Below are 64,341 nucleotides of genomic sequence, written 5' to 3' on the forward strand. Positions count from 1 at the left end.
TGAGGGGGGCGGGGGTGAGGGGTGACCCTATGAGGGGGGGTGAGGGGTAACCCTCTGAGGGGGGGTGAGGGGTGAGGGGTGAACCTCTGAGGGGGGTGAGGGGTGACCCTCTGAGGGGGGGCGGGGGTGAGGGGTGACCCTCTGAGGGGGCATGAGGGGTGACCCTCTGAGGGGGGGGTGGGGGAGAGGGGTGACCCTCTGAGGGGGGGTGAGGGGTGACCCTCTGAGGGGGGGTGATGGGTGACCCTCTGAGGGGGGGTGAGGGGTGACCCTCTGAGGGGGGTGAGGGGTGACCCTCTGAGGGGGGTGACCCTCTGAGGGGGGTGAGGGGTGACCCTCTGAGGGGGGGGCGGGGTTGAGGGGTGACCCTCTGAGGGGGGGGTGAGGGGTGACCCTCTGAAGGGGGCGGGGGTGAGGGGTGACCCTCTGAAGGGGGGCGGGGGTGAGGAGTGACCCTCTGAGGGGGGGCGGGGGTGAGGGGTGAACCTCTGAGGGGGGTGAGGGGTGACCCTCTGAGGGGGGGGGTTGAGGGGTGACCCTCTGAGGGGGGATGAGGGGTGACCCTCTGAGGGGGGGTGAGGGGTGACCCTCTGAGGGGGGGGCGGTGAGGGGTGACCCTCTGAGGGGGAGCGGGGGTGAGGGGTGACCCTCTGAGGGGGGGTGAGGGGTGATCCTCTGAGGGGGGGTGAGGGGTGACCCTCTGAGGGGGGGCAGGGGTGAGGGGTGACCCTCTGAGGGGGGTGAGGGGTGACCCTCTGAGGGGGGGGTGAGGAGTGACCCTCTGAGGGGGTGCGGGGGTGAGGGGTGAACCTCTGAGGGGGGGTGACCCTCTGAGGGGTGAACCTCTGAAGGGGGCGGGGTGAGGGGTGACCCTCTGAGGGGGGGCGGGGGTGAGGGGTGACCCTCTGAAGGGGGCGGGGGTGAGGGGTGACCCTCTGAGGGGGGTGTGGGGTGACCCTCTGAGGGGGGGGGCGGGGGTGAGGGGTGACCCTCTGAGGGGGGGTGAGGGGTGACTCTCTGAGGGGGGGCGGGGGTGAGGGGTGACCCTCAGAGAGTGGCCACATTCACTCTGCCTTGGCACGCTAGGCACCGGGCACAGCTGGGCAGACTGTGGGGTGTGCACTGGTGTTAGCGGGGGAACGTCTCTGGTGGACAGAGGTAAGTACTTCTGACCACCCCGGGACGCCTCTCCTCCAGGAACGTTACCGAGCACTTGAGTCAGACCCTCCAGACGGGAGGGTTAAGCATTTATGATCATGTACATGGAGACACCGTCACACTACAAATGGACACCACACCAAGGGGTTAAAGGCAAAACAGGTTCTTTATATATGGCTTCTCACCAGGTCAAGGACTATAGGGTACACTCGAGCTAGAGGTCAGGTTCGCTCCGATGATGGCCGGGACTCAGGAAGAAGGCGTGCGCAGGACTGCGGGGAAATGCTCAAGGTACTCACAGTCTCCCCGGAGGGGAAAGTCTTTAGTCCGGTCGGCTCAGGAGGGGCGGGGGATTCAGCTCTCCTGGCAAGGGTGGTGTAGGCCACGTATCCTGCGTACGGCTCTCAATCCTCGAGCCGCGGGATACGGAGGGCTGCGATGTAGAGGTATCAGGCGTACGACTCACAATCCTCAAGTCACGTGATACAGATGAGTTCCAGAGCAGTGGGTTTTCGTACAACTCGTACCTTCGAACATGATTCGTCCCGGTGCAGTGCATACCCTGGAGCACAGCTGGTCCTCTAGTGCTCCCCGGGACAGGGCGTACTGCTCCGGGTGCGGTGCGCACTCGTAAGCGCGGCGAGTCCTCTGGCAGTTCCAAGTACGTGGCGTACAGCTCCAGGTGCACTGTAAGGCTCGAGCCGCGACTAAGTCAGCAGGGCTCGAGTCGGGGGGAACGAAGTGTCCTCACGGGGGACGAGAGCCGAAATCACGTCAGCAGGGCTCACAAGCGTCAAGTCAAGCGTCCCGTAGGGTCAGGAGTGCCGCGATCCGGTCAGCAGGGCTCAGCGAGTTTTGGCAGGACAGCGACGTTCTTCTTCTCCAGGATGGGCCGCGACCACGTCAGCTGGGCCCTCTTGTTCCAGGATGCAACTAACTCCACTCCCGAGGCGGTTCCAGTTATATCTCTCTTTTTCCTTTCAAGTATGAGCCCTCCCAGACGGCTCCTTGGGGCCTGGGGCTGATTGTCGGCGCGTCCGGCCATCTGGCACTCGTGTCCTTTGAAGTCTTGAGGTGGGGCTTTTCCGCCGCCCAGCAGGGAGCGGGGCCATTCCAGCAGGAGGTTCGATCGAAACTCCTCCACCCCATTCTACTGGGAAAAGGATCGCTACCCACAGCTGGGCAGGGTGCGATGGGGGTTCAGGTTTCTCTGAGGTTAGGGCCCTGTGGGGAAGGGCGCTGGCGGACCTCAGTTTTCTATCGCTGGGCCTTGGCACTAGGCTTCCTGCTACTGGGGGGGAATTGGGGGTACTATGCTGGGGCGGCTCCTATTCTTCTGGGGTCAGAGGGGATGGGGTTAGCACAGAGGACAGGGTTCCACTGGTGGTGGCCTCGCACAGGGTGACGGTTGGGGCCCTGGATGTAAGAAGGCCCAAGCCAAGGAGGCCAGGTCTAACACAGGGCAGAGCTGGGCAGACTGCAGGGTGTGCACCGAGCAGAGCTGGGCAGATTGCGGGGTGTGCATTGGGCAGAGCTGGGCAGACTGCGGGGTGTGCACTGGGCAGAGCTGGGCAGACTGCGGGGTATGCACTGGGCAGAGCTGGGCAGACTGTGGGATGGGCACTGGGCAGGCTGTGGAGTGGGCACTGGGCAGAGCTGAGCAGACGTGAGGTATGCACTGGGCAGAGCTGGGCAGACTGCAGGGTGTGCACTGGGCAGACTGTGGGGTGTGCACCGGGCAGAGCTGGGCAGACTGTAGGGTGTGCACTGGGCAGAGTTGGCAGACTGTGGGATGTGCACTGGGCAGAGCTGGGCAGACTGCAGGGTGTGCACTGGGCAGAATGCAGGATGTGCACTGGGCAGAGCTGGGCAGACTGCAGGGTGTGTACTGGGCAGAGCTGGGCAGACTGTGGGATGGGTACTGGGCAGGCTGTGGAGTGGGCACTGGGCAGAGCTGAGCAGACGTGAGGTATGCACTGGGCAGAGCTGGGCAGTCTGCAGGGTGTGCACTGGGCAGACTGTGGGGTGTGCACCGGGCAGAGCTGGGCAGACTGTAGGGTGTGCACTGGGCAGAGTTGGCAGACTGTGGGATGTGCACTGGGCAGAGCTGGGCAGACTGCAGGGTGTGCACTGGGCAGAATGCAGGATGTGCACTGGGCAGAGCTGGGCAGACTGCAGGGTGTGTACTGGGCAGAGCTGGGCAGACTGTGGGATGGGTACTGGGCATAGCTGGGCAGGCCGTGGAGTGGACACTGGGCACAGCTGGGCAGACTGTGCGGTGTGCACTGGGCAGAGCTGGACAGATGTGGGGTATGCACAGGGCAGAGCTGGGCAGACTGTGGGGTGGGCACCGGGCAGAGCTCAGCAGACGTGGGGTGTGCACCGGGCAGAGCTGGACAGACTGCAGGGTGTGCACTGGGCAGAGCTGAGCAGACGTGGGGTATGCACTGGGCAGAGCTGGGCAGACTGCAGGGTGTGCACCGGGCAGAGCTGGGCAGACTGGAGGATGTGCACCGGGCAGAGTTGGGCAGACTGTGGGGTGTGCACCGGGCAGAGCTGGACAGACTGCAGGGTGTGCACTGGGCAGAGCTGGCAGACTGTGTGGTGGGCACCGGGCAAAGCTCAGCAGACATGGGGTGGGCACTGGGCAGAGCTGGGCAGACTGTGGTGTGGGCACTGGGCAGACTGTGGGGTGTGCACCGGGCAGAGCTGGGCAGACTGTGGGGTGGGCACTGGGCAGACTGTGGGGTGTGCACTGGGCAGAGCTGGGCAGACTGTGGGGTGGGCACTGGGCAAAGCTCAGCAGGCGTGGGGTGGGCACTGGGCAGACTGTGGGGTGTGCACTGGACAGATCTGGACATACCGTGGGGTGGGCACCGGGCAGAGCTGGGCAGACTGTGGAGTGGGCACTGGACAGAGCTGAGCTGACTGTGCGGTGGGCACCGGGCAGAGCTCAGCAGACGTGGGGTGTGCACCGGGCAGAGCTGGACAGACTGCAGACAAATGCAGAGGGCGGGGCTCCCATGAGGAGGGAGAGCCCCGCCAGCGCCGTTGGCAATGTCCTGCGGGCGGGGCGCGAGCCAATGACCGGTGCCTGCCCCCGCCTCGACAACGAGAGGAGCCTGTCCCCCACCGAGAGCTGGTAAGTGTAGACGGCTGGGGCGGGGGGAAGGCCACACATGCACCCCAGGCACCAGAGTGGTGCCCCTTCCCCGAGCGGCCTCAGATGGCAGTGGGCCGCTCCAACGCTGATGCAGTCCTTCCCCGAGCCCGAAGGCTCCAACGATTGGGGACATGATTATTTTCAGAGCATGCGGGCACCAACGTTCCGCACCCATTGTTTGGAGCCAAGAGGGCCCCAGCCAGGCCGCATTGCTTCCCGTTGCCCCTTGTGGGCATGGTTATCGCCCATACTAATTTTCCTGAGGTCCAGGGGGGGGGTCCCCGTGTCCCACCCCTCAAGAGCCAGTGCGCTCCAACCTTTTGGGGGCACATTTGTTTAAGAGCCTAGAGGGCTCCCATGCACCACATGTATTCCTAGAGCCTAGAGGGCTCCCACGTTCTGCGCATTTTCATTCTAGAGCCAGGGGGCCCCAACGTTTTGGCGCAGCGTTGGTTCAGAGAGCTGGTGAGAGCCCCTGTCGCAGTTTTGGAGTCACAGCCGCCCAGCAAGGAAAGGGCAGCTGCACCGTTTAGGTTTTGCTTCGTAGGGGACTTGTTCTTTGGACTCAGGAGTGAGTCGCACTCCTTCGCCCCTACTTTGGCCTTCCCCAGCTGCGCAGCACTTAGTGCCAGCTGCAACGTTTTTAGGCCCAGTTCTTGTTCTCAGCTGCCCAGCAAGTAGTGGGCAGCTGCTACGTTTAGGTTATGGCGCAGTGGCGCAACCTGGACCCTAATATGATTCATGTGCTAAATGTGAGTTATGCGCTAATGCTTTGGGTGTTAGGAAATGTACTGTGGGTAGGAAGTTTTGCGCACCCTGTGTTTGATAGCTCTAGCTATGATGTATGCTTAGGAGGTTGTGTTTACCTGGTATTATTTATGCTAGTGAGTTCATGGTTCCTCGTGTGATGTATGCCGAAGGTGGTTAGGAATTGCGTAGTGTGTACCTACCTTTTACCGGTGGTTACTGGTGGTGGTCTACAATGGGTATTTGGTGCTACAATTATTCTATGTGCTAGAAGTGCTATTTCTACTCAGTGCTGATTCTGACAGTGGTCCCCGTGGCCCTGTCATGTGTACATATCCCTTGTAAACATTGCCCAGTGCCCGTTGGCACAGTGTATATAATGTGCTTACTATTCTAAGGTGGTTTGAGAATATAAAGGCTAGTTTAGACATAACCTTGTGTGGAGTTCCTTTAGTGGGGGGGCCTGGGATGTTGTTGCTGGTGGGTGCGTGCGCAAATGCTTAACTTACAACGCCTCCGGAATCAGCCTTACTGCTCGTGTCACGTTGCCAAGTGGGTGAGCAGGGGTTATCTTTGGAATGTAACTCCCTTGCCCTGACTAGAGTGGTGGTCTCTGCCTGGCTTTGGCGCAAGCCTTAGCCAACCAGAGATCCCATTTCTAACACAGACCCTAATAAATAATAGGGCATGGGAATTGAAACTACCTATCAGTCCCTGGTATAAATAGGGCATGGCAGTTTAGAGCACAGCAGCCCTTTTCTGTACTTGCATGTGTGCACTACTGAAGCCTGAGGTATTGTTAACAGTGGCTCTGTGCGGCAGGACTGCTTTTAAAAAGCAAATTGTGCCCAAACTCGCCTTTTGTGTTTGGGGCACTTAAAAATGGATAACCTACAATGTTTTGGCATATTACTGACCCCACGGTCTCTCCTAGGTATCCCATGGGTGGGGGATCAGGTATTTATAAGGTACACCCTTATAAAAATGAGTTTTCTATGGCTAGGTTAAGTGAACTTGCACATTTCACTCCCCACATTGTGGTAAATTGCTGCCCAGATTTGACTTTGATGCTAGGAGCACTGTGGAGGGAGGACCTGCAAAATGGCTGCAGATTCAGAACCCCTAAAGTCTCTCCTAGTTGTTCCATGGGGTGGGGTTCCTGTAGGTATAAGCAGAGTACTTATAAAATATGTGTTTTTATAAGCCCTGGTGCTGCACAAATGGCCCAAGTCATTTTTCCCATTGCAAATCCCATGCCACATAGGTTAACATGGTAGGAAATTATTAATTATTAATTCCTGATAGGAGAACGATAGAGCTTCCATTCAAAGACTTCCCAGAATGGTAGTCATAAATCCAACAATGTCATAATGTTGAATTTCTCCTAAAATGGTAAGACAAGAAGTTATAAGAACCTCAGCATCCTCCTTGACTCCTCCCTCACCATGATACGCCAGATCAACGCCGTCGGCTCCACCAGCTTCAACTGCCTCCGCATCCTCCGAAAGACCTTCAAATGGATTCCCCCTGAACATAGAATACCCGTCACCCACGCACTCATAACCAGCAGACTGCACTACAGAAATGTCCTCTACGCCGGCATCAGTAGGACCCTGCTGCACAAGCTCCAAACCATCCAGAATGCAGCGGCCAGGCTCGTCCTCGAGACCCCACGACACGAACACATGACGCAACACCTTCGAGACCTACACTGGCTCCCAGTCGAGAAGAGAATAACCTACAAGCTTCTCACCCACAGCTACAAATTCCTCCACAACATTGGACCCAAATACCTCAACGAAAGAGTCAGTTTCCATGCACCCGAAAGAACTCTCTGATCGGCAAACCTCGCCCTAGCAGAGACAACCTGCATCCGCAGAGGCAGACCAGGTGGAAGGGCCTTCTCCTACCTCGCAGCCAAAACCTGGAGCGAACTCCTGGTAAACATCAGACAATCCCATAACCTACACATCTTCAGGAGGGACATCAAGACCTTGCTATTCGACTGATACAGAGCTGCCCACCACCCCCTCCCCCCAGCACCTTGAGACCCTTACGGGTGAGTAGGGCGCTTTATAAACCCCTGATTGATAAGACTTTCTTGTTTGTAGGTCCAGATTCAGCCTTCCAGTGGTCTGTCCTGATTGGTCAGAGTTCAGTGGATTAGCCAGGCTGCCTTGAAGAGTCCCTGGGGCTGAACAGCTCTGCAGGGAGGGCACTGTGCTGCTACACTGGAATGCCAGAGCAGGGGGGAGTCATCGTAAACCATGGACTTCAAAGAGAAGAGGAGGCCTCAGTGTCATTTACAATCTTACTCTTTTGACCCAAATCCAGAGCTAGGCTTAACGAAGGAATGAGCAGATGCAAGGGGGAGAGTCTATGCAAAGTAGCCCTTCTAGAGGTGTGTTTAGCCAGCTCTTCTCTCTCTGCTGGAGAATCAGCCATTATGGATTTGGAAGAATTGGTGCACCCTGCGACAAATAATGCCACACTCTACAGCACAGCTTTCCAAACATTTCATGTTGGTGACACACCCTTTTGTGAAACGTTTTTTAGGGACACGGTAACGCGAGGAAGTGCAGCGAGCGAGCCCGAACCACCTATGGTGGGTTCAGGCGCCACACCCCACACACACACACCCCAGCCCACACACAAACCCACACACACCACCCCACAGACACACCACCCCACACACACACAACCCCACACACCCAACACTTAACCCCACACACACACACCCCACACACCCACAACCCCCCCCACACACACCCCCCACACACAACCCCCCCCACACACACACACCCCCCAGACACACACACCCCCACACACACCCCACACACACAGGTCCCGATTCACAGAACTAACTTAAGACAAAATCCTAAACTTACTACTTTTGGTATTCACAGAAGTTAGGATTTTGTCTTAAGACCGACCTAAGACAGACTTAAGTTAGGATTTTGTCTTAAGTCTGTCTTAAGACAAACTTAAGACAAAATCCTAACTTCAGTGAATACCAAAAGTAGTAAGTTTAGGATTTTGTCTTAAGTTAGTTCTGTGAATCGTCCCCAGAGACTTGAGGGGCACTGTTAAAGGGTACTAGTGAGGGAATCAGTGGCGGAGGTGGCCTTTCCCTCCAACTGTCTCCCTCCCTCTCTGTCTCACTCCATCTCTAGCTCACTCCCTCTCTAGCTCAATCCCTCTCTAGCTCACTCCCTCTCTAGCTCACTCCCTCTCTAGCTCACTCCCTCTCTAGCTCACTCCCTCTCATGCTCACTCCCTCTCTAGCTCACTCCCTCTGACTGTCTCTCTCTCTCTCTCTCTCTCTCCCTCTGTCTCCCTCTGTCTCCCTCTGTCTCCCTCTGTCTCACTCTCTCTGTGTCACTCTTTGTCTCTTTCCCTGTCTGTCTCTCTCTGTCTCTCTCTCTGTGTCATCCTCCCTCTCTGTCTCCCTCCCTCACTCTGTCCACTCCCTCCCTCTCTGTCTCACTCCCTCCTTCTCCCCCGATGCAGTTAAGAGCAAGGGTTTCCTAATTGCAAGGAAGATTTTGTTCCTCTGACGAGGCCCTGAGTGGGATAAAGCTTTTTTGGGTGCTGTATGCAGACATGGCCTTTTATCATGGCATGAAGAGGCGGTAGCCACTGGGAGGACAAGGCCCTTAATGTAAAGACACGATGTGGACTGAAGGTAGTACTGTGAAAACATTGTACTTGTGCTAAAAAAAATAGAGCAAAGACATTTTACTACTTTTTCCATATATGATAGTGATGTGCGACGTTGCAAACAGTGGCAGTGCGACCTTTCACTTATCCAGTGCCAGATGGGAGGCAGTCATCCACAAACAAACTTAATTTCCCACTGCAAAGTGGGGGTGCATGAAATTTGATAATCGTGAAGCAGTAGGAACCAGGGTGAAAAGCAAACCTGTGACCTCAACTCATAAAAGAAAGGTTTGGTGGAGTGAGGGAGTGGTTGTTTCTTGCACAAAAGGAACCATAGCACTGAATGTAGTCTATTCCCAGCCCAGAGCAGGAAATAAACAAACACCACCCAGTGCTGCTTATGCTGGTGCTTGCCCACCCAGGCCTGTAGATACAATGGAAACACTGCACCTCATCTCATGTCATCTCAACATTTTCACGAAAGGTTGATGAGAAACGTAGTCATTTCATTATACTTTGATAAAACTAAACAACAGTTGCAACCCTCCAGAAGGTGGCGCTATTTGATTACGCTACTCCACAACAACTGCATTATCTCATGCAATTGGGACGAGAAGTATGGTGATGTAAAATACAGTAATACATAAACTAAATACATTTAACAGGCTGCACTGGCTCACTAAAATCTAGTCAGTGAAAGGATTGCTGGCGTTACTTACTATGAACAGAGGATCATCAAAGTATGTCCCTAAGAAGCATGAATCTCTATTCACCCATTTTAGTTGATCTGTAAATAAATTACTGTGGTGTGGAGGAAAGGTGAGGCAGGCTCGCACTTAGTAAGTGTAAGTTTGAGTGAAACATTTTACACCCGGACGCTGTTGTAAAACGCGGACATTTTTCCCCCACCCCTCCCCCGCCCCCCATCGTGTGTGGCAGCCCGGGCCCGCTCACAGCCGCATCCGAGCACTTCACAGGTCGTTAAAGACCTTGTGCATGTGAATGAGGCTTTGTTGTTGCTTCGCCCCTTCTAAGAGCCCCTGCAGCTCCACTCTGCCGATTGCCGGCAGAAGTCATTTTATCTCATCCCACGACACACCTACGGCTGGGGCGCGACACAGTAATGTGTCGCGCCACACAGTTTGGAAAGCTGTGCTCTACAGGATGTGGTCATATCCTTGGGGAGTTACCCTGCTCCCATTGGTCAGGAGTGACCTCCTGCTTGACACCAGAGAACACTGAATAAATATCTGAAAGGGGCAGTCTCTCAGATCTGCTGGTTAAAACTCAAGAGAATCAGAAGGGTCTGTTTGAGCTGAAAATGTTGAAGTGCATTTCCAAAGGCTAGGACTCTAAGATAGCACCTTTGTAGGTCTCGCCTTCACAGCGCGCACGCGATGCAAAGGCAAAAAGACCTTTTCCAGTCGCTTTGGCTTTTCAGCCAAGCACGTACACGCATTCCATTGCCTTCAATGGCAAGGCGTGCATGTCAGGAGATTCACTCGCCACCTGGCAGCAACTATCGCTCCCGCGAGTGAATCGTGCCTGCCCTCCAACCTTTCCCCCCGCCGCGCGAGGCGCGCATGTTTGTTTATTAGGGCTAGGAAGCTGCGGGCCGTATCTTTCTCGAAATGTGCACTTATTTGCTTATAAAGATACCACTACAAAATGAGCGTCAGTTTAATCAATCAGAACAAAAAAGAAAAAAAAAAAAAAGAAATTGCGGCTGCCTCATGAACACATCGTGATGCATAAACGCGCACTTCATGATGCACACATGCATGTATGTCATAAAGCATGCTTTGTGACACTTGGATCATGAAGAGTGGTCGCCATCTCATAATGGGGTATCTTTAATTGGAAGCAATTTCCAAAATTGCAGAATGTGCACGCACGCGTGTCTTTTTACATGCGTTCCCATGTGGGAGAATTTACTGTCAGTAGCTCAGTCATTTTACATTTTTGAACCTGCTAGCTTGGCCAATGCTTGTTTTTATTTACAGGCGTTCCATTAATGGTGGACTGGCGCAAGCCTGCACGCTTGCACGCCTCCAAAAGCCAGCTATTGAAGCTTAGTTTAAAACACACGAGTATGAGCCACACCTCCTTGCCTAAGACAACGCACGCCATTAAAGGCAACAGTTAGTACAGTCATTTAATTTTACAAAATGCATATCATTTCTTGGAGATCAATTTATTGTGAGAGATGAATGGACTATCGGAAGTGAACTTTGTACCCCACACTCAAACTTCAGGAGTAAACATTGCGTGACTCCACAAACGCCTAAAAGTTCAATCATAAAGAGGAGGTGCTTGGCAGTTCACCGAGCTTGCAGTGTTCGTTGGCTTCCATCATTACAGCAACAATCTTTGCCAAATAATTGCTCAGATGCCCTTCAGATTTCTAGAGTCTGGAGATCCGACTGATACAACGCTAAGGGCCTTATTTCGATGTCGGGCGGACACTGCTCACAAGCGTTGTGGATACCGGTCCGACCAACCTCTGGTCAGCGTTCCCGACCGTTGAATTTTGATGCAACCTCACACAGAGCAGTCGCAAGCTGCTTTCTCTGTATGGGAGCTTGTGCTGCAGTTGGAATCTGGTCGCAGCACACGCTCCCATACAGAAAAGTAAGTTTGTGTTCATCCCTGCACTGCGTGGCAGGCACCTCACGGAGCCTACTACATGGTTCAGGGATGAACAGGGGAGCATCATAGGTGCCTCCTCTGCCCCCAACCGGAGGCTGCTGGCTGAAGGGACCCTGATAGGAGATGATGGACGGAGCACTGAAACTTTGCAGACACTCACCCCGAGTCACAGATCTGGGTTGAGTTCATTATTGTTCTTTAGCCCACCATGCCACCCCAGTTCAGACACAGCTATATGCAAATCAGTCTGACCCTGTGCCTCATGGGAACAGTCCGGCACGAACTGCCAAGCCATGTCTTCCCTGGACCCGCAACAAGCCGGTTTCAGGCTAACCTGGGACCGGTTTCGGGCTAACAGCCCTCATCAGCCAGGCTAGCTTGAATCCAGTGGCAAAGTGAGGTGAGAGGGTGCCTGGAGCAGATCAGTGCGGTGTTTGGAGCTCAGCGCGGTGTTTGGAGCTCAGCGCGGTGCCTGTAGTGAGATGCCTACACGCACGTGATTGAAAAGGAATTAAACTGACAATGCTAGATTTACAATATAATGATTTAAAGTATCAATAGCCCTGTTCCTCTTCACTGTAAAACAATAGAAATGCCGTCAATGTTTCATGGAAACCTTTGGATGCAGTGGGGTGCACTTGCCCTGGGTGCAACAGTACTTTGAAACAAATATCTGAAAAAGGCTCCTACTGGGAGAACACTAATATTAAAGCTTATGATGAATAAATGTAACCATAAATTAAATTGTATATTTCTTCAGCAAAGCTGTTCGGTTTAATACATTTTTAACTTTTTACTGGAACAATGATTATCAATGTAATTCTCTTTTTATTCATATTTATTATGTACTGTGTTTTTAAATGGAATGCTTTTAAGATATTTCATATCGAATAAAGCTTTGCTGACTGATTAATATTAAAGAAAAAAGTAAGTACACAGATAGAAACTATAGTATCACAAATCCATGCTCGTGATTTCTTCAGTAAAGTTTAATAAAAGTACTTTACTGTTACTTTGCATGTTTATGAATATATTATAAAATTCTTCTTCAAAGCAACACACCGTTTCTACATCATAAGGTATAAAATCGATTCATAATTTACATCAAAGTACAATCGCCATCACCTGAGCTATAACGTGTTTGGACCACAATCGAGTGGTCTGAAGTAGGACATTTGTTGTGTACAGTCCTTAAGGGGAGGTTGGATGATGTTTAAGGCACTAAACAGTTTGATCAAGAGCAGCAATTCCCTTGGTTCAAGATGCTGTCTTTCTTATCATGCTTTGCCGATTACGACTCTGCTGTGGTCCTTGGGGTATTCACATTCAGGTAACCCATTTCTGAAGGCTGAGAAGGTGATAAAGAAAGTGATGTCTGCAGGCCATTGACAGTGTCCTCATACTTTGCATCATGAATGGCTTTCAGATTTCCAATACAATCAGGCAGCCCTGCCGCTGAGCCGCTTACGTTTGGAAAGGACAAAGAAGTTCCAGCTAAAAGTAGGCCTTCTGAAGGGACGACACTCTTCATCTCCTCTAGGTTGAGTGTTTGGATGTTCTTTATCATACGCTCCAAGGCACCAACCTGAGCAGTAAGCCGAAGGACACTTTCCTGCAGTTGCCTGTTTTCGGCCTCCGTAAAGTGTAGGCGGCTCTCCAGGGATGCTATCTCCCATCTGTTGCTTTTCTCCATTTCTTCACAATCATTCATCTGCACTAAGAGGTCTCTTTTCTCATGAAGCAAGATATCATTTTCTGTTGTAGCCTTTCGAATCCACGCCTGCTCCTTTTCGGCTTGGCTTCGTATCAGTGCAAGTTCACTTACAAGCTGTTTAATGTGCAGGTGACATTGCTCAATTTCCTGCACATGCAACTCTTTTGCGCGACTCAGTTTGGCTTTATGTCGAAGCTGCTTTTCATGATATTTTCGGATGTATTCATTAAGGTGCTTTTGACTTCGCTCATACTCCATGTGCAACTTTTCCTTTTCTTGCCGCACCAACGACAGCTGCTCTACAAGCTTCTGGTTGTTACTCTGGCAATCCAGGTGTTCGCTGAACGTGGTCTTGTGGTTGTCATCAATGATGCGAAGTTTGGACTCCTGCTGGTGACCTTTGACCTGAAGCTCAGTGTTTGTTTGCGTCAGAGAGGTTACTCTGTCCCGAAGACTTTTGATTTGCTGCTGTAGCTCTTCCACAATCTGATCAGATAGTTTTCTGCTAAGTTGTTCCTCTTCCAGTTGCCTTTTCAGTTTATTTTGATTTTCTTGGTGCTCCCTAGATTCTTTCTCAAATCGATTTTCCCGTAAAATTCGAGCTTCTGTTAGGCACAGCTGATGTTGGGTCTCTTTCAGCAGCTGCTCAAGTTCCAAGATCCTCTTCTCTGCATCAGAAGCTTTGGATGTGGCCAGTGATAGCTTTTCTTGGAGGGTAGCCTGGGTTTTTGATGTTTGTTGCAGCTTAAGCTGGTCTACCTGGAGCTCTTTTACTTTCTGCCGACTCCGTTCTAAGTCGGCCTCGAGGCTGGCGCACAGTTTGGAAGAATCTGCCAGTTTTTGCTGGACGTGCTTTAGTTCTCCTTTCACCTTGGTGTTTTCTTGCTGGAGAATGTTGCTGTTCTTCTGTAAGCTCAGGTTCTTGTCCCGTTCATGCCGCATCTCTTTTTCTGCCGCAATGAACAAGTTCTGAGCCCGGTGGACATCTTGGCGCATCTGACGCATTTCCTCTTGCTGCTGCTGACGCAGGGAGTCCTCAGGTTGGTATACTGACCCACCACTCTCCCGAGCAACCTCTGAACTTGTAGATTTTATGATCTGGCTTTGTGCATTTGTTAACTGTTGCCGAAGTTGTGCAGTTTCTTCTTTTTTGCTCTGAAGTTCATGCCTCATATTATCAAGATCATGACAGAGCTGGACGTTTTCATTGAAAAACTTTTCTGTTTCTGCCAAGCCTTCATAGAGCTGTCGTTGCAATGAGTCAAATTTGTGCTTACTCTCAGAAACTGCCAGATTTAATTCTACTTTTTCTTTTTCCAGACCTTCAATTCTTTCTTCTAAGGCTGCTCTTTGAACTGTGAGGTCTTTAAATGGGCTCCTGTTAGGTGTTGAAATCCCATTCTTAAACTCATGAGAGATGTTTTGGTCCTTAGTCAAGTGTTTTGAAGCACTGGATTCTTCTGAGAGATGTGCCATCTCTTTCTCGTCCCTCAAAGCCTTCTGTGCTGCTTCGAGGTCCAGCTCCAGCTGCTGTCTCCACTCTCTTTCTGCAGCTAGGGTACTTTCAAGGATTTCAATGCTGTCTTCCTTGCTTCTGAACATCTGCTGGAAATCACTGGTCTTCTTCCGTTCAGCTGCTACTTCTTGATTTTGGGTGCTGGGTTTCTCGGTGCCTGTTCGTAGCTGTGATAACTGTGCCTCCAAATGCAAGATCTTTCTTTCAAGACCATCGACATCACATTCGAAGTTCTCCTTTTCTTCCTTTCTTTGGTTCTGTGTCTCCCCTAGAATGGACTCTAGTTCTTCGTTCCGTTCTACTAAGTCATCGTACTCACGCTGAATTTTCTGTATCTTGTGCAGGAGCTCATTATTCTTACATTCCCACTCAACAATTTGAGCCTGACATTGTCTATGAATCGCTTCATCGCTGGGCCGTGACTGTTCTGGAGTCACACGAGTAACCATAGTTTTTGTAGAACTTTCTGTCCGTGCATGCTGTAGCAGTAGGCTAGCGGACGGTGGCCCTAGTTCGTCAGCCTGTTGGGTTAACACTTCCCGCTTTTCCTTCTGGCACTCATTAATACTCAAGTTTAGCTTTTCAAAAAGCTCCATGTATTCTTTTCTTTCAGAGTCCAACGATCTGACCCGGTTGCGCAGTGCCAGAATTTCTTTGTCTAATCTGTTGTTATGCTCCTTGGCCTTCTGCAACTCTTGCGACTCCAATGTCTCCTGTTCTTGTTTCTTCATGTCCAGCTCATCCGTCAATCGGCGGATTTCAGCATGAGCCATCTGGAGCCTCTGAGCGGCTTCGTCCAGATCTCTCTCTACAAACTCCCGCAGTTTCTTTTCCTTGACAAACTCTTCATTCTGCATGGCGGTTTCTGCGGTTGTGCTGTCTTTGTATGGGCCAAACAGCTTCTTCCACGGGCTCTGGATCAATGTTTCCTTGGTTTCATGGACGGCGTGCCGCTGCTGCAGTTGTTCCTCCAATGTATGATGAATCATCTGCAGCTCATCCTTGAGCTGCGCTTCACGGTTGCTTCCAAAATGGAGGCCGAGCTTTTCTTCAGCCTGTTCTAGTTTCTCCAAAAGTGTGACTCTCTCGACCAATAAATAGGCAATCTGTTCGTTTGGGCTGCTGTGCGCGATTTCCTCAAGCCCTTCCTGGTCCAGCATCTCTTCCACCTCCTTCACCTGCGCATCGTAATGAAGGCGCAGCTGCTGCAGCTCACTTCTGAGCTGTTCAATCTCCTTTTCAAAGTCCGAAGTTGGAAGGTCCCGCTCCTCAGTCAGCATACGGATGTGATCCACGTAACGCTGTACGTCATTCATTTCTTCTGCCTGCTGCTGTCGGAGCAAGTGCAAATCGTGGTTGATGGAAGATAATTTGCCTTCACTGCGCTGGTACAAATGCCAGAGGTGGCACAGACACTCTTCAGCACTCGTTGAAGGATCCAGCCCAGTTTCTTTTAGAGCTCTCAGTACATCCTCCCAAGCATTCTCAGGTTTAGCTTGCTCCATCATAGCCGGGGACAAGAACACGTCAACTCCTTTATGCGCCAAACAGACGGGATGTCCTCCACGTGGCAGGATTAGAGTAGAGATGAGAGCGACACCTCCATCTGGTGACAGGTAGCCTGATCACCAATTCAGCAGCCAGCTCCTCCATGCCAACAGCAAGAACCAGGAAGCGCTTGATTTTAAAAGAAAAGAAAAAGAAGGTCAGGTGTTATCTGGTATAACAGATTAACAAAAGATACACATACGATTCAGGTGCAGAAATGAAACACTGCAATACATTTTAGACCCCCACTATCCAGCCTGTCCAAGGGTATGGAGAAAGATGCCACAGGGATACTCTGGAAATTCCTGACATGATTTGACCAAAAATGGATAAGACTTTACTCCCAGCATAGTTTGGGCTTTAGTATGAGTGTGTCTAAAAGTGCCACAGGCCAATGGAGGTAACGTGCTGTAGAATGCACTAAAAAGAAAGCAGTTATAAAACGGAAACTAGCTGTGGATGAGATAAATTCAGGAATATAGCTAAACTAGAAGTGAAACACCACGGGCATGTGACACAGCTGAGGAAGACAGAAAGACCTGGCGTGGACGAGATAGCGCTAAGAGGCCCTGCATACCAGTAAAAGGGCATGGCAAAAAATCATGTCCGGGGACTGCTAGCAGGCGTAATGGACAAGGACAATGGCTATCAGCTCACTGGCCTGCAGGTACGACAGATGTAGGTATTGGGTGAGAAAGTTCAGACCTAGTAACTGCTGGGGCACGGCAGGGGCCCGTGCTCAATGCAACACCACACTGGTGTACCTTTGGCCGCTGTAAGTCACTATCAGAGACGATGCCTGAAGGTCAAGCACTATGCACACACCCAACAAAGCATGGTTGCAGGCCTTGCATGTGCAACGTCCCTGTAAAAAGCTTGCATATGAGTTTGACCAAAAGGCATCGCCTCTGCACTCTGTATACAATCTAACCTCCTGCAACGTACGCAGCATAAACAGGTGAGCCTGATAGAAAGGTGTGCCCATTGATCACATACGTAGAGTGCACGGGGTATGGCGAAGACCAGACCTTGATTGTACCGTAGCCCTTCAAGTAAAAGACACACAGTCATGCACAATACACAGCCACAGCTCACCCCCTCTTTGCTCTCTGCTCATAACCAGTGCTTGGTTGAGAGATAATTGCATATCTACCCACATGCGGAGTACATTTACGTGTTGGATCACAATCAAAATTCATTCAGCAATGTTTTTCATGGATATAGCTATCTCTCTCTTTGAAATATATATATATATTTTGGAAAGCAATGTGTGGTTGCCAGTGTGCACCAGACTTAATAACTCCTTCTCCGTGTACAAAGGACGAGCTGGCACTCCAATAGCTGCTCCGCGGGCACTTTATTACAAATATATATATATATATATATATATATATATATATATATATATATATATATATATATATTCACTGAAAAAACCATAGGTTATAGACCATATATAGTTAGGAATTAGCATTTACAAAACCTTGAAAATTCACTGAAAAAACCATAGGTTATAGACCATATATAGTTAGGAATTAGCATTTAAAAAAACTTATTTTACTCACACAAAACCATTGAAATTCCATATATAGTTAGTTGCACTAACTATATATCGCGCACCCGCAATCCACTGCTGATGATGTCACATATTACATCATTCATGACATGGTCCGTGACATCACTGATGACAACATCCAGTGACTGTGTGTTTCTGTAAAGTTAAAATATGTCTTACATATTGAAGAATGAGTGGAAGTATAAGTGTCTGGACGAAGGATTTAGTAGGTGCATGACTGAATGTATGAGTGAGTGATTAAATGTGTCTCACCGAGTGCATGGGTTAGTGACTAAACTGTCTTAATTTGTGCATCATTATGTCTGTTGTTCTGTAAACTGCAGCATGTGTTGATCAGTAGCTATATGAGTAACTATATGGGTTATTGATTGATTGCCCAAGTATTTGCATGGGAGACTGAGTGTGTGTGTGGCTGGCTGGGAGGTGTGTGACTCTGTGCAGATCAATGTGTACTTGTATCAATGATTGTATAAGAGACTAAGTATGTGTTAGTATATGGTTGAAAACGTAAGGTGCTCTATGTTTAACTGTATAGATTAGAAAATGGAAGTGTGATTGATTCTTTACAGGACTGACTAGGTGTGTGAGTAACTCCATGGATGAGTGGCAGAGTGTGAGTGTCTGTATAGGTGTATGAGTGTATATGATAGTGTTGTAAAGATGATTGATTGTATGTATGAATGATTGTATGGGTGAATGAGTGAATGTGTGTGTAGACGTAGGAATCAGTGAGTGCGTATGTAGTAACTAGTATTGGTGTGTCAATGGTTTCAAAAATTATACTCTGTATTTAACACTGAGTGTAACAGAGGTTATATTAAAATGTGAGGAGATGCATTGTATTGTCACATGAATGATATCATCAGTGATGTGGTCATTGATGTCAAATGAGATGTCATCAGTGATGTCATCCGTGATGTCATTTGAGATGTCATCAGTGATGTCATCAGTGATGTCACTGACCATGTCATGAATGATGTAATATGTGACATCATCAGCAGTGGATTGCGGGTGCGCGATATATAGTTAGTGCAACTAACTATATATGGAATTTCAATGGTTTTGTGTGAGTAAAATAAGGTTTTTTAAATGCTAATTCCTAACTATATATGGTCTATAACCTATGGTTTTTTCAGTGAATTTTCAAGGTTTTGTAAATGCTAATTCCTAACTATATATGGTCTATAACCTATGGTTTTTTCAGTGAATTTCATTGGTTTTTTAAAAGCTAATATCTGTAGCTGTAAAATGTATTCTTCTTTAAATCCAAAAATATATTTTATATGTTTATTAATAATTTTTTTTTTTAATATTTTTTTTGTTTCGCTCCCGGTTCGCGAACCGGGAAGCTTTCCGTTAGCTCAATTTGATGCCGCGACCCGGTCCGCGAACCGGTAAACGTTCCGTAAGCGCAACTGCCGCGTTAGAAATCAACATCGTGACGCATCGCGGAAGCGCGACGTATCACGTTGTCGCGTAATGCGTCTTATGACGCGCTGCGTTAGCGCACCCGGAAGTGCTCCGGTACGCGAACCGAGGCGCGAAGCGCAGCGACCCGGAAGCGATCCGGGGCGCGTTCCGCAGCGCGTAACATAAGCGTGAGAGGTCATGTGACTTGTTAATAAAACTTTTCATTGGTTCATTTAACTTTTGGTTTCATAATCATGTAAGGCTAGGTCAGGTGACCTAAAAATAACACTTTTCATTGGTTTAGAACTATTGTTTTTCCCAAATGATGAAAACCCCTCCTTCTTTCCTCACTCTGACTTTCATCATTGTGAGAGGAAGACCTTTATTCATAGTAGAGCAATGGCTTCAGAACTTGCTTCAGCTGGTGCACCCCCACCGCCACCTCCACCTCCTCATGGGAAGAGAGGACCACCTCCCCAGGTCATCACCAACACAGAGGAGGAAGAGGAAGAAATAGAGGAAGAGGAGAGAGAAGGACCACAGTTCTTGGAAGAGGTGCCCCGGGTTTCCCATAGGAAAGCCAGTTTCATTTGGCAGTTTTTTTCAATCCCTCCAGGGCAGAAGAAAGTGAATGCGAGGTATGTCACCTGCCTCATTTGCAAAGAGAAATTATCAAGAGGGACTGATAAAAAGTATAGCTATGGGAACTATACCATGCATAGGCACTTGAACAGGTGGCATCCACTCAATTACAGCCGGGCGGAAATTCGTGACATGGAACAAAACCCAACAGCAACTCCTGTGGCCAGGTCAACATCGTTAATATCATTGACAGCAGCAGAGGCACGGGAAACCGTGCCAAACATCCAGGATAATTTTGGGCATATGAAATTTACTTGTCTGCACTGTGGTGCATTGATATCATGTGGTAACATGAGTATTAATTCCATCAACCTGGCTTATAACAATCATAATTGCCCTAACCGCCCCAGACAGTAATTTTTATTTTTGCTCCTGTTGAGCCCTTTTCAATGCCTGTTTTTTGTTGTTTCCCCCCCAAAAAAACCCAAAACAAATATAAAATTGTTAAAAAAATACAAAAAAACAAAAAATGTTCAAAAAAAATATATATATATATATAAAACAACAAAAACATTAAAAAAAAGTTCTTTTCAGAACTACCTCCCCTTTCAAAAGAAATTGCTAGAATGTTTAGCACTCTGGCAAGCTCTATTTCTTTTAGTTCGCTTCCCGGTTCGCGAACCGGGAGCGAACCAAAAACATTTTTTTTTTTAAAAAAAAGAAGAGTAAGTATAAGGAAAGTAAACAGAGAGTGATGTTAAAAGAAAGACAGCTATAGGGAGTAAACCAGAGATACTGTTTAATAGATCTATTTACCGAAGAAAAGACGGAAGAGGGTATAATTGTGGAAAACAAAATAGATAAGGAAGTGAAAGAAAAAAAAGAGAGTAGAACAATAACAAAGAAGAGTTTCTTGGAGAATGTGAGTGAATGTTCAAAATAAGATTAAAACATGGGGAATAACAGAGAGAAAAAATAGAAAACAGAAAACAAAAAATAACAGAAAAAGATTAATTGAAACAGCAAAGAAATGTAAATAACATAGAGCCATATCATCAACATAGGCAATAAAAGTTTTGCAGCTTTTATCGGCAGAAATATGTCACCAAAGCCGCTTTTGCGGCAGAAAACTGCCGCTAAAACCACTTTTGCACCAGTTTTATGCCAATAAAAACAGCAATAATTTTATTGGCTGTGTTCATAATATGCCCCTTAGTGTGCTTCAACTACACAGAGAAAGCATTATGAACAAGTAGTGAAAAAGTGATCAGTCAAAGACACTAAGAGTAATAGAGACGGAGTGAGTGAACAAGAGTGAGGAACTATGAGAAGAGAGGGACTGAGAAAAAGAATGGAAGGAGTTGAGTAAGTAGGTAATAGAGAAAGGAATGAGGAAAGTAGCAAAGGCAGGAAACTGAGGGTTAAAGAAATGAAGCTGTGGAACTAATAGTAGGTGAATGTGATAGAAATGTAACGAAAAGAATACAAAACATTTACCTTATAATTGTCGTTAAATTACTCACTTTTTGTTTTTATACTTTCAATCTGTGAAAGAGAGAACAAACATTTGAAAAATATTAAAACATGTATTTAAAAATTACAAAAGACAAGGGAAAAGATTGAAGGACAAACAGTTTTTCAACAACTTTGACACTGACAAGAGCTGACAAGAGCGTCTGCTTCTCCAGGCCCCCTACACAGTCCTAAAGATATACATTTTAAACTAACAGTATCTTGATGCAGATGAAGTGAGGCCTATCTTAAAACATGGTGCATCTTTTGCACTGCTGTTGTCTCAGAAAAGTGTCGCAAGACACTAACATTTTAAATGATTGCTTCAGGATGCCAATAAGATGTGTCCTATCCAGAGGTTTGTTTGAGGTGAGACCTACTCAGGGTTCCAAATGAAATTTCGAGTTGTTTGAAGAGAACAGAGGACATAATACATGTGAAGGCCTACCAATGAAGTAAGTCATGTCCACTTCACTCTTGAACAAAGGCCAGACCTCTTCTGTGTCCTGCACAATGTCATTCATAAACTTAGGAAACACAAGTGATGTAATTGAAAAATGTGGAGTTTCTTTTCCTCATTTCACAATCACATCACCTGTGTTGCCTTTGCTTAGGTATCTCATAGTGCAGATGTAGTCCAGCATATTAAACAGTACCTAGAAGTGCAGCACTGCATGCAACAACTTTGACACTTATAAAAGCTTTTGCTTCTGCATGCCCCCTACACAATGCTAATTATATACATTTTAAACTGATGGTATCTTGCTGGAGATGAACTGAAACCTATCTTGCAACATGGTGCATCTTTTACACAAAAGTGACCCACAATGGACCAAAAGAGGCGCACGGCCACCATAAATCTGACCCTAACATTTTAAATGATTGTTTCAAGATGCCAATAAGGTGTAACCTATCCACAGATTTGTTTCAGGTAAGTCCTACTCAGGGTTGCAGATGGAATTTAGGTTTGTTGAAGAATACAGAGAAGATAATACATGTGGAGGCCTACCAACGAAGTGAGTAATGTCCACTGCACTCTTGAACAAATGTCAGACCTCCTCTGTCTCCAGGAACAGGCCTAAACCTCATCTACACAATGTGGTGTGTAATGTTAGGAAACACAGGTAATATAATTGAAAAACATGCAAATTCTTTTGCTCATTCCACAATCATATGACCTGTGTTTCCTTTGCTTGGGTATCTCATTGTGGAAATGTAGTCTATCATATGAAAGACTACGTAGAATATGAGCACTGTATGCAAGAACTTTGACACTTACAGAAGCCTCTCCTTCTCCATGCCTCCTACACAGTTCTAAATGTACATCATAAATGGAAACAGTACAGAATTAATTATACATGTTAAATGGTTTATTTTTGCTGTTCTCAGAATGTATCAAATTTCACTAAAAACAGTGACTTGAAGGTATTCATCATATAACAGCGGGGAAAAAAAACACAATCAAAATGATTGTGTTTAAAAAACCCATACAACATAACAAATCAGAATTCAGAACTCCTTAAAGTTAACTTACTTTCCATGACGTCAAAAGATGTCCTATGAACAGCTTACACTCTGTTGTGCTGTTATTACTTTCAGCCCGCCACTTTCTGAAAGAAAACCTCCATCGTTTTGAAAAACATGTTACATACAATAAATGACTTCTTGCTCTCTACCACAAGTTTCCACAAGGCCAAATCTTGTCAGAGCCATTTATAACTCTTGGATTTCTTGTAAGCCAATCCTGTCATTTGGCATTTCCGCAACTTTCAGAATTAAAATGTTGAAGATCATTTTCACAATCCTGGACTAGTAATATCTTCCCCTTCTTCCTCAGTCATGTTCTACATTTCCTATGACACTGATACTGCTTACTATGAAGCAGACTTACACTACCTCTATGACTACTACAATTATTTAATTCTCTACATCACTTTTAATCACAAAGCAATGTAAAACAGTAGACAGCATTGCAGACTTACATTCCCTCTACTCTATGTTTTGATTGGCTGCTTCAATTAGCTTATAAAAAGAAATAGTTTTTCTGAACTCATTCAAAGTGCACTTATTTCTCCATGACGTCCAGTCTTATCGTTAGAAGTTATGTCTCTGAACTACACTTATCCTCAAGGCCAAATCGTGTAGGAGCCATTAGAACTTCTTGAAATTCCTGAGAGCACATCCCGAGATTCTTTCCCTAAAATTTGGGTTTTAAAAACACCAGGTAAGAGTTTTTAAGGTCATACGGCAATTTTTTTGTGAAAATTAAAACAGAATCATTGCAGAATGACCAGCCATTTCTAGACTTTAAATAAGCTGTGTAATGTCCTGATGTTGTTGAAGGACCGTCATGATATATAATTGCTGCAGTTACAAAAGTCCTTCCTGATATTGACAACTGCGAAGCCACAAAATTTTTAATTAAAGTTGTCAATTTTGTTCCATCAGGCCTACATCGTTGGAACATTAAAATGACATACTGGCCATATGTTCGTATAAATAATGTGGACATCATTTCAGATTTACATTGGCTACACTCCATGTTGTGATCAGCTGCTTTTACTAGCTTATTAAAGGAGACTGATTTACTGCCTGGCAAAGTTAAATATATAAATCTTTCTGAGTCTACACTAGTAGTACTTGATACCCTACAGTTCTCGCAGTCATGCTGCCATTGATAAGAAAGCCCAAACAGCTGATCTACATCTACACCTTCAGCATGCAATACATCAAGCATATACATTAAAAACTCCTGACAATCTTGCTGAATATTTTGAGAGAATTGTGTTTGGCCTGAACATCTGTCTAACAGATTTCGAATTTCAGACACACTTTCTATGTTTGTTCTATCAGTGCTACATTTTTCTAAGACAGAATTTAACAAACTGCAAAATCTTTGATCAGAATTGACCACAATCTCTTCTTTTACATTTTCTAGAGAAAACAAAACATTAACCACTACATTAGCATAGCAGTTGACACCAGAACTGTTTTCAAATTGAAAACCAACAACATCTTCAACAGAATCCTTTTTGTTTCTGCTTATAATTTCAGGTTCATCGACTTTTCGTCTTTTTGCTACAACCTCACCAGTATTGGTCACATTTCTTCGTTTCCGGCCTACCACACGTTTCTCAAACAAAGGATATTGAGGCAAATGTGGCGCATACTCTCTTCTTAACCTATTGTATTCCTTAACACAATCTAGATCCGCACAAATGCTTGTGACATCACACTCAATCAAGTACAATCCCGATAAAGTTCTAACTCGTGACAATGCCACATATGCCATACCCTCCTTGAACACAGAACTGCCAATATTCACCAATGCACTGTCTACACTTAAACCTTGCGATTTATGGATTGTCACCGCATATGCCAAGCAAACAGGAAACTGCTTACGGCGAACATATAAGTCTTTTACAAGCAAAAATCTAGCAGAACAACGACCAATTAGCTGTACTTCCTCAATGCCATCAAATTTAATTTTTAAAAATTCAATTCCATCTCTATTTCTGTATTTTACAAAATCAACAACATTACCCATTGATCCATTTACCAGACCTCTTTCAACATGTAAATTCCTTCTTAAAATTATACGGCAGTTCAAGCACACATTCAGAGTCTTTTCAAAACCTGCAGTTTTAGATATACTCTTCTCTAATGAATCCAATTTTGTTTTCAGATTCTCAGACAAAATAATTGTTGATCCCATATGCTCTACTCTGTCAATAGCTTCCAGTTTCACAATCTCTTGCTTTTCTAAATGCAACATTTTGTTGTTGAATTTGGCACATTCTGCAAGAGTTGGCATCAAACATATTCCAGATTTCTTCTCAGTAATTTTCTGAAAAATATTCTCAGGCACAACATCTTGTTCTGGATATAAATTTGACAGTAATCGTGCATGTAAAGCTTCTTTCCCATGCTCGGTCACTTTTCCAATTCTAACATCTTGTAGAATAGTCTTGTAAACTTCATCCTTCGCCTGACGCATATTTTCATGCAGTTCAGCATAATTGAAGTTTAACCATATATTGACGTTGCCAATGCTGCCTAGGCACTTCCTGGTATCTTCATGCGTGAGCATTTTGAACACAGGTTGCCCTTTCACTGGTGTCAGCTGCAGAAGATCTCCGAAAACAATGATGTGTTTGCCACCAAATAACACATCATACTCTGTTTTGAGAACTTCTTGCATTCTCAAATGCACAAAGGCAAGCATGACATTGGAAACCATACTTACTTCGTCAATGATAAGAAGTTTCATTTTCCTCAAGATTCTTGAAACTTCAAAACAAGCATCTCCAGATAGCTTGTGATATTGTAATTTGTTGTCATGCTCCACTGGCAGCATCAGTAAACGATGTAAAGTAATCCCTTTAATGTTATGTGCTGCCAGTCCAGTTGGAGCGGTGACAACACAAGACAGCGATGACTCTGTCCTTTCCTGCAAATAACATGAAATTGCTTTAATAAGGAAACTTTTTCCAGTTCCCGCTTCTCCACTCACGTACAGTCGGACAGGCTTCAACGACGTACATGAGCACTCTTTCTTGTCATGACTTAATCCATGATCAATTTGCATGGTAACTTCGTCATATATTTTCCTCTGCTCAACGTTGAGTTGTCTTTCCAACTCTTCTAAGTTAACCGCATCCTCCTGAGCATGTGCCATGGCTCTTTCCACTTCATTCATAGCAGTGGCAGCTTCATTTTCGATAACAGGTCCTCCTAGTGGATCCTGACTCAATGAAGCAGAACTCTGACTGTCCTGAGAACTGTCTCTGGCAATCTCGGCTGCAATCATTGCTTCCTGCTCAATTTCCGCATTCAACATTTCTACATATTTGGGAAAAGCAGGACATTCTATGGTCTCCTTGGCGGCATTGAAAGAGTCTTCGTAACAGAGAAAATCTCCAAGCAGTTCCTCTTCTGCACGCCAAGGCTTGAAAAGTTGCAAAAGTGCTAAATAGAAAAACTCCTTTTTTTCAGGAGATTCGCCACTCAATTTTCGATGGTTTACCAAGTGGCATTTTCTTTGCTTGACCAGACATCCCTCACTTCCTATTACAGCATACACTCCTTTCTCAGTATCTTCTTTGATGTTCCTCTTGAATATGTAATTTTGAAGAACCTCATACAGACAAACATTCTCGAGGTGAATGCTTCGATTTGGATAATATGTATCCAACATGTTGGTCTTCAAAATGTCGGTACTGTTTGGCTCCTTTTCCGCCAAATACTCAATTTCCCGCACAGGTTTGAGAACTCGATTACGCGTTGCAGCAAGACCAAGACTCGCCCAAACGATACTCCTGGACTTGGCATAGAGACTTGCTGAAGACAACCGGTCAGAACATTCGTACGCTCCAATTTCTCGATGCGACAACATCTTCAGACTGAAACTGTACAACTTCTTGCTGAGGCTCTTTTCATGGGAAATGTCCTCCCACATATCCTTCAATTCTGTCTTCTCTTTTTTGGTGATGTAAGACGTCACATACCGAGCCACAGCCATACAGTTATCAGCCACAAACTGTATATCCATGTTAGCATTCCACATGGACAAAATCACCGGGTTGTAGTCGTTGATGTACTTGGACTCTTCGTTCCTCTTCAAATTGTATGTGTTTTTAGGTGATTTCTTCATCACATTATGTCGCAGCGAAGACATCAAACTGTTTACTCTTCCTTTAGAAATCACCGGTCGTGGAAAGCCGAAACGACATTTGGTGTAGAACTTGTCCTTGTTTCGGAATTTACGACGACAGTACTTTCCACATCGATGGCTTTGGAAACGCAGAACTTTTTCTCTTAGGCTTTTCTTCTCCTTTGCGTTTGGAACAGCACACGTAGAATACTGTTGTATAAAACTCATCAGTGAGTCTTCTGGATCCGTTCCAAATTTAGGTGCATCCTTGATCCACAGCAACATATGTATATGAGGAGCACCTCTTGCTTGGTACTCCTTTCTCTAGAAGAAATCCAACACCTCTCCAAGAGGTGGATTCTTCTTATTCATGATGAAAGACATCATAGCTTCAAATCTATGATTGAAGTACCTACTTACATTGACTGGATCCAAAGAGCACAGTTCTCCGGGTGTCTTGAATTCGATGTTTTCTACGTTAGCATTTGCCTCTCGTAGAAATTCAAGTAAGTCTTCCCAGCCATATTCGGCACAGCTCAGAGTGAGGAACCATGTGGGAGTTCCTAAGTTCCTCAGCATACATTTTAAATCACCATGACGACGGTACCAGTACTCATTAGTACCACGCTGACACGCCATGAGATTAATCAGGTGAGAATCCAAAATACTGTCTTGGACATTGACTTTATCCATAAAGTCACTTGCCGAGATGTTTTGCATGTGTATACCACTTTTCAAGATGTGGTTCACTGCATATGACAGTCCAGACAGATCGCTTTCAAACAGGAGATGAAACAAATAAGGAATGCATTGTCGAAACCTAGCATCTCCTGCATACAATCGCAAAGTCCGGTATTCAGAAGCAGGAATTTGATGAGGTCGCTCATCATATCTTCCTCCCTGACCTGTTGGAAAAAGCTGTGGGAAACACCGAGCTTCCAAACTTTCCTCCCAAACACTAATGGGACTCCCTTTGGCTTGTTTCATTTGAAACAACTCAATAGCATTCCCCATGACTTCCTTGGAATGCAAAGGATGAACACTATAATGTTCATATATTTCTTCACTAGTAGAGGGTTCTACTTTCTCAATTTGACCAGCACACAAATCGCTATCCTCTTCCTCACTTACTTCCTCTTCTGCAACATATACATTCTTATAGTATTTATTATTTTTTTTCAAATACAATGTTGCCTTTTTAACTTTCCTAACATCCACTAAATCTTGCCATATTTTCTTATTCTTTGTCGGAACCCCATTAACTAAGATAACCAGAGTTTCCTCTTCCACTTTTTCTACTCCAATTGTGTTAATGTTTTTCTTCAAATCTAGAGGCAAATAAACAACTCTTCCCTTTAATCCTCTCTGTAAATCTGATGGAGGCAATTTCCCTGTCTTTGGCTCCATTCTTACAATAGCCTGAAAGGGATGGATACTTTGAATCAAAATAGATTCATAAGTATTTAAATCCTTCAATTCAGAAGGAATCTCAACCAATTCCAGATTATTATGAACTGCTCTAGCAGGCATCTGGTTTTGATTTAATTTGCAACAACAATAAGTACACATATGTTGATCCAATCCCAAATCAAAACAATTTTCTGCCATAAAGTATGTTGCGAAATCCTTCCATTCACTATTATTTTCCCTTTCACTTTTTGCATATAAATCCACTAACTTAGTCTGATTCTAATAATAAGTGCGTCGACAACACACACAAGTGAAATTTGGCCTCTCACTTGATTTGACCTGAAACGTCGCAATTTCCCTCTGGAAATTATCTGTACTGGAAACCTGTACACTATCTTCCACATTACCCGCTTCTTCTTGGTCAATTTCAACATTCTCCTCTTTACTTCCAAAGTAACAAAACTCAATTTCTTCACATATATTCTTCACATCTATTTCAGAACCATGCAAAAGAGCAGCGCATAATTGTTTAAGCATAATTGCTGGACTCTTAGCATAATACAACATTCTAACTAATTTCCTCACTTTATTATGATGCACTGCTAGCATCCTGAAATGATGAAAAACACTCTGGCATACTCTCCTGGAAAGGGTATACACCTGTTACAACGCATTTTTTACTCCGCACTACCATTACAACGCGACTTTTACTCAGCATACCATTACAACGCATTGCGCTGGGGGGCGCTCTAGGATAGGGAATAAGTATAATTTACTATCCAACACCTTCCCTAGGGTCCACGGGGACTGGAGTTAGAATAGTAAATTATACTTACCACTATCCAGCGCCCCAAGGCGCTATGCGTTGTAACGGTATGCGGTGTAAAAGTCGCGTTGTAATGGTCTGCGGAGTAAAAGTATGCGTTATAACGTCATACATCCCCTGGAAAGACAAGCCAGTGAATGACCATGCAAACCTGTCACTTCTCTCACTCTGCAAGGATCTAATTCTTGCAACAACCTCATTTTCTGCTTCAAACTTTTCTTATTAAATGACCGTACAAAATCACAAAGCAAATTGATGGAATCCTGTCGCACACTGCAAATACTACTACACTTCCAGGTGTACACAGGACCCTTAGCACGTCTTCCTAAAACCTCATTACCTAACACCTCTTCTGCCTCTGTTGTCACAAGTTTTTCTTTTTCAACTGGACAACCATCTTTCACTTCATAAGCTCGACCACTGGTGTCAACTGCATGCACCAAATCATTATCCTGGAAATCTCTCCTCATTAAAAAATGCCTCACAGCTTGAACTATGCATCCATTCTCCAGAAAAAACTTCACAAAAATTACTACGATTAACTATTCTCTTCCATCTACTATTTCTTTTGAAATCATAAATTGCCTTGTTTAGCTTCCTAATTCTATTGATTATCAAAATAAATAACTTACGTTTAATTTCAAATGCCTGATCAATAACTTTCTCAACTTTTTTTTTTCTCTTATAAAAAACCACTTTCTGTTGACCTTTCTTAATATTTTTTAACAAATTGCCAATTATCCTGTTGCGAAACATTCGTTTACGAATGTCCCTAAACTGTTGTTTCCTACTACTATCATGCACAGAGTTATCTCTTGCTCTAGCAGTAACATTTTTCATTGGCCTTTCCTTTCCGTTTGAATTGCTTCTCTTTTTCTGGACTGAAACATTTTCTGTAGTAATATTTTTTTTACTACAAATATTTCTTATGAATGTTTTTGTACTCTTACCCGGTGCTTTCTTGGTGACTTGACAAATCTTTTTGTTAGAGGACTGCTGCTTTTTTTCATTAACCTGCTGTCTTTGACGTTTTGCAGCCTTTCTCACTCTTTCTTTGGTTGGCATGCTGAAATCTTGAAATGATCTGCAGTTGAATCTGTGGTAAAATATAATAAAAAATGTTATTAACCACTATTACCCAACAGTAAATCAATAACAGTAATCAAAAACTTAAAACACTACTTGACATTTTTACATAGAAGATTTTTTAGTGCTTGGCAAATTTAGAATACAGAAATAGCAGAAAAGAAATGGAATTTATATTCATGTTACCTGTGCTATTTTATATGTGAATCTGATCTAATTTTATGAGCATATTTTAATATTTTATTGAAGACACTACACATAACCTGTTTTTGAAGGTGTCTTTATTTTTACATTAAACGGTTTACATTTTTACTTTTTATTGATTATAAATTTTTAAAATAAATGTTTATAGTTCCATAGGCTCAAGCACGTCAGCTTCCCATCCTATGTCATATAATTCGGACAAATCTGCATCCTCATCACGTTCTTCTTCATCCTCAAGATTTAAATCATCCAAGGGATCAACATCCACTGATGTTTCAATTACGAGTTCAATGATGAGGTCAAAATCAACTGATTGCTGATTGTCGCTCATGTTGATGTTGTCTTTATCTTTAAAGAAAGATAACAACAATGAGATGTTGCAGAGTAAGAGACAAATCTCAGAGATTATAATAGTAAAATTGTTTAACAAGAGTAACATTTTGCAGCTATTATATAGCCATGTCCAACGATGCTGAGCAGGTGAAGCCTATGTCTAATTTTTCAGTGAACAGGACTCATCTCTTCTTAACCTTGGATAAGCCTCACCGACTCTGTGTCCCCTGCACATACTTAAATGTAAAGGGGCAGATTTATGTTAAATGGCACATCCCCAGGCATGCACCAGTTAACGTGCACCGCTGCTCTGCCACTCATGGTGTGCCGCATTTACAATCAGATAGGAGAAAGCTACGTCAAAACCCTGCGCCTGCTTGAAGCAGGCATAGGTCTTGACGCAACATTGTGGAGATGGGGCACCCCTGAGCCTTGCTGGAGCTGAATCACACTTGCGATACAACTCCAGCAATGCGCCACCTTTACGGCACAGATGCGTCACGCATCTGTGCCATTTTTGCCCCATGCTGCGCCGCATTGTAAATGCAGCACACCATGGGTGGCGGAACAGCAGCGCAGGATGACTGGCACATCCCTGGTGATGCGCCAGTCATCATAAATCTATCCCTAAGCTTCTTATCTTGTTAGAGATGAACCGCCATATGTATCATCAAACTATTTTGCATTTCCTAAATAGCGAATTTTAAGGGATAAATAGCAATTCTTTACCATTCCTAATTTGCGATGAGCAAATTGCTAATTGCTAATTGCAAATTACCCATTCATTTCCATGGGCCAGGAGGCCCATAGGAATGAAGGTGCAATTTGCGATTAGCAATTAGCTCATCGCAAATTAGGAATTTTTCCAAGGGTGCAGGGGTGTCTCAAGAACACCCTGCTGCACCCCTGAAAAAAGAAATTTGGGGGCATATGGCGCACATACATGCCCTAAGGGCATGTATGGGCGTCATATGGCACCTTTTGTTTTTTGGAAAAAAAGCTTTTTGAAAAGAATTCGCAAATTACCACCAACTAGAAGTTGGTGGTAATTTGCAAATCCTTAATGGCATTTTTTGCATATTTTTTGTTTGATACATTGCATTTAAGGAATCGCAAAATTTGCAAATCCTTCAGTACAATCGCAAAATAAGGAATAGCAATTTTTGCTATTCCTTATTTTGCATCAAACTTGTTTGATACATACCATTTGTCTAATTAGCATTCGCAAAGGCCGAAATTCGCAGAATTTTGACCTTTGCGAATGCTAATTAGCTTGATACATATGGCCCCAAGTGAGGCCTGTCTTGCAACATGGTGCATCTTTTGCATCACTGCTGCATCGGTTTCATGTGGCACGTTTTTTTTACACCATGACACATCTGCCTAAATGCATCAATTTGTAATTTTGTCGCCTCATAGCAAATCTTTTGCACCGCCGCTGCATCAGAAAAGTGACGCACAGTGGCGCAAAAGAGGCATACACCTATCATAAATCTGTCCCTAGCATTTTAAATGATTAATTCAGGATGACGATAAGGTGTGGCCTATCCAGAGGTTTGTTTAAGGTGAGGCCTACTCAGGATTGCAGATTAAAGTTACGCTTGATGAAGAATACAGAGGAGATAATAGATGTAAAGGCCTACCAATGAAGTAAGTAATGTCCACTTTATTGCGCCAGTCATCATAAATGTATCCCTAAGCTTCTTATCTTGTTACAGATGAACCGCCATATGTATCATCAAACTATTTTGCATTTCCTAAATAGCGAATTTTAAGGAATAAATAGCGATTCTTTACCATTCCTAATTTGCAATGAGCAAATTGCTAATTGCAAATTACCAATTCATTTCCATGGGCCAGGAGGCCCATAGGAATGAAGGTGCAATTTGCAATTAGCTCATCGCAAATTAGGAATTTTTCCAAGGGTGCAGGGGTGTCTCAAGAACACCCTGCTGCAGCCCCTGAAAAAGAAATTTGGGGGCATATGGTGCACATACATGCCCTAAGGGCATGTATGGGCGTCATATGGCACCTTTTGTTTTTTGGAAAAAAAGCTTTTTGAAAAGAATTCGCAAATTACCACCAACTAGAAGTTGGTGGTAATTTGCAAATCCTTAATGGCATTTTTTGCATATTTTTTGTTTGATACATTGCATTTAAGAAATCACAAAATTTGCAAATCCTTCAGTGCAATCGCAAAATAAAGAATAGCAAATTTTGCTATTCCTTATTTTGCATCAAACTTGTTTGATACATACCATTTGTCTAATTAGCATTCGCAAAGGCCGAAATTCACAGAACTTCGGCCTTTGCAAATGCTAATTAGCTTCATACATATGGCCCCAAGTGAGGCCTGTCTTGCAACATGGTGCATCTTTTGCATCACTGCTACATCAGTTTCATGTGGCACGGTGTTTTTTACACCATGACACATCTGCCTAAATGCATCAATTTGTAATTTTGTCGCCTCATAGCAAATCTTTTGCACCGCCGCTGCATCACAAAAGTGACGCACAGTGGCGCAAAAGAGGCATACACCTATCATAAATCTGTCCCTAGCATTTTAAATGATTAATTAAGGATGACGATAAGGTGTGCCCTATCCAGAGGTTTGTTTAAGGTGAGGCCTACTCAGGATTGCAGATGAAAGTTACGCTTGATGAAGAATACAGAGGAGATAATACATGTAAAGCTCTACCAATGAAGTAAGTGATGTCCACTTCATTGCGCCAGTCATCATAAATGTATCCCTAAGCTTCTTATCTTGTTACAGATGAACCGCCATATGTATCATCAAACTATTTTGCATTTCCTAAATAGCGAATTTTAAGGAATAAATAGCGATTCTTTACCATTCCTAATTTGCGATGAGCAAATTGCTAATTGCAAATTACCCATTCATTTCCATGGGCCAGGAGGCCCATAGGAATGAAGGTGCAATTTGCGATTAGCAATTAGCTCATCGCAAATTAGGAATTTTTCCAAAGGTGCAGGGGTGTCTCAAGAACACCCTGCTGCACCCCTGAAAAAGAAATTGGGGGCATATGGCGCACATAAATTTTAACAACATTCCTTTACCTCAAAAACGATTTTCAAGTCATAATTTGAAAACACTGCCCACGGGGAAATGACTTAAAATGTCCTTAAGACACATGAAAGTGTTTTTTAAAGCCTTTGCAAGTTTTTGGGTCACTTTTAACATGGCTATGTAACTCAAACAGTCAAAATCTAAATTTACCATGCACAGGTGGGACCATATTTACAAGGAATGTGCCCCACGGGGAAAGGTCTTTTAATGTAATATGGGGAAAATGACATCAGAGACACTGAAATGCCTTATAAAGAAGCATACACCATTATATCCTTGTCATAAATTTACAAACATTCCTTTTCCCCAAAAACGATTTTCAAATCATAATTTGAAAACACTGCACATGGGGAAATGACTTAAAATGTCCTTAAGACACATGAAAGCGTTTTTTGATTGCCTTTCCAGCATGGTTGGGTCACTTTTAACATGGCTATGTAACACAAACATTCAAAATCTAAATTTGCCATGCACAGGTGGGAGCATATTTACAAGGAATGTGCCCCACGGAGAAAGGTCTTTTAATGTAATATGGGAAAAATGACATCAGAGACACTGAAATGCTTTATAAAGAAGCATACACCATTATGTCCTTGTCATAAATTTAAAAACCATTCCTTTTCCCCAAAAACGATTTTCAAATCATAATTTCAAAACACTGCACATGGAGAAATGACTTAAAATGTCCTTAAGACACATAAAAGCGTTTTTTGATTGCCTTTGCAGCATGTTTGTGTCACTTTTAACATGGCTATGTAACGCAAACATTCAAAATCAAAATTTGCCATGCACAGATGGGAGCATATTTACAAGCAATTTGCTCCACAGAGAAAGGTCTTACATTAAAAAGGGAAAAATAACATCAGAGACACTCAATTGCCTTATAATGAAGCATACACCATTATGTCCTTGTCATAAATATTATAACCATTCATTTTCCTCAAAAACGATTTTCAAGTCATAATTTGAAAAGACTCCACAGCTCCTATGCACAATAACACCCTGTCAGTACTAATACTTCACATTTTCTCCAATTACATTTTCTCAAAGAAACAAAATCTATTTGTAAAACACTTGAGACAAAGCAACATTTGAAGAACACAACTTTCTTCATAATTTTCTCCTTAAAGCACACTATTCTCTATCTAAATTAAAGAAATCTTTTCTCACCTTAGCAAATACTTTGAGTTTCAAAACAGTCTCAGAAACACACCAATTTGTCTTCAGCAGAGCAAAAGGTATGCACTCCAGAGTCTGCAGCTATCAAAAGCACAGAAATGCTGTAATTCTTCACACATATCTCTCATGTCACCCAATCAAAACTCTTCCCTCACTTTTTTTCAAATGAAAACCCTTCCCCCCTCTGCCATTTCATGCCTTTTCTGCATGGCAACCACGTCTTGGAAGACCTCTGGTGTTTGCAAGTTCACACAACAATGTTGCAATTGAACTCTGAACTCTCAGTGCACCTCATATCCAGTGCATTCTTTCATTTAATGATTTTTTCTTGACCACTCAAAATACATCTTTCAAACAACTCATCCATGCACCCTAACTTTCTGTTTTCAGCAATCAAAATCCACCAATCACTGTTACTGCTTCATTAACACAGAAACTCCACAGTTTTTTTCATTTTAAACTCTTATTTTTTCAACTGCCATTTCATTGCCACACTTCATCTGACTGCAGGAGAACCTTCTCTCACCATGTTTTCTGTCTGGGTTGTTGGACATAGTTACATCTATTGGGCTCAGAGGTATGCTGAGAACAGGAATTTACCTAACCTCAATTTACAAGATGTGGAAATTAAGTGGTTTGGCCACAGAGGATTAAAATGTCACCAATTGATACCATTGGTGAAAACCTTTATGCATTTGCCAAAACCTGACCTGTTAATTGTGCACTGTGGAGGTAATGATTTGGGCACTTTGACTGGGGTAGGTCTGGAAATGCTTTTAAAGGACACCTTTGAGCAATTGATGGCACTTTTTCCTCAGACTGCCTTGGTATATTCAAATATATGCCAAAGACAGAAATGGAGGTGGTCAAACCAATTTTGTCCACAAATTGAGAAGTCGAGGAAGCATGTAAACAAATCTGTTTCAGCTTACATGAGAGACCATGGAATGGGCTCCCTGTACAACAATAACTTGCGTTACTACATGCAAGATATCTACAGAGGAGATGGAGTTCACTTCTCAGATGAGGGCAACAGAATTTTCATTCTGAATTTAAGACTGTGCATTGGTACCTACTTATAAGTACCTAAATGTACCATAAACCCAAAAGCTCTTCTCAGAGCTACCCTACATCTGATCACTCACAATTATTATTTTACTCTAACATTTTTCACTAATTTTCAACAAAGTACGCTCCCTGGGGCGCTACCCGGTACGCGAACCGGGAGCTAACCTCGCTAAATTAAAAAAAATAATAATAAATTCTCACATATGGGCCTCCTCAGCCACCCTCAGAAAACCTAGGGGGTCAAGATAAGTCTACCGTGCCCCCTTCTACCCATTCTGAACATTATTTGCCCTCCATCTTGTATCTTAATTCGACCGAAACACAAAATGGTGGACTCCCGTAACGCTTAAGGTTCGCGAACCGGGGCGCTCGCCAGTTCGCGTACCGGGTCGCTCCCTGGGAAGCGCACCATCAAAAAAGGTGGGAAAGTAGTTTACAGAAAAGCGACTGGAGACAATTTCACCAAATATAGATTACCTCATACTACATACCAATGCCTACCATTTTCACAAATTTGATTGAAATTCCATTTAACCATTTAGCCTGTAGACCTCTTTAAATACCCTGAGGTAAATTACTTCACAAAACACATCTGAAGTGTTGGAATTGACAACCAATTAAAATGTTACTTTCATTTTCTACTTTTTTTACCTGACATTTGATTGGCTATGTACCTGAATATATATAAAGGAAGAGAGAGAAACACAGCCATTTTGACTACTACTTCCTGAACTACATTGCAAGATCATTTTCACTCACAACTTAAACTTCTTTTTAGAAGGTGAGATATTATTTTATAAATTTGAAAACATTTTCAGATAGTTATATACTATCCCTCTGTAAGAGTTAGACATTGAGAAAGGCTTCTTTATTATAATTATGGATTGATTTAGGTTTCTGTGGTATAATTATGAATTTACTTAGGCTTCTTCACAGGCACTTTTTAATAGTACTACTTCACGCCTGAAACCATACAGTGCCCATAGATTACTTCTCCGTTATAAACTCACAAGTACCTGTCTGAACTTAAACCCAACAGTGCCCTATCTCTACTGATATATTTATTTTTTATGCAAATTACAGCAATAAAATGGAAGGTGAGCAGAATGTTTCCTTCGAAATTGTTCTGGAGAACAACACAGAAAAAGATATTGAGGACAATGATGACTCAGATTTCATGGATGAATCACGGGACCATGAATTAGTTCAATGTGTAGAATCTGTGGATCTTTTACTTCATTATGATGACGGTCAAATGTGGGAACTTATGTTCACTCAACAAGAGGACATATCGGACAGTCAAATGCTAGACGTTCTATTAAATTTTGAAAAACAATCCGAAAAATAAAATTGTATGTAATATTAAAAAATTGTTTGAGTCTTTAATCATTTTTATATGTAATTCATAAACTAGTTAAATGTTAGAAATGTTATTACATTTTCAAACACAATCACAATAATAAATAATTGCTTAAAAAAATAAAAAAAATTAAAAAATAATCAACAAAACTAACAATCAATTAACATACAGTATTTGAAAAGTCTATCATTCTTTTTTCCTTATAGTACGCTGCCCAGAACGCAGGGCCCTTTTAAAGCCTCCACATTAAACCTAGGGGGTCAGGGAGGATCTACTATGCCCCCTTATGGTCATTTCCCCCTTTGTTTTAGCCTCCTCTTGTCTCTCAATCCTACCGAGAGACAAGATGGCGGCCGCTCCGGACTGTTTAGAATGTTGACAGACACCGGAGAGCCAATCAGCTTCGCTACGCGAAGTTCCGTTACGCGTAAAGTCCGCAAACCGGAGCGCTGCCCGGTCCGCTGTTACAGATATATATCTTTTTTTGAACGTTAATTTCTCAAAATCCACTGAAGCACATATATTGAGACCTAGAAAAGGCACATCGGGCTACCAGTCCCTACAATTTTGCCACGTTTTGTGGAAATCCATTCAGCCGTTCGGGCTAAAAGTGAGGCCAACCGCCCTATGGAAAACTCAATGTTAAAAACACGTTTTGGGACCCCCCTTTTTTCTCGGCCCCCCCTTGACGAACCCCCCCCAAATTTCCAGGGGCTGCTCAGAAACAAAATGTTCCATTTTCCAGAAACTTTCAGCCAATTCCGTCCACAAACGCCAAAGTTATTAGACATAGAATTTTCAAAAATCCCATAGGGAAAAAATCCTAACTATATATACCTACTGGCGACCGCCAGTAGGTAATATATTCATATCCTACTGGAGGTCGCCAGGTAGCTTTCATATGAAGAGCGTTAAAAAAAATGTCCAATAACGTTGCCATCCTTTGACGAAACCTTGCGCAAATTTTAAAACTAGTATGATGCTCACTTCAGCTGCTGCCTTGAAAGTTTCGTGGTGATCCATTAAGCGGGGGCCAAGAAAAAGGGGGGGTCCCAAAATGCATTTCCTCATGTTAATTTTCATAGAGATCTTAGACACGACTACATCCCGAACAGAATGACACCAAATTTAGTAGAAAGGTAGCTGTTGGTCCAGAAATCAACCTTTTTATAAATTGGTGTAAATCTGCTCAGCAGTTTTTGAAATATTAAGGCAAATCCAAATTTGTATATATAGGGTTGCAAAGGCTCTGCGAACCCTCACAATCTCATTGGCTGGCAACACTTCCAACCACGGAGTGTTGGCAGCCATCTTGGGACTCGGCTTGAGCGGAGTCCCTGAAAAAACATAAGAAAAAAAAGGAGGCAGGGTAGGAATACCCTGAATCCCTAGCCTCTTGCCCCCTGCAGAAACAAAAAAGAAAATAATAATAATTTGCTGGATCCGCAGCTACCATCGAAAAAAACAAGTGTGGACTCCTGGGCTTCTTCAGTAATCAGCCATGGAGTGGGCCAGGTCCGGGGGCGTGTTCAAGATAAAGGAGGTGGCGATCAGGACCCCCGTCCTGGGGTTGATAAATGGTCCGGGGACCACCACCTAAATTGAGTAAATTTAAAGGGGAGGCGGGGCTGTCGGGCTCCCGATGTCCCCAGGGACCACCACCTCTCCAGGGCTTTTGAATTTGTATTGAGGGCCCAGAGATCCCCTGGTGCACCGGGGGACCACCACTGGCATGGGGACAAGTTGAACAAGAAAAGAGGGGGACCGCGCAGCCTGTCTCCTGGAGCCATATATGGCCCTGGGGACCGCCACCCCAAAAGGCCAGCTCCTGCTATGTCCTGGGGTGTCCACCCTCAGGACATAGCTGATTACTGTGGCTTGGCAGGAGCTTTACTGCTTCCGCCAATCAGTCACGGCCGTCAATACGCGTGGGTGGAGGGGAGGAGCCAAGATGGCGACCGGAATGGAAGCGTAGGCTCCCGGCTCCTCAAGCCTCCGAGCCCCGCACGGACATCCTGCTTGTACTCCTGTGATTGACCAGCGGCGGGGTGACGGTGAATGCGCGCAGATATCACTCGCACTATCCTGATGCCTCTGACGGCCCTGTAGCCGGAGAAATCCACGAAATAGATTTGTGACCCCGCGGCCCTGGAGCTGGGACCTCAACCACGAAACATGGCCGGGTGCTAGTGTGTCAACAGCGGCCAGCTGAGCCTGGGTGGAGCCGGTTCGCCGGACCGGAGTGACTGCTGAGGGAAACTTCATCGCTGGGGAGCTGATTGCAACACGACACTGCCGGCTTATACCCTCGAAGTGGGGGCTCGGTTATCATACTGTTTACGAGTGGAGCGCTGTGGGTGAGCTATGTCTGCTATTCTGCCCGATCTTCGCGGGCCGCTCCCGAATTCGCTGCCATTGCTGACTCGGAGGGGAGATCGCTCCTTGGGTGTGTGTTGTGACGGCCCCCGAGTATCGCACTGCAATCTACCCGAGCCGGACTCGTCCCTGCCTGGTCTTCATTCTCCCTCCCGGATAGCCCCGTTTGATGATTGCCTGATTGAAAGGCAGGACATCGCCCTGCCTACTGAAGCACAGTGGGATGGGGACTGCGGTTTGCCGAGCGATGCTGTATGGTGGGACACACAGCCTGCGCTGCTTTGCGGTGATATTCTTGCTGCTCTTATTGCCCTGCAGTCCGACTGGGAGGAAGGATCCTGTGTGTTGGGAAGTAAGCTTGACGATCTTGTGTCCACACTGGAACGATCGCGATCGGATGGCTCCTGGGGTGCGAGGATTTGCCCCTCACTGTCTTTGAGGGTGGTACTGTGGTCGCACTCGAGTGCGGAGGAGTCTTGCAGATCCCGGACTGTGCTGATGCTTGTGGACAAACATCCGTATGCTTCTGCTACACTGAAGGGTTCCTCTCTCGGCAGGAAATGGTGACCTCGCCCATCGTATCGCTGCAAGTGGCCCAGACATTGCCTCAGCGACTGTTGGCTCCGGTGACTGCCTCTTCTCTCCTCGCCCCTGTATTCTGGCCATGGCAAAAGTATTTTGGGGTGGTATTGGGGGTGATGGTCATGAGTGAAGGTGACTTTGTTGGTAGTCTGTGGCGTCCCATTTGCTTTTGCATGTTGCTCTTTTACCTTCTGTGGCCATTTTGTTCCTTTATGTCGGCTGAAGCGGGCTTTACTGTGCGGACATCCCTCGGAGGACCCACAAGATCGGGCCAAGGCTAGGTGATTCCTTTACTGTGTGACATCTGTATGGCTAGCGGAGGAGCGGGTTGGTGTATTTCTACGCTACACTTCTCTGCGCAGTTTAGGTTGCCTCTCCCCATTTTTATCGCACTACCGATTACTGTTGCTGCTGTGGTTTCTGGGGTAGAATGTACCTTCTTGGCTGGGGAGACCGGGAGCCTGTGTGTGTGTACATGTATGTACCTCCTGCCGTTTTATGTAACTTTTTCTTTCATTTTCTTCTTTCTCTTTCTTTGTCTATATTTTGGGTACTCGTTTTCGGGCGATAGGCACACTGCGAGGGGGGGGGTAGGCCATAGCCTCTGCATGCGTGTAGGGTGGGGGGTGGGGGGGGGGGGTTTGTTTAGTCCTTTTTTAGTTTCTATGGGCCATTATCTCCATTATTTCCCCTTTTTGTTTGTCTTCTCTTTCTTTCCCTTTTTTCTGGGTCAGTATGGAGGCTAGGTGTAGAGATGCTTGCCTTTTCTGTCTCTTTTGGGGTCCACGTTCACATTCACGGGGTTGTATATGTATATGGGGTGGGTATTGCCCGATACGAAATTTGACTGTATGCCTCTTTATCCTGAATAAGGTGGTTCTGTACCGCTCCTCCGATTATGATTCTCAGTTTTTGGACATCCTTCTGTGCGCATTGCCCACTCCGTGTCTTCAATGGACTATCTGGTCTCTGATCCTTCTTGTACTATACTTTAATTTAAAAATGGACCTTATTAACTCCTGCGCTCGGTGCTCGCATCCGATATAAATGACACTTGTAATGTTTGCTGTTTTCTGTCTTTGGGGACTGCTGAGCTGTATTATCGTTGCCGTATGTGTTCTGATCTGATTTCGAGGCCAGCCGGACTGGTTGTGGGCCCGTAACTGTATACTACTTTTGCACAATAAAGGTCTTAAAAAAATAAAATAAAAAAAAATACTCGTGGGTGGTGGAAACAGGGGGTAGCGTGGAGGGTTAATTTAATAATAAGATTTTTTTTTTAATTACTCTGCTCCTGTCCCCAGCAGGAACAGAAAGCAGGCAGGCAGCCAAGCTCCCCCCCTAATCCAATGACAACGCTGCCAGCACATTTGTGATTTGTCGGGATGCTGACCAGCCAGGGGTTCATGGGCAGGCCATGTTCTCCATGTAGGCTGCATTGCAGCCTTCATGGAGAATGGTAGAGTACGCATGACTGGTTTGGGCAGCCCCAGATGGCTGACCAAACAGTTTTTGAACACTCAGGACTGGCACACCATACCTCCCTTGCCGTGCTCAAAGAGCAGCCCCGCCCACTGACCTGCCCGCAACCAAACATAAAATGCTAATAACTGACAGTTATTACCATTTTATGTTTCTGCTTCTTGAACTGCGAGAAAGCAGTGGGGCCACTTTCCTTGGCCCCAGTGAAGGAGCTGCCCCTGCCGCCAAGCCACAGCAAACACTCCGCGTTCAGCAAGCAAGGGCATTGAAAATGATCTTGCTTGCTGGAAGCAGAGCAGAATTGCTTTCAAATATAGCTGCCTTTCCAGCAGGTCCCTATGTCTGAAAGCAATGTCGGCTTCCACAGGAGGCGGGAAGCCGGCAAGGACCGCAGGGGCCTTCCGCTCCCCTTGTGGTCCCCAGGGTGCCCTGGGTATGAGCACCCAGAATGGAGGCTGGGCCCCGGGGGATGGGGTCCATGGTGCCAAATTTGGCCCGGGATAAGCTTTGCGCAGCCCCTTAGCCCATCTATGAATGGCCATGCCCCCCTCCCCTAGTAGTAGTGACATATTTTTAATGGGCAGATCCCATGGGATCGGGTCCCCGGGGCTGAAATCGGAAACCCCACCCCATTTCTCCCCCACACTGCAAATGCAACAACTAGTTAAGAAAGCATTGAAATTAACTTAAACAAAAAAAAGGTTGCAGGTAAGTTATAGTTAGGAAACTGAATTTGAAAAACCTTAGCAATTCATTTAAAAAGGGGGGTCATCAGAGGCTCCCTCGGCTTTTCACCAAACTCTGCAAACGTGCCTCCTGGAACACTACTGGTTGGGGGATGAAGTCTCTTGGCTGCTTATGGCCCTTGAGGGGGCAAAACCCCTACTGTTACCCCCAGTAAGTCCCACACAGGGGATTGCTAAGAGCTCGAATGACACTGTACGGCACACCACTCCACTGTTTGGTACGACATGCCACTCCACTGTACAAAACACCACTCCACTCTAAGACCGTCCACTCAACTGTTTTGCACTACACGCCACTCCACTCTATGATTCGCAACTAAACTCTACAACATGCAAACCAGTCCAGCTTACGCCACGCCACTCCAATTTACGACATCCCACTTTACTCTACACCATTCCAATCTATGCCCCTCTAATCTAAGAAACGGTATTGCACACCATTATCATTCGCCACTCCATTCTACTGTACGACATACTACCTCACTCTACACCACTCCACAACACTTTATTCCACTGTACGCTACTTTACTGTACAACACACAACCCCATGCTACTCCACTCTGACCTCCTCCACTCTACAAAAGTCTACTCCACTCTGTCACTGTGCAATACTCTATGCTACTCTACAACACTCTATACAACTCCCTCTACGCCACTCCACATCACTTTACTTCAGTCTAGTCTATGACATACCACTGCACTATACTCCACTGTAATACAGTATTCCACTCTACACCATGGTTTGATACTCCACTGTACGACTGTGTATGCTTGTACACTCGGACACACTACAACACGCCACTCCACTCTACAACACTCTATGCCCCTTCCCTGTACACCAATCTACAATTCACCACTCTACAGTGCGATGCCCCACTTCAATCTACAAAACACCACTCATCTCTACGATGCTGCACTCCATCACACTCCACTCCATGACACTCCACTCTACATCACTCCACTCTATAACACTCCAATGTATGCCACAACACTACACCACTCAACTGTATGCCACTCCACTGTACTCCTTTTAACGACACACTACTCTACTCCACGCCAGTCCATTCTGTGAGACGCCACTCCACTGTACAACACACCACCCTTTGACACTCCACTTTACTCCATGAAACGCCCCTCCACACCAATCTACTCCGCTCTATGACACTGTATAACAGGCCACTCCATTCTACAGCCCATACTCTACTCTACTCTACGATCCGCCAAAAGACACCCCACTTTGTGACACCACTCCACTCCACACCTCTCCACTGTAGGACATGCCATTCCACTCTACAACACACCACTACACTGTACGCCACTACACTCTATGCCCCTCTACTCTAAGACAGTGCACAGCATGCCACTCTTTCACACATCACTCTACTGTTCCACTTTACACCCCTCCATTCTACACCACTCTATGACATTGTATTCCACTGTATCACACTCTATGCAACTCCCTCTATGCCATTTTACTCCACTGTAGTCCGATACATGACTCAGGTCTACTCCACTCTAAGCCACGCCACTCTAACACACTGAAGAACACAACACTCTGCGACACGCCACTACACTACACAAGATGCCACTCCACTCTATGTCAATCTACCCCACTCTACGACATGCAACTCCACTCTACTGCACAGCACTCCACCCCAATGCACTCTACTCCACTTTATGCCCCTACATTCTACTCAAATAAACACTATACAATAAGCTACTCCACGACAAGCCACTCCTATGACACTCCATTCAACTATAGGGTGCTTTATTCTACTCTACAGCGCTCCACCCAACAACAATGTACTATATTTTATGCAAGACCAGAATACAAACCTTTACTACACTTTATGCCCCTCTACTCTACTACACTATATGACACACCACTCTACTCCTCTCTACAACACATCAGTGCACTGTGAGACATGGCACTCCACAACACTCATCTACTCCACTCTATGAAACTCTCCCTGACGAAACTCTTCTCTATGACACTCTACTCCACTTCACGCCACTCTACAACACTCTACTCCAAGCCACTCTACAACACTCCACTTTACACTATTCCACTCTAGAAAACTCAACTCCACTGTATGCCCCTCCACTTTACACCATTTTCTCCAGTCTGATACTTCACTCCACTGTTTTCTACAACACTTCACTGTACACCACTGCATTCTAGAAGACTCTACTCAACTGTATGCCCCTTTACTCCGCTGTACCACACTCCATCGTACGACATGCTACTGTACCATACCCCACTCTATGATACTACACTGTACAACACTATGCTCCACTCTACTGTACAACACTCCACTCAACAACACTCTGCTCCACTCTATGCCGCTTTACGAGACTGTACTCGGCCACAATCTACTCCAAAAGACTGTAGTCTACAATGCTACACTGTATGACATTTCACTCTACAATACTTCACTGTACGACAATCCACTCCACTCTATGCCACTCTACTTCATTGTACTTAATTCTATCACACTCCTCCTTTTTTAATGATTGAGCACATACATTCATCATATTACATTCATTAGATATAATAAATACATTAAAGCACTGCCAGCAGAGAGTAAACAATATGAACATTTAGCATATGTTTTGACAAACATTCTGAACAATGGAAAGTTTATCCGGGCTTTACAATCACAAAGAACATTCTAAATAGTGTACTACCATTGACAGTAAAAGATTTACTTGTCTAAACAATCAGACCATACTACGAAATCTAATCCACAATTTGGTGTCTACGCTCGACCCAATCCGCTAATGGTGTCCAGATCACTGCTCCCTGTTTCCTCGCCCTCCTACCCTCCTACCCGTACACCTGAATTTGAATTTGAAGGTAATTTATATTGCGCGACTAAAACCCAAAGGTATCAAGGCGCCTAACAAAATCAGAGAAGGCAGAACACAACTACAGGTATGCGCGCACAAAGACACGGGTCTTCAGGGCGTTTCTAAATAACTGCAGGGTGGGAAGGGACCTCAATTCCACAGGGAGAGCATTCCACCACTTAGGAGCCAGATTGGAGAAGGCTTTGCCACCCCATCTGGATACGAGGGACAGATAGGAGTCTGTTTGAGGAACGTAAGTTCCTACAAGGGCAGTAGCGGGACAAAATAGATCCAATTCCAGTAAGGCTACTTTTTGCTAAGGCCTTATAGATCATGCACATGGTCTTAAAAAGAATACGATCCTCTATAGGAAGCCAATGGAGCAGTTTTCTGGCGGAGGTAGCCGAAGTGCGCCGGGGTAGATCCAGAACGAACCTAGCCGCTGCATTCTGGACTACCTGCAAGCGCTGCAGCAGACTTTTATTCAGTCCTGCATACAGCGCATTGCAGTAGTCCAATCGGGAACCAACAAGGGCAACAGCAAGTTGTTTCCTTGCCTGCTGTGAAAGATAGTGCCTGATCTTCCTCAGTATGCAAATGATGCCCCAACAGGTAGAGATAGTCCTATTAACCTGTTGACACATACTGAGGGTGGGATCGATCACGACTCCGAGGTTTTTGGCAAAAGAAGCAGGGACAGGACAGGCTCCCAGTGAGTCTGGCCACCAATCGGCTGACCATACCTCCTCCTTTCCTCCAAACACCATCACCTCAGTCTTCTCCCCATTCAGTTTTAATGAATTGTGAATCATACATTGACCGACTGCCTCCATGCAAGATCTAAAGTTGGAGGCAGTCGAAGTAACTGACTGGGAGAGAGAGACGAGGATCTGCGTGTCATCCGCATAGGAAACTACCTCCATCCCAAAATATCTAATTAGTCTAGCAAGAGGAGTCACATAAATGTTAAAAAGGGTCGGACTTAACGCCGACCCCTGAGGGACCCCACATTGCATAGACAGGGATGGAGATAGAAATTTGCCCAGCTGCACTCTTTGCTCTCGTTGATCGAGGAAAGAGGTGAGTAGTGCCAGTGCCGCCCCCTGGACCCCGATCTCCCTCAGGCGAGATGTTAGAACTGAGGGAGAAAGGGTGTCGAAGGCAGCAGTAAGGTCTAAAAGGATCAGGAGGGAGGTCTGTCCCCCATCCACACGCGTGCGGATATTATCCAGCACTATGGTAAGGGCAGACTCGGTGCTATGTTCCCTCCTGAATCCATGCTGGGAGAGATCCAGACAGCCCGAGCTTTCCACGAAGGCAGCGAGATGTTTATTCAGATGTGTTTCTAACATCTTCGCAGGGACTGGAAGCAGTGAGATGGGGCGGAAGTTCTTTAATGCCCCAGGATCAAGAGAAGGTTTCTTGAGTAAAGGTTTTACTACTGCATTTTTCCACTGCTGAGGAAAAATGCCATCCCTCATGGCCTTGTTCATGATGTCAACAAGGGGAGGCAGGAGGGATTCTCTACCCTGCTTAAGGATCTTGAGCGGGCAAACATCTAAAGGGGAGCCGGATTTGGTTTTATTAAGGAGGATCTCTACATCCTGTAGAGAGAGAGGAGGGAAAAAATCCAGACATCCCGGCGGGAGTTTCTCCGAGAGAACAGGGTCCGGGTTAACAGGGACAGAGGGCTCGGTAGTAAAAGGTCTCTGTAACTCCAAGGCGGTATAAATGTCCGAGATCTTAGTCTGGAAAAAGGAATCTATGTTATCACAGAGCTCCTGTGACGCAATAACCGGGTCCGGGATCTGAAGGGTGGTGAGGGAATCCACTATCCTAAAGAGCTCTTTAGGGGAGGAGAGTGAGGTGGTAAGGGCCGTAAAGTATTCCTGTTTTATCCTTATTACTTCCAGCTTGTATTTCCTTATCAGGATCTTATGGGCTTCCTTGTCCCTTAGATCCCAGCTGGTGTGCCATAAACGCTCCTGTCTCCTAGCTTCCTGTCGAAGGAGTCTTAAATGCTCCGAGAACCACGGGGCTGATGGCCTTTTCCTGGCTGAATAGCACAACCGTATGGGAGCCAGTACTTCCAGAGCCTCTGTGACGGTCTTTTCATATTGTAGGACCGCCGACTGGACATTGTCCCCCTGGGAAGTAGACAGGCTAGATATCCAAGGTACGAAGGAACTTTCCGTGATGTTCTTAAAATTCCTGCGTAGTTCCCTTTTACTAGGAATATTTCTGGTCCCCTCCAAGGTCGGACAAGACACATTGAATGGTACGGCCAGGTGATCTGACCATGAGACGGTTCTATTTAAATTGTACTTGTTGAAAGAGCCGCTGCCGGACTGTCGGTGGTTCAGGATGGAGCCAGGCATCTTCTATCGTCAATCTTGCTATTGCCATGGCTATAGATGTAAAGTAAGAATCACCATGTACTTTCTGCTTCACCAAGTGTCTCCTCTAAGAAAGCCTCAATCCTGGCTCTCAGCAACTGTAATTTCATACATGAACAAAACATGTGAGACATATCTACTGGTCCCACCCAACCCCGGGGAAACTGATAATCTGGTCTCTTATTCCAGCTAAACATCTTGGCCGATATTAATACAAATTAAAAGCCGTCATATAGCGTTAGCTCTTTAGACATGCAGTTAGCAACACTTCAGAAACCCATCTTTCTGCTTGGTGCTGCATTTCTTTGGTATTGTATAGATCAAAGCATTATATATTTCCTCGATCCCAGCCAGCTTAGTGCCCTTTATAAATTCCAGGAGCACGATTTTATCAACCGAACGCGGACCGTTAGCAAGCTTCATGATGAAATCCGGGACCTGCAAATATTTTTTTAAGTATTGCTTAGGCAATCCAAATTTCCGTTAAAGGTCTGCAAACAATAACATTTGTTGTAAATAAAGAGTTGTTTCCAGCCGGACAACTCCTGCCCGCTCCCAAGCCCCACAAACGACATCATGAAATACGGATAGTAAGATAGATGATCTCCATAACAGGGTACATTGATTATACTTGGTGATCCCAATTTTTGCCCCAAGTGATTTCCAGATTTTGAAGGCCACCATAGTAGTTTTGAATTTGACTTTCTTAAAATTACTACTCTGTAAATTTAGGGCAAAACATCTCCTAGCCCAAGGGCAATTCGTAAATGGATGTTAGCTCTGTCGGAACTACCGCAGAATCTTCACTATCGGTAATCAGAATCCATATACGCTGTAAGAAAGATGTCCAGTGATAAATTTGGAAATTCGGCATTGCCCAGCCACCTCTTTCTCTAGGAAGCACCAAGTATCATAGAAAATGCCGCAATCTTTTATACAAAGCGGTACAAAAGGGGGTGGTGATGGACGGAGCATCTGAACCAATGAAACACTCACACCCAGTCAACAGATCTGGGTTTAATCCATCACCGTTCTTTAGCCCACTCTGCCACCCCAGTTCAGACATGGCCATATGCAAATCAGTCTGACCCTGTGCCTCCTGGGAACAATCCAGCCCGAATTGCCAAGCCATGCCTTCCCTGGACCGGAATCAAACACAGCGCTGGCAATAGAACAAACGTGTCTTTAGCACGCATTCGTTCAGAACGCAAGTCACTGCAACAACTTGCTTTAGGGGAGGCACATTGGTGGAATGGTGTTGGGTTGAAAGTACAACACCTTCCTTACTGTAGCAAAGACTGGAGTTGGAATAGTAAATAAAACTATTCCAAAATCCAGTGTCCCCATAATGCAAGTCATTATAACGACTTGCATGCTCAACGAAGGCATGCTATAGATGCGTTTGTACTGACGGGGTTCAGAAGGCATGCATGCTCAACGAATGCGGAATACCGTCATATAATCGCTGTTGCTACATAATTAAAGTGAATATGTTTAAAATTAGGTTTGTCAGCTAATGGCTAACTTTTTTAATTCATATCAAATAAGAAGATATATTTTTTCTAACAAAAAATGAATACAAACTATATTTTCTTTGGAAAAGTACTCCTGGTTCCCGAGTGGGCAGGACGTTTCAGTTCTTATGATTATCAATGGATATCGCCTGAAGGAGGACGTTTCAGTTCTTAAGATTATCAATGGAGATCGCCTGAAGAAGGACACTTCAGTTCTTAACATTAACAATGGGTTTCGCCTGAAGAAGGACGTTTCAGTTCTTATGATTATCAATGGATATCGCCTGAAGGAGGACGTTTCAGTTCTTATGATTATCAATGGATATCGCCTGAAAGAGGACGTTTCAGTTCTTAAGATTATCAATGGATATCGCCTGAAGGAGGACGTTTCAGTTCTTAAGATTGACAATGGGTTTCGCCTGAAGGAGGACGTTTCAGTTCTTATGATTATCAATGGATATCGCCTGAAAGAGGACGTTTCAGTTCTTAAGATTATCAATGGAGATCGCCTGAAGGAGGACACTTCAGTTCTTAAGATTGACAATGGGTTTCGCCTGAAGGAGGACGTTTCAGTTCTTATGATTATCAATGGATATCGCCTGAAAGAGGACGTTTCAGTTCTTATGATTATCAATGGATATCGCCTGAAAGAGGACGTTTCAGTTCTTATGATTATCAATGGATATCGCCTGAAGGAGGACGTTTCAGTTCTTAAGATTATCAATGGGTTTCGCCTGAAGGAGGACGTTTCAGTTCTTAAGATTATCAATGGATATCGCCTGAAGGAGGACGTTTCAGTTCTTAAGATTATCAATGGGTTTCGCCTGAAGGAGGACGTTTCAGTTCTTAAGATTATCAATGGGTTTCGCCTGAAGGAGGACGTTTCAGTTCTTATGATTATCAATGGGTTTCGCCTGAAGGAGGACGTTTCAGTTCTTATGATTATCAATGGAGATCGCCTGAAGGAGGACGTTTCAGTTCGTATGATTATGAATGGAGATGGCCTGAAGGAGGACGTTTCAGTTCTTATGATTATGAATGGAGATCGCCTGAAGGAGGACGTTTCAGTTCTTATGATTATCAATGGGTTTCGCCTGAAGGAGGACGTTTCAGTTCTTAAGATTATCAATGGGTTTCGCCTGAAGGAGGACGTTTCAGTTCTTATGATTATCAATGGGTTTCGCCTGAAGGAGGACGTTTCAGTTCTTAAGATTATCAATGGGTTTCGCCTGAAGGAGGACGTTTCAGTTCTTATGATTATCAATGGGTTTCGCCTGAAGGAGGACGTTTCAGTTCTTAAGATTATCAATGGATATCGCCTGAAGGAGGACGTTTCAGTTCTTAAGATTATCAATGGGTTTCGCCTGAAGGAGGACGTTTCAGTTCTTAAGATTATCAATGGGTTTCGCCTGAAGGAGGACGTTTCAGTTCTTATGATTATCAATGGGTTTCGCCTGAAGGAGGACGTTTCAGTTCTTATGATTATCAATGGAGATCGCCTGAAGGAGGACGTTTCAGTTCGTATGATTATGAATGGAGATCGCCTGAAGGAGGACGTTTCAGTTCTTATGATTATGAATGGAGATCGCCTGAAGGAGGACGTTTCAGTTCTTATGATTATCAATGGGTTTCGCCTGAAGGAGGACGTTTCAGTTCTTAAGATTATCAATGGGTTTCGCCTGAAGGAGGACGTTTCAGTTCTTATGATTATCAATGGGTTTCGCCTGAAGGAGGACGTTTCAGTTCTTAAGATTATCAATGGGTTTCGCCTGAAGGAGGACGTTTCAGTTCTTATGATTATCAATGGGTTTCGCCTGAAGGAGGACGTTTCAGTTCTTATGATTATCAATGGAGATCGCCTGAAGGAGGACGTTTCAGTTCTTATGATTATGAATGGAGATCGCCTGAAGGAGGACGTTTCAGTTCTTATGATTATCAATGGAGATCGCCTGAAGGAGGACGTTTCAGTTCTTATGATTATCAATGGGTTTCGCCTGAAGGAGGACGTTTCAGTTCTTAAGATTATCAATGGGTTTCGCCTGAAGGAGGACTTTTCAGTTCTTATGATTATGAATGGAGATCGCCTGAAGGAGGACGTTTCAGTTCTTATGATTATCAATGGGTTTCGCCTGAAGGAGGACGTTTCAGTTCTTATGATTATGAATGGAGATCGCCTGAAAGAGGACGTTTCAGTTCTTATGATTATCATTGGGGATCGCTTGAAGGAGAACTGAGCGCTACATCAAGGCAGGATGGCAGCTAGGTAATGCTACTATGAGTGCATGCCACATACAGCAGCGAAGGGCGCACTTGCTTGTACCACGTGGTGACAGTGGTCTTCAGCCATTCCCTGTACACCTTAACTAAAGATGAAAAGAGCAAACACAATACAATCTCTGAATATATACTGTATGCACTGCAGACAAAGCACTGCGTATGCTCTGTCGGCGCACACTTCATACAGCGCAAAGGGAAAACACTGAGGTGTGCGCTGCATGCTTGGCAGCCTTTGGCAATGTTTGAAGTGCAATACATACTAGGTATTTTATTGTCCATTGAAAACATAAGCCATGTCCTTTGGCCATGCCAGTGTGCAGGAGACCGGGTCAAGGGGCAAGCCCCAGCCCATATGCTGCTGCAACAAAATATTCAGTTTTATTTCACTGAACAATCCTATAGCTATCGCCAGGGCTGTGTGTACTTGGGATCCTTCAGTCCACTCACCACATAAATAAACGTGTGAGTGTGTGGAGCTGCTCCCTTGCTTCAAACTGCCCTCAGTGTGCCTTGAAAAATCATTGTTAGAGGGTAGGAGTCTATGGAGAACACAGATCTGCTCGCCTAATCTGCCCACAGGATTAAAATAAATGGTACGATCTTCATCTCCTCACACTCAAAAGGAAAAACTAATTCGCCAGAAACCTAAACTCAATTTTTTGCAGGAGGCAGACACTGGAGGATTTAGCCCAAATCTGCCTTGCCTTAGGGGACAGAAAGCCCACCAGACACCAGGGCTGTTATGTATCGGGCCATATTCCCACCCTTAAAGCATCACTCATTCCGGCCCTTGAGGAGGGGGAGATTACAAAATTCACCCCTAATCTGCCTCTCTAGATGGCAGACAAAAGCCCACTGGATGCCATAGATAGTTAAAACAAAAACAAAAAAATAGAAAAGTGGTGGGTGCAGGTCCATCCTGGCATCGCCCACGAAGCCTCAACAGTCTGCCCACCTGGGGCCTGGGGCCTCGAGCCCAAATACAGCAGCCATCCCAGGGTAAGCAAGGGGGTAACTTGAATTCTTTGGGCATACATTTGACATATACTTCAGCAGACACTGGATTTAACCTCCTCCCTGTCTGCCTCCTCTGTGCAGAAGAAAGACTGTCTTGTGCCTGGGGAGGGTGGGGAATGGCTGCCATGCATTGCTAGGTTAGGCAAGCCCAGCACCTCATTCTATTTCTCACATGTTTCTCCGATGGTCTTCTTGGATTTCTGATCCCCACCCCCAGACATGGATTCAGGTGGTAAACACTGCAGGGAGGCTGAAAGCCCCCAGATCACCAGGCAAACAAATGAGAAAAGGAATGGGTGAGGCGCTAGTATCAGGCCCCATCACTATGCATCAAACAGTTTTTCCACCCACTGGGGGGAGCAGAATGGGTGGGGGTTACACCCTTTCGGGCAGTCCACAAGTCACAACCACAACCAAAGAAATGCCAATTGTCTCAGACTTGCTGTGGTAACTGGCTGCATATTCAAGCGATCAGTCGGCGGAACACTGAAACCAACTGACCTAAAAGAATCTGTGGTGCTGGAACTTGCATGGATCCAACTAAGTTTTCTTATCCAAAATGCCCTGAGAATATCAAAGTATATGTCAAAATACTTTTCCTAGATTGAGCACTTCCAGCCAATGACCAAAGTCTTTACACATTTCCACCTCAAACTGTAAGTAAGTAGAAAACACAAAATCAGGAAAACACAGCGACCAGTTGGAACATTTCACAAATTGTGGTAAAAAGTATAGTGTCTTGCTGTACCTGTTCTAGCAGGCACTAGTCTACCAGCCACTCACGTAAGGGATGGCCTTTACACCCACACCACACCCATCCAACACAGGCATCAATAGTCAGATGACCCTGCCAATAAAAGAACCAGAGCACACGTGCTAATGGCCAGTTCAGGAACCATACACACCATGTCTGTGTCAATATTTTCTAAGTGTGTGGGCCTAGGGCCCACGACTTTACAATGGCGACAAGGGGTCTGATCCCACAGGCCGTGCCGCCTCACAGCTGATCACCGTGCTTGAGGTGAATACATCAGGCTCGCGTGTAGGAGGTAAAGCAAGGTAAAGCAAGGGTTGAAATATACACTCATTGTTCAGCAAAATGTATTCAGGACAAGCTATTTTTAGGGACTACTTGCCCTTTCTGGGTTGAAAATCCTCTAACTTCAGGGAAGACAAACTGACTATTGACCTCCGTCTCTGAAAGCAACAAATGTGACACGATAACAAGATTTAAAGGCATCTTTATAGCTCACAAAGTGAAAGAGCAATACAAATGCCTTTAAATTTTGTTATTTTGGCACATTTCCTGGCTGTCAGAGACGGTGTTGGACGTTTACAGCGAATCTTTTACCACGCATGGAATCACAACGCGGTCGGAACAACGACCGCGTTGTGATTCCGCATACCATTACTCCGCAAGTTGGAACAACGACTTGCGGAGGGGGGAGGGGCTGTTGGATTTAAAATCCAACACCTTCCGTAGTGTCCGCACCGACTGGAGTTGGAATAGTAAATTATACTATTCCAACTTCCAGCGACCCCCTCCGCAAGTCGTTGTTCCGTCTTGCGGAGTAATGGTATGCGGAATCACAACGCGATTGTTGTAACGACCGTGTTGTGATTCCCGGCAGTGTAAAAGAATGCGGGATATTAAGGTATATTCATCAGAGACAGATTAAAAGTCAGTTTGTCTTGAAATTTCCTGCATTTAGTTTTCTTTCTGTGACTGAAGTTAGAGGATTTTTTTAAGGTGAACTGTGTGACAATTGAACTGTGCAAAGCATGCAAAATGAAAGGCTGTAAGAGGTCAGGCTTTTCTCTAACACAGCACTGAAATAGCTAAGTGAACTGTTCAAACACTTCAAATCTATCTCACTAGTTATGAAGACACATTTTTGTAATTCTGTGGTGACAGAAATATCTTTATAGGATCAAAACAAATTAAAACACTTAAGTGAGTGATGTGCAAATGTAAAATATTTTTGCTGAAACCCAATTTCCAAACAATGTTTATGCGCTATTTTCAGAAAAACTACATGTTAGTGAGAAAGTTTTGTGGCCATTTTAAATGAAGATAAGCTATCTGTAAGTGACAGTGCACCACCACATCATGCTTTGGAAATATATTTATGAAAAGTGATTTTTTTAACATGAACTGGGAATATTACTGCTCCTTCCCAGATGACAATGCTAATAGTGAAGTAAGAGGCAAGCTAGGGATCATGTGTACCCTATATATGGGCTTGATTCTTGTTACACATGGAGCAAATAGTCAGTCTAGTAAATAAAAAGAGGTTTTTTTTGTACAGCAGAAATAGTGAACTTGCATATTTGAAGGTGATCTCTTATGTGATAAGAAATAACAAGCATTAAAAATGCAATAGGTCTCGCCTTTCATTGAGTTGAAGCCATTTGCTTTGCTATACAATACCATTAGCAAAGCAAATGGCTTTAACTTAATCAAAGGTGAGACCTATTGCATTTTCAAAGCTTGTTTTCCTTTTGGTTCCAGTTCTAATCTTGTGCTCACTCCGCTTCAGGTTCCCTTGTTCTTCTAGGGCCTTGCATCTTTTTCAAATGGATATCCCCCCACTGGGTACTGTCCACCCCGCCGACGTATTGTTTTGTTTATCTAAGCATCCGCAGGGCCACCCCGGGGTCAGTCCTCATTTCAAACTCTTATTGTTCCTCTGCTCAGCGAGATGTCAGATTCGCATCTTTATCGCCCCTCCTCCTCTCACCCCTTTAAAAAATCTTCCCTGACCAGACCCCACAAAGGAGATGTCTCTCGTGCCCGGTTCCCCTGAGCCCAACTTTCAACTGAAAACCCCGCAGCGGGCACCGCAGCGACTGCAGGCCGCGGAGAAGCCGCGGGGGCTCCAACGACGCAGAGTGGAAGCAAAGGAGGTGTGGAAGACAAGAACAGATGAGAAGACAGATGCAGTATAGAGGGAAGCTGGAGGGAGGAAAGAGGTGGAGAAAGGGCTGGGAAAGATGAAGAAACAAGCATTGGCACAGCCAGCAGGTCTCACCGTTGGTAGGTGTAAGTAGTTTTTGTGAATAGGTGTGCCAAGTAATATTTCGCAAAGTCTCCTCTTCAGTAAGTTTTTTCCAATTGCAGCAGTTACAGTTTAGTGTCGTTGAGGCCTGTGAAGGGAGTTTGTGTTGCTAGTGCTTAGTGTATATTATGATGCATTTGCTTCAGGGCGAGGGAACATGGAGGAGGCAAAGCACCAAACTCAGACCATTGACAGCTCTGCAGGGCTGAGGCTCAAACCCTGGGGGGTCACTGCCCCCACTGAAGAGATGCCGACCACCCCCTTGAGACACCCACGTGGAGTGGAGCAGAGGATCAGAGCAAGATGCCAAGGCCAGCAACACTAGAGACCACTCAGCATGGACTGGGGGGGCTGGGGGGCCCTGAGGGACAGGCAGAGCCACCCCTGGGGCCCCTGCACCCCCCCCCTGCACCCAGAGCCCTCTCACCCCCCCGCCCCCCCAGGGGCCCCTGCAGCCCCCCCCCTGCACCCAGAGCCCTCTCACCCCCCCGCCCCCCCAGGGGCCCCTGCAGCCCCCCCCTGCACCCAGAGCCCTCTCACCCCCCCGCCCCCCCAGGGGCCCCTGCAGCCCCCCCCTGCACCCAGAGCCCTCTCACCCCCCCGCCCCCCCAGGGGCCCCTGCAGCCCCCACTGGCACCCACAGCCCTCCAGAGGTCCCTCCCCCTCTCCCCCCTGGGGCCCCTGCAGCCCCCCCCTGCACCCAGAGCCCTCTCACCCCCCCGCCCCCCCAGGGGCCCCTGCAGCCCCCACCCCCACTGGCACCCACAGCCCTCCAGAGGTCCCTCCCCCTCTCCCCCCTGGGGTCCCTACAGCCCCCCTCATACCTGTGGCCCCTCTGTCCCCTCTGGCTCCTCTGTCCCGGGGGGCGGGGCCTCGACCACAACACAGCAACGCCCTCGGTAACTAGGGCCCGCCTCCGGGCAGGAGCCACCCGCCACGGAAAGAGGACCGAAACTGGTCCCGCCCATAGAAGGCGACGGGATAAACAAGACACCAGGGTAGCACCACCCGCAATAGAAAGAGGAGGAAACAAGACCCGCCCACCGTGGATCGAATGGATAAAAAACACACCAGGGTACGAATCATACGCCTAGAAAGAGGAAGAAACAGGCCCCGCCACTGAGGGCGACGGTATAAACATGACACCAGGGTAGCACCACCCACCATAGAAAGAGGAGGAAACAGACCCCGCCCCAGAAGGCGACGGGATAAAAAAACACTGCAGGGTACCAATCACTCGCCATCGAACAGGACAGAAACAGGCTCCGCCTACAGGGGGGGGGGTAAGTAATACAACAAACTACCCAGCACCTACGATAGAAAGAAAAGAAAACAGGCTCCACCTACGGATGCCTATTGGATAAACCATGGTTCGCCTCCGATCAGAAACCACTCATAATAGAAAGAAGACCGAAACAGGACTGGCCCACAAGGGCGCCGCCTCCGGGCACGCTCAAACTGCTGTGAAAAAATGACGGAAACACTCCCCGCCCACTTAGGTCAATGGCATGAGAGTCTTACCCGGGTATGCAACACTTCCTGTAGAAACAAGGCCGAAACTTTACCCGCCCACATGAGCCGATGGGCTACACAATCTGCAGTTTGACCCCTCTCCACCTCCTGCCAAAAGGCCAGGATTATACATAACTTTCTTCACTTTTTATTAACAGCAGGTTCAAAAGAAACACACGAAAAACACTGTCCACACTACAACTCCCTGGAGTCCAGGGGAGGCGTCCATGGTAACCAGCAGCCAATAGCAGCAATCCATCAATCAGAGTACTTGTAGAGAGCACTACTTACCCGTGAGGATCTCAAGGCGCTGAGGGGAGGGGGTGCCGCTACTGCTCGAAGAGCCAGGTCTTGAGGAGTCTTCTGAAGGCCAGTAGGTCTTGGATCTGCCGTAGGTGGGTAGGGAGGGTGTTCCAGGTCTTGGCTGCAAGGAAGGAGACGGACCTGCCACGAAAGGTCGTTCGTTGGATGCGGGGGACAGCGGCGAGGGCGAGGCTGGCGGAGCGGAGCTAGTGGGTGGGGGGGTGGATGCTGAGTCTGCTGTTCAGGTAGGCTCGTCCGGTGTTGTGGAGTGCTTTGTGTGCATTGGTGAGGAGCTTGAAGGTGATCCTCTTTTTGATGAGTGTGGTGACCTGACGAATAGGGACCGAGGACACTAGGACCCTGTGGGTCATGAGGGAGGTGACCAGGTCACCAGACACCACATCCGGTCAGGGGAATTGTAATTGCACCCACCTTGTGTCCTGCGTGTGATTGTGCAGCAGGGACGTGACATCTGGCGACGAAGGTGAAAGGACTGCCACGTGTGCAGGACATCGACCAGCGTGATCGAGGTCGGCGGTGAAGACAAGACGCAAGGAGCTACACGGGAGCCCACCCCGAGAGCGTCCAACGGAGCCACAACAGAACGCGGTAAGAAGCGTTCGAGGCACAGCGCGAGTGCCAGAAATCAAAGCGCGAGATCCTCGCGCTCGAGATAGGAGCGCGAGATCTCGCGAGAGAGACATCTCGGCAGCCATCGGACAGTCAGGCGGGGAGAGCCAATGAAAACATAGAAGCAACGAAGGGGCCATCTCAGGGTCAGGCGAGCGAGATTTCAATTGCGAAATCTCACGAGAAGAGAGCTGCCATTTTGAAAAACGGGACAATAGAAAGAAAGGCCATAGGAATAAACAGAGCGGCCATTCCAGAGTCAGGCGAAAAAGAAAAAGAAGCAGAAAAGACAAGAAAAGGACAAGGAAAACCTAGAAAAGGCTAAAAGGGACAAGAAAAGGACAGAGAAAGCCTAAAAAAGGCTAAAAGAAAAGGAAAACAACAGAAGAAGAAGAAGAAAAAAAGACAAGAAAAGGACAAGGAAAAAGGAGGACACAAAAGGGACACAAGAGGAAAGGACAAGGACAGCCTAGAAAAGGCTAAGAGAAAAGGAGAATAACAGAAGAAGAAGAAGAAGAAAAGACAAGACAAGAAAAGGACAAGGAAAGCCTAGAAAAGGCTAAAAGAGACAAGAAAAGGACAGAGTAAGCCTAGAAAAGGCTAAAAGAAAAGGAAAGAGGAAAAGGCAAGAATGGCAGACCCAAAGCCCAGCGCAAAATACAGGAGCCCACTACCGTTCAACTTATCGGAGCCACAGGCAGGAATAAGGTGGGAGAAGTGGATCAGACGGTTTGAAAGATACGTAGAAGATACAGATGTAGCAGACGGAAAGAAACGAGGGCTACTGCTGAACTTAGCAGGGGATGACGTCGAAGAACTTCTGGTGACACTGCCTACCGAAGAAACAAAAACATATGAACAACTAAAAAAATGCCTAACAGCCAAATTCGACCCACAACGAAACATTGACTTCGAACGATACACATTTACGGTTGCGTGTCAACGAGCAGACGAAACACTAGATGACTTCGCGACAAGATTGAGAAAATTGGTGACACATTATGAGTTCGACAAATTCGATAACGAGCAAGCAATAAGGCTGAGGCTCATAGAAGGCTGTCGCGACACAGGATTCAGGGCAAGAATATTCAAGGAGCCGACGTCGTTGGAGAACATCCTGTCACTAGCAAGAGCAGAGGCGAGAGCAACGGAGCATGCCAAGGAAATGGAAAGAGGGAAGAGCGTTTGGCCAGACGTGCAGAAGATGTGGTGGAAGAAATCATTACGGCAGTATGTGCCATAGTGCACAAGTCAGAGGCGACAAGGAAAGAACAGGAAGACAACAGGAGTCGACAACAAGACACGTCAGGTATGTCGACAACGAAAGGAGAAGTATGTCACGAGGGTCAAGCGAAGAAGAGGAAGAAGAGAAAGTGCAAAGACTATACCACATGTCGGAAGTACACACAGAGCCAGCAGACAAAAGCAGCCGAGGGAAGACAGACAATGCAAAGATAAGAGTAGGAGCGCACGAAGCAGACTTTATATTGGACAGTGGTGCAACATGCAACGTCATGTGTGTATCAGAGTACGAGAAAATGGAAGCAAAGCCGACACTGAGAGCGTCCAAGGTAAAAGTGTTCACCTGGGGGGCAAAGAAGGAGGTAACGAATTTGGGAAAATTCACAGAGGAACTGAGGTACGAGGACAAAGTAAAGAAGGAGGACATTCATGTTCTAAAAGGCGATGCCCCTGGACCATGCCTGATGAGCAACAGTACCACTAAAACGATGGGCCTGATAACGATGACATATGAAAAAGAAAAAGGACATGCCGATAGCAAGCGAAGAGAAGAAAAAAAAATGAGCGAAAAAAAGAACACAGCAAAAGGCGGCCGTAGAAAGAGAGGAGCAAGAAGCAAAGTGGAGGGCGGAGAACAACGATCAACACGAAGAGAGGCTGACAGAAAGAGAGCAGACGGAGGACGACTGAAAAGCAGAAGAAAGGATGATGGCAGGAAACGACGACCAAGGAAGGGGTGCAAGGGAACAACGAGAATACGTAGACAAAAGTAGGAACCAGAGACTGGGGAGAAGGGTCGACGAGACTGACTCTCTCTCTCTCTCTCTCTCTCTATATCTCTCTCTCTCTCACTCACTCTCTTTTCTTTTTTCACGACGACCATGAGCAGGAGAATAGCACCATGAACATTTGTTTGCAACAAGGGGGGAGATGTGGTGACCTGACAAATAGGGACCGAGGACACTAGGACCCTGTGGGTCATGAGGGAGGTGACCAGGTGACCAGGCACCACATCCGGTCAGGGGACAGGAAGAGGACAGACTGGACTGGAACGAGCAAGGGGACAGACGTGTGTGACCAGCGTCGTGATAAGGAACAATAAAGAATTGTAATTGCACCCACCTTGTGTCCTGCGTGTGATTGTGCTACACGGTGCCTGCAGCAGGGACGTGACAACGAGGAGCCAGTTTAGATCTCTCAGGTGGGGGGTGATGTGGCTGCGGCGGGGGACGTTGATGATCAGTCAGGCGGAGGCGTTCTGGATGCGTTGTAGTCGTCTTAGGTGTTTGGCTGGGATTCCTGCATAGAGTACGTTGCCGTAGTCCAGTCTGTTGCTGACGAGAGCCTGTGTCACCGTTCTTCTTGTTTCGGTCGGGATCCACTTGTAGATCCTGCGGAGCATGCGGAGGGTGTTGTAGCAGGAGGAGGACATGGCGTTGACCTGTGTAGCATGGAGAGGGAGGAGTTGAGGATGAATACTAGGTTCCTTGCATGGTCGGTGGGTGTTGGTGCTGTTCCCAGTGTGGTCGGCCACCAGGAGTCGTCCCAGTCTGAGGGGGTGGGATAGAAGGTGAGTACCTCCGTCTTGTCCGAGTTCAGCTTCAGACGGCTGTTCCTCATCCAGTCGACGACGGCCTTCATTCCCTCATAGAGGTTGGTTTTGGTGGTGTGTGGGTCCTTGGTGAGGGAGAGGATGAGCTGGGTGTCGTTGGCGTAGGAGATGATGTTGAGGTCGTGATGGCGGGCCACTTGTGCGAGGGGGGCCGTGTAGACGTTGCACAGCGTCGGGCTGAGGGATGAGCCCTGGGGGACGCCGCAGATGATGTCAGTGGCTTTGGATCGGAAGGGTGGGTGGCGGACGCTCTGCGTTCTGCCTGAGAAGAAGGACGTGGTCCAGTCAAGGGCCTTCTCTTGGATTCCGGCTTCTAGGAGGTGTGTCTTTAGAGTGCGGTGACAGACAGTGTCGAAGGCGGCCGACAGGTCCAGGAGGATGAGGGCTGATGTCTTGCCGTAGTCTATTTGGCACCTGATGTCGTCTGTGGCTGCGATGAGGGCTGTCTCGGTACTGTGGTTTCGTCTGAATCCGGACTGGGTCCAAGATGTTGTCTTCCAGGTGGGGGGGACAATTGTCTGTTGACAATTTTCTCGATGACCTTTGCCGGGAACGGGAGCAGGGAGATGGGCTGCAACAGCCCGTCCTGACATAAATACCCTGGCTGCCAGCAGTCCTCCTCTTTTCTGCTGAAGCTGCGTCATGTGAGGTCACTGTGCTTTGGAATCAGAGCCCAGGAATAAAACACTACAATAATCCCCTTCATTCAGAGCTCCATTATTCGCATCTCCATCAAAAAAAACATTGACGCATATAAGCAGTTCAGAACACCTATTCAAAAGTTGATGACAACAAGCTTTACCAGTCATGAACGCCATAAGCAACATACGAAGCATTGTAAAAGCAGTACAAGCACATTGAAGAACATCATCATCATCAGAACAATACCTCCTGTTATGCAGCAGCGGTGGGGGTCCAAGAGTAACGCCCATAAAAAAGAAATACTTCCCTTAACACCGACTATCGGGTGGATAGCATATTCTCAATATGATCCGGGTGGGATAATCCTCACTTCCACGTCCGTAATAAAATTAAAAGTATCCTTCACTATAGCTAGGAATTTTCTCATTCTATGTAAGGACGGGAGGCGAGGATTATGCATGTTAAAAGCTTACTTACCACTAGCGATGCTGCCTCGTTGATTGGTTTGAAGTAAAACCTCTTAAAGGTGGATTCTGAAGACCAGTCTGCCACATTCGTAATTTCTTCCAACCTACCACCCACCTGAACGGCTTTGGAGGCCATTGTTCCCCGAGCTGCGTGAGCCCCAAAGTGGTGAATGTCGATTCCGGCTTCCGCCATAATCCATCTTACCCACCTGGCAATGGAAGGAGAAGATACAGCGCTGAATGGTTTCCTAAGGGCTATCAGTAATTGTATCTCGCCCAGAGGTCTATCCTCTGCCGTCAACTCTTCATTGGCCTTAAGACACCTCACTACACAAAGCTTAGGGGCTCTTTCAAAAGTAGGATAATTTACCGACCTTGTATTATATTTAGTCTTCCAAGAGATGATGAATGCCATCCCTTCTGGGGTAAATACACGTGCTGTGACGTCTAGGGCTCTGACATCAGATACTCTCTTACAAGAAATGAAACAGAGAAGCATATCCAGCTTTGCAGAAATGTATTTCTTAGAAAGATATTGGTTATCCTGCCAGCCCATCAAAAGACACAGCACCAGGTTCATGTCCCACAGGCCTGAACATCTAGGCTCTGGGGGCGAGACATCCAGATACCCTTCACCAATTTGCACACCCATGGGTGATCCCCGACTGGGATGTTGTTAATGGGCAGGTGCCCTGCCCAAATGGCAGAGTGGAAGGAATTGACCGTCAGTAAGCTAGGCCGGAGCCAGCCAGCTGTGCTTGAAACTTCAGGATATCTGTAAGTTGCACCCCCACGGGATCCCGGTGTCTCTCCACACACAAACGCATTGTCTCCAAACCAATCTGTATCTCTTGGTGGTCCCTGTACTAATGTCTGTTGAATGAGTCTTTCAGCGTCCGTCTTGCAAGCTTTGCATGAAATCCTCCACACCATGAGTTGTAGATGGTCTTGCATTACCATTGGATGAGGACAGCCCTGGGAGTTCCATAGGAGCTCGGGGAACAATGGAAGTCGAAGATGTGACATCCATGAGAGTTCCAGGAGGCAAGGGAACCATGTCTGAGATCTCCAGGTCGGTGTCACCAGAATCAAAGACACCTTCTGACGTCGGACTTGAGCAGGGACTCCGGGTATAATGAGAAAAGGTGGGAATGTGTAAGCGTGCCCCCTCATCCATTCCAGCAGTAAATCGTCCACTGCTGCATCCCCCCGGGTCCGGACTCCAACTGACATATAGAGGAATCTGTGCATTCAGTCTCGATGCAAACAGGTTCACTGAGCAGGGACACCAGTGATCCATCTGGGCCCGAAAGACCTCTGAATCCAGTTGCCAATCGCTGGCGTCCGTGAAGTGTCTCGAGTTCCAGTCCACTACTGTATTTAAAGGGCCCAGCAGGTACTCCGCCATCACTGAGATCTGTTGTTGAAGGCAGTAGTGCCAGAAGTCCTTGGCCATCTCTGCCAATGCCCTCGATCTAGTAGCTCCCAGTCGGTTGATGTACTGGACTGCTGTCATGTTGTCTATCCTCAATAGCACACAGCAGGAGACTTTGTCCCTGGTCAAAGAGCAGATAGAAAAAAAGGAACCCGCAAAGAGTTCCAGATAATTGATGTGTAGGCCCAATTCATCCTCCATTCAACACCCTCCCATGGAGACGTCCCCCACATCTGGCTCCCCAGCCCGGCTGGCTTCCGACTCTATCACCAAGTCCGGGAGAGTTCTGAAGATCGCCCTCCCATTCCACGCTTCCATGTGGTCTGTCCACCATTGCAGATCCGTCCTGGCCTCGTCGGTCAGCGAGATCAGTTCCAAGTATGTAATTCCTTTCCAGAGATGAGCTGATTTCAGTCGCTGCAATGCTCAATAGTGTAGCAGATCTGGGAATATGGGATGTATGATAGTACAACGCAATCATTTTGATCGCGGTACTTTACATTGCGGATTTTACAACGCATGTCGTTACAACGACTTGCGTTGGAGGGCGCGGATTGAGGATTATTATAATTTTCTATTCCAACTCCAGCCCACGTAACAGTAGGGACGGTGTTGGAATAGAAAACCACAATATTCCTTAACCAAGAGCGCCATCCAGCGCAAGTCGTACTAATGACTTGCGTTGTAATGGCAGCGTGGTAAAGGTCGTGTGGTGTAAACACCGCGTTGTAAACGACGTTTACCTTCAAAAGGTGCA

The 64,341-nt window shown here is 46.0% G+C and overlaps 1 protein-coding gene across 2 annotated transcripts; it reads right to left on the reverse strand.

Moving 5' to 3' along the window:
- Positions 1 to 12,351: 12,351 nt before the first annotated feature.
- On the reverse strand, positions 12,352 to 56,708 carry CCDC30 (coiled-coil domain containing 30). 2 transcript variants are annotated; one of them, XM_078640262.1, is made up of 2 exons: positions 56,566 to 56,708; positions 12,352 to 16,284 (listed from the first exon to the last, which is right to left on the reverse strand). In XM_078640262.1, exon 2 carries the CDS (start codon positions 16,113 to 16,115, stop codon positions 12,669 to 12,671), a length of 3,447 nt encoding a protein of 1,148 aa, XP_078496388.1. In that variant the 5' UTR covers positions 16,116 to 16,284; positions 56,566 to 56,708; the 3' UTR covers positions 12,352 to 12,668. The 2 variants fall into 2 exon arrangements, with proteins under 2 accessions (XP_078496388.1, XP_078496389.1); XM_078640263.1 differs by lacking the exon at positions 56,566 to 56,708 and adding an exon at positions 55,715 to 55,874.
- Between the last annotated feature and the right edge of the window lie 7,633 nt (positions 56,709 to 64,341).

Source organism: Lissotriton helveticus, chromosome 4_2, assembly GCF_964261635.1.
Source record: "Lissotriton helveticus chromosome 4_2, aLisHel1.1, whole genome shotgun sequence".
Classification (NCBI taxonomy): Eukaryota; Metazoa; Chordata; class Amphibia; order Caudata; family Salamandridae; genus Lissotriton; species Lissotriton helveticus.

What these genes read in the sequence shown, in the direction of transcription:
- CCDC30 (XM_078640262.1), bottom strand. Translation starts at nt 16,115, where the DNA reads ATGATGGAGCAAGCTAAACCTGAGAATGCTTGGGAGGATGTACTGAGA.